Source organism: Monodon monoceros, unplaced genomic scaffold (genome assembly GCF_005190385.1).
Source record: "Monodon monoceros isolate NGI ecotype Baffin Bay Population unplaced genomic scaffold, NGI_Narwhal_1 Super_Scaffold_9, whole genome shotgun sequence".
NCBI classification, from domain to species: Eukaryota; Metazoa; Chordata; class Mammalia; order Artiodactyla; family Monodontidae; genus Monodon; species Monodon monoceros.
The window spans coordinates 7567652-7639740 of record NW_021703786.1 but is presented as its reverse complement, the minus strand read 5'-3'; the positions used below and the strand labels follow the sequence as shown (position 1 = coordinate 7639740).

The window sequence follows — 72089 nt, the reverse complement described above, 5'->3', positions numbered from 1 at the left end:
TTTGACAGTAGCTTTGCCAGAAGGCTGCTGACAGCAGTGCTGGGATCTCAGAGCAGCTGTGTAAGATGATTTTGCCATCGTCAAGAAGTCTTTTTAGTCATTATTTTGCATTGCTTTACTTTCCTCTTCAGTTCCTCTCCTCTTATACTTCCCTAATCCCCTTTCTTGCTGTCTATTTTAAAATATTGAGCTATAAAAAACGTATGTATTAAGTGTTTTTAATTTTTTTAAGTTTTTTTTTTTTGAGATTTGTCATAAGAATTGTTCTCCCTCTAACCCTTAGCTCTTTGGAGGAAATGCACATGTTCTTTCATGGACATTCATTGTAATGATGATATTTATAATATTAAAGAGGGGAATTCCCTGGTGGTCCAGTGACTGGGACTCAGTGCTTTCACTGCCAAGGGCCCAGGCTCAATCCCTGGTCAGGGAACTAAGATCCCAGAAGCCGCACAGTGCGGCCAAAAGAATAAAAATTTAAAAAATAAAAAAGATTAAAGAGAATTGTTGAGTTGGGCAGTTTCTTATATGACCCAGTAATCCCTCTCCCAAATATTTACCCACAAGAAACGAAAACATATCCACCAAACACATACACAGATACACATCACCAAAAACCCTTGTATATAAATTTTTTCAATAACTTTATTTTATTCATAACAGCTCAAACTTGGAAATAACCCAGATGTCCATCAGTAGATGAATGGATAAACAAATTATAGTATATTCATACAATGGAATACAACTCAGCAAAAAAAAAAAAACCAACTACTGATAAACACAAAAACGTGGGTGAATCTCAAAAACATGCTGAGTAAAAAAAATCCAGGCGCAGAAGAGTACATACTCCGTGATTCCATTTATATGAAATTCTAGAATAGGCAAAACTATAGTAACAAAAAGCAGATTAGTGATTGCCTAGGACTGATGTGGGGTGGATGATTCATGGCAAAGGATTAAGACAGAATTTTGTGGGGGTGATTAGAATGTTTGATATCTTGACTGGGTGGTTATATAGGTGTATTTGTCAAAAATAATCAAAGTGTACATTTTAAATAAGTGTATTGTATGTAAATTATACCTCAATAAAGTTGATTTTTAAAGTTAAAAAGAATTGATTACTGTTTAGTCTTTTTGTTCTCATATCCATTCCTTCTCCTACCTTGCTCTCCTCTGTATTGTAGAGATACTGACTCTTTCAAGCTGCATTCACCAGGTTCCTTGACAGCTGACTTCCAGCTGAGATTTGCCCAGTGGGCGACATCGGCAGGAAATTGGAAGGTGGAAGGAAAGGAAAAAAGCCAAGATATTTCTTCCCTGTCCCCTACCTCAGTCCTAATGCTTGCTGCATCTCCTTTATAGCTTTGCTCCCTCTGAACCTGTCCATTGGAATTCCAGCTTTTGTCTGTGACACCAGTCCCTGAGTTCCAGAAACATCATCTTCTTCCATTTGTCCATCAGCCTAGAGATGGTAGCTGGTTTTAGCTTCCTAATCTTGCCTGCTATGGACTGAATATTTGTGTTCTCCAAAAATTCATTTGTTTAAATCCAAACCCCCAAAGTGAAGGTATTAGGAGGTAGGGCCTTTGGGAAGTGATTAGGTTATAAGGGCACAGCCCTCATGAATGGGATTAGTGCCATTAAAGATGAGGTCCAACCACCTAGAGGGGTGGGATAGGGAGGGTGGGAGGGAGGGAGACACAAGAGGGAAGAGATATGGGGATATATGCGTATGTATAGCTGATTCACTTTGTTGTAAAGCAAAAACTAACACACCATTGTAAAGCAATTATACTCCAATAAAGATGTTAAAAAAAAAAAAAATGAGGTCCAAGAGAGACCCCTCTCCTTTCTAAATGTGAGAACACAGTAAAAAGACTGCTGTCTGTGCCAGACACTGAATCTGCCAGAACACTGTTCATGGAACTCCTAGCCTCCAGAACTGTGAGAAATAAATTCCTGTTGCTTATAAGCCACCATATTTATGGTTTTTTTGTTTTAGCAGCCCAACCAGACTAAGACACTGCCTCACCTTCTTTTGGCTTTTTAGCTCTTCTATCACTTGTGTAACCAATTTCCTGTATTCTATTCCCTCTGTTTTCTTAACTGGATCTCAATTGATACAATAACAAATAATACTTTAAAGAATGATAAAATATGTATATAAAAGAACTATAAATGGACCAAGCTGACATTAAAGCAAGTTTAGGTCTTCAAAGGTACTACCCGAACACTGAGTTTACTTGAAGTCAGCAGTAAATGATTTCCTGGAATTAAAAATTATGAATAGGCTGCTAGTGGTTCAAGGGTAAGGAGGGAAGGATGAATAGGTAGAACATGGGATTTTTAGGGAAGCAAAGACTATTCTGTATGATACTACAATGGTGGATACAAATCATTAGACATTTGTCAAAAGCCATAGAACATACAACACAGAGTGATTCCTAGTGTAAACTATGTACTTTGGTTAATAATAATGTATCAATATTGGCTCATCAGTTGTAACAAATGTACCTCACTAGTGTAAGATGTTAATAATTGGGGAAACTGTGAGAGGGACTTACATATATCTCCGGTCTAGTGCCTAGGCAAATGTTTAAGGCTAGGCCTAATGACGAATGTTATATTGCAAATATAAAACTGTGTAATTTCTCATTCATATTTTTTCAATTGATGGAACGATAACTAATATATAAATACTTTTTAAGATATACATATTTATTTATTTATTTATTTTTAGCTTTTTTGGGTCTTTGTTGCTGTGCGGGCTTTCTCTAGTTGCGGTGAGCGGGGGCTACCCTTCGTTGCGGTGCGCAGGCTTCTTATTGTCGTGGCTTCTCTTGTTGTGGAGCACAGGCTCTAGGCACGCAGGCTTCAGTAGCTGTGGCACGTGGGCTCAGTAGTTGTGGCCTGCGGGCTCTAGAGCTCAGGCTCAGTAATTGTGGCGCACGGGATTAGTTGCTCCGCAGCATGTGGGATCTTCCCGGGCTAGAGCCCGAACCCGTGTCCCTTGCATCGGCAGGCAGATTCTTAACCACTGCACCACCAGGGAAGCCCACTTTTAAAGATATTAATTCGATTGTGTTGTCAAACTGACTTGTAGGGAGCAAGAGAATACCTGTCAACTGAAAAAACTGAGCACATAAATGTTTTCAAATAAGAACATTTTCCTCCTTTCTTCTCAATATACCCTACCTACATCCTCTACATCCTAGATTAATATTATAACTTTGAAATCATATCCATTTGCTGCCAAAAATATTACTGCTATATTACTGTTTATTCCTCTTCTCTTGATGGCTAATATGTTCATACTGCAGCAAGAGTCCACAGGTGTCAAAATTAAAAATCACATCAGGTAATAACAGGTCCACATGCACTATTTTCATCAGTTTTAAAAAGCAAAGAAGTCCCCAAAACAGGTTCTAACTTTTTTTCTTAATGTTTTAACCATTAATGATAACAATCTTTTTTTAATCTTGCTTAGTTCTTTGAGGAATAAAAAAAAATTAACTTATTATGACATGCTTATGAAATAGGAAGAGGGCAGGTGTTGATGGTAATTTCTGATGAGGATACTATAAATGGCAAAGATGTAATATATTCCTTCTATAATAAATGGTTCTTCTAAAATGAATTGACTCCAGGGACTTCCCTGGTAGTTCAGTGGCTAAGACTCCATGCTCCCAATGCAGGTGGCCTGGGTTCGATCCCTGGTCAGGGAACTAGATCCCACATGTCGCAACTAAGAGATTGCATGCCAGAACTAAAGATCCTGCATGCCGCAACTAAAAGATCCCACATGCCACAACTAAAGATCCCACATGCCACAACGAAGATCCCGCATGCCACAACTAAGACCCAGCACAGACAAATAAATAAATACATTTTTAAAAATTAAAAAAATGAATTGACTCAAAAAAAATCCACTTCAACATTTTGCTACTAGTTTTCACTTTACAAAAACCAAAAAGCACTTTATGGTGGTTAAAAAAACCCATATTATCTAATTTTTTAAAATTTTATTTATTTAATTTATTTATTTTCGTCTGCCTTGGGTCTTGCTGTGCGTGGGCTTTCTCTAGTTGCGGAGAGTAGGGGCTACTCTTCATTGCGGTGCACGGGCTTCTCATTGCGGTGGCTTCTCTTGTTGCGGAGCATTGGCTTTAGGCGGGCAGGCTTCAGTAGTTATAGCACGTGGGCTCAGTAGTTATAGCACGCAGGCTCAGTAGTTGTGCTTCACGGGCTCTAGAGCACAGGCTCAGTAGTCGTGGCACACGGGCTTAGCTGCTCCACAGCATGTGGGATCTTCCAGGACCAGGGCTCGAACCCGTGTCCCCTGCATTGGCAGGTGGATTCTTAACCACTGCGCCACAAGGGAAGCCCTAATCCCCTTTATATATTTACTTAGAATAAATACATGCAAGAATTGAGTGATATTGATCATGTTCTCTTTTAGTCAGCAGATGCCCATTACCCACTCTGGAGCATTCATCAAAAAGTCCAACTGCTTTTTCATTTTATTTTATTTTATTTTGCCAACTGCTTTTTTAAATGAAAAGGAAGCAGACAACTAAATATGAAAACTCCACACAAAGGTGTCTCCTATGCTCAGATAATACCAGACACTTTATTCTTCATTGAGTGTGGAGCTGATGGAATTGAGCCACAGTGACATTTGTGACTAGAGGGGAAGACGGAAACGATTCCATTAACCTAGAGAGCTGTAACATATGGTAATCATAAGTGGTAGAATAGCTGGGTTGGACAAGGGTAAAGTAAGCCATGTGGCACAGACATTACCAATTACCACACGCGGTAACCATGCTGATACAATGTAGCTTCTCCAGAAAGGAAATGATTTGGGCATATGAATTGGTTTTCTGGCTTATGAAAGAGTGATCTATAAATGACATATCTGGCACCAATATAGCACATGTGGTTTCCAGTAATTTTGCAAGTTGGGGGCTATTAAGATTTGAAGAACCTCCATATACCTAAATGCATGCAGTTATTTGCACAATGCATTGCAGTTATTTGCACAAAGGCAGCAAATCAATATTTATGCAAAATAAACTTGGGTCATTCATATATAAAATTATTTTTCAAGTATATTTTTTAAGTGTCACATAAAATCCTGGAATTTTGTATCTCTGAAAAAATAATCTTATGACTGTTTAAGGTATAAAGCTTATGGTCATGGCAAAAGTTCAAGATTAGATCTAAACTGTACTGGGAGATGGAATTACATTTGTTCCAAATATTGGCAAAAATATTGATTTTTGAAAGAAACATGATGAAAACTGTGTTTTAAGAAAATTAATATACAAATATTCTTTCAGAAGAAACACTGAAGGCTGAAAGATCAGTTGGGCAATGGAATAATGAGAGTACAGAAGAGAATGGTGTCAGTGGGAATGAAGATGAACACAAGAAACTAAAAGACACTCTACAGGAAGATCTGAAATTCTAAGAAGACACCTGAAGATGCAACTTAGGAAGAGCCAGGAACCCACCCAGAGAGGCTCTCAAGTGGCTATTCTGGCTATCTATTGCTGCAAAACAAACTACTGCAAAACTTAGTGGCTAAAACAAAAACGACCTAATAAGGACCTACTGTATAGCACAGGGAACGCTACTCAATACTCTATAATGGTGTGTATGGGAAAACAATCTAAAAAAGAGTGGATATATGTATATGTATAACTGATTCACTTTGCTGTACACCTGAAACTAACACAACATTGTAAATCAACTATATTCCAATAAAACTTAAAAAAAAAAAGAACAGCACTACCTGTAACTGGGAGACAAATTTGAAAACGATTAGGACAATTAAAATAGAACATTATAGGTTGAGTGTACAGCACAATAAATAAATAAGTAAATAAAACAAAAAGCACTTTACTGTATTTCACAGCTCTGTAGGTTGACTGGGCTCAACTAGGTGGTTCTCACTTGCAGGTCTCGTGAGGTTGCAGTCTGATAGCAGTTGGTTAGGGATAAAATCATGGCTAGATGTCCAAGAGACTCACTCACATTCTACTTTTTTCCATTTATATTGAAAAAAATTAAGCAATAAAATGACTAATATGTAAATTATTTTCAGGATATTAATTTGATTGTGTTGCCAAACTGGCAGTTGAGGCTGGCTGTTAACTGGGAGCTCAGCTGGGACCCATCAAATGTAATGCCCACACTTAACGTCTCCAATGGCCTTAGGGCAATCAGGGGTCTTACATGGTAGCTTAGAGTTCCAAGATTGAGTGTTTCAGTGAATAAGACAGAAGGTGTGACCTGTTGTCATAAATCAATAGCATTACTTCCGTGGTACTCTATTGGTCAAATCAGTAATAGGCACATGTGGATACAAGAGAAGGGGACATAATATACCCCAACCTCCTGATGGGAGGAGTGTCAAAGAATTCATCTTGAAACTACCATAGTGACATTTACCTGCATGAATTTATGACAAAGTTTAGCAACTTAAACTTGGAAGCTCAGAAATTTGAGTGTTCCACAACCTAAGTGTCCATCAATGGATTATTGGATAAAGAAATTGTGGAATACATATATATATGCATATATACATATACATACATACATACAATGGAAGATTATTCAGCCACAAAAAAAATGAGGAAATCCTGGGAACTTCCCTGGAGGTCCAGTGGTTAGGACTCCACACTTCCACTGCAGGGGGCACAGGTTCGATCCCTGGTCAGGGAACTAAGATCCCACATGCTGCGTGGTGTGGCCAAAAAAAATAAAATGAGGAGATCCTGCCATTTGCAACAGCATGGATGGGCATTGAGGGCATTATGCTAAGTGAAGTAAGTCGCACAGAGAAAGACAAACACTGTATGAGCTCACATATTTATAGAATCGAAAACAAAAAAACTCATAGAAAATGAGATCAGATCTGAGGTTACCAGAGGCAGAGTGTTGGGGAAGGGGGAATTGGAGAAAGGTGGTCAAAAAGTACAAACTTCCAGTTACAAGATGAATAAGTATCAGGGATACATGCACGATGATTATAGTTAACACTGCTATATGATATACATGGAAGTCAAGAGAGTAAATCCTAACAGTTCTCATCCCAAGGAAAAAAGTTTTTTTCTTTTTGCTTTCTATTTTAATTGTATCTATATGAGGTGATGGATGCTAACCAAACTTATTGCAGTAATCATTTTACAATATATGTAAGTCAAACCATTATGTACACCTTGAATTATGTCTCAATAAAACTGGGGGAAAAAAAGAAATTTGAGTTTTCCAAACTTAATTACACAGAAGTATCTTAACTGACACTAACAAATCTCATAAGAAACTGATGTATAAAAATCACAATGACAACATATGAATTTACAATGAGAACTACTACTTCCATTGAGACCAGACCATTGTATCAATCTGGCTGTAACCAAAGTACCTGGGAAATGAAACTATCAACAAATTGATAACTGACGTGCATGGGATCAGACAAGAGTTCATTTCGTATTTAAAGCATCAAACCGAGATAGCCTCATGCAACCATTTCCACAATCAGGATCAGCTATCAGGACCAATCTAAGAAGGACCCTCATTCCCTTGAGCAGGGCTTGAGTGGTTAAACCAAAGTTAGCTCCATTTTGATCCTTTTTCTACCATACTCTATTGCTTGCCAACACTTCTGATTGACACATTTAAGGAATATTGCCCTATGCCATATTTTCCCAGGTTAGAGTCTCTAACCTAAACGTAATTGATATTTTGGGCCCAGTAATTCTTTGTTATGGGGGGCTGTAACGTACATTTTAGGATGTTTAGCAGCATACCTGATCTTTATCCACTAGATGCCAGTGGCACCTGTCCCTAGCTATTGTGATGAGCAACATATCTCCACAATGCTAAATGTCCCCTGGGAGGCAAAATCACCCCAAGCTGAGAACCACTTCATTAATATAAGAGCGTGGACTCTGCAGTTAGACTTATTTTGGCTTTCGGATAGGCTGTTTCCTAGTAGTATGACTTAGAGCAAGTCATAAATTACAATGTACATTCCTTGTTTTTGGTTGCCCAGCAGCTATACCCCTTTGCTAGCAGCATCTCAATCTCTTTGAGGGAATTGCCTCTCCTACACTGTATGCAGTTTTGGTAGGCCTCCTCTTGCAGAAGCCAAAGATAACTGTACTGACGTTTTCTCCCAGATGCTACCACATTCCGGGGTCAGACACTGACCTAAGTTAGGTCAGTAGAATATTCTCTCCCCTGACTTTGAATCCTGACCAAGTAATAAGGATAGAGAAGGGTGATAGTTCATTCGCCTCAGTGGGCTCCTACCATGAGACCATTCCTATGGTCCCTGCTGTCTGGGGCTCTGGAACTAATTAACTAGGTTATGCATTTCCAAGCTGGCTTTTTCTGCCTTCCTATTATTTCTGTAACATACAGTAAATGTTAGCTACTATTAGTAAGGGGTCTCGAAGATTCCATAGTTTAATTCTGAGAGCAAACTTATTTCTCTAGGGTCTTCCCTGGCGGTGCAGTGGTTAAGAATCCGCCTGCCAAAGCAGGGGACACAGGTTCGATCTCTGGTCTGGGAAGAGCCCACATGGCACAGAGCAACTAAGCCCGTATGCCACAACTACTGAGCCTGTGTGCCACAACTACTGAAGCCCGCATGCCTAGAGCCCATGCTCTGCAACAAGAGAAGCCCCTGCAATGAGAAGCCCACGCATCACAATGAACAGTAGCCCCCGCTCGCTGCAACTAGAGAAAGCCCACGTGCAGCAATGAAGACCCAACACAGCCAAAAAACAAAAACTTATTTCTGTAATTTCCAAGTTCTTAGAGTACAACTTGCTGACACTTGAGCGTACCTGTTATAGAATTAATAATTTGGCAACTGACTAGATATGTAGTTATTATGAGAGTAAGTCTTTGAGAAAGGTTCTGACATTAAGAGAAATGAAGTAGAAAAAGGAAACCAATTTGGGAAAAAATGGGTTTGGTTTTATATATGTCAAATATTTGATAAAACTATGACGTTGTTAATTTAAAACAGATTGCAGTGGATTTGGAGCATGGGTGATAGAGCTTAATATGTTGATTTGGGACACAAAAGAGGATTAACATGACGACTGAAATAAGGACTAGAATAATTCTTTTGAGGTTAAGAGAGAAAAGTGCACATTCAACCGGATTCTGTCACTACAAACAGAATCCAATTCTGGCTGATTAAAAAAAAAATTTAATATTTATTAAATAAATGAATGAAGAAACCCCAAAATTCATGAAGAAAAATGCATTAGCTATAATACTACCATATTTCACTAATTGTCCTACATAGAACTTGCCTTTAGAGTTTGGCTGATATAAGATAGAATACATTGGCATTTTTCATCTAACTGCCTTCTGAGACACCTCTTACTCAGGGGCCCTTTGTCAAATTCAAAACTCAAGGCCATGGTTAACATACAAATAAATTCCAGACGGAGAGATTTAAACATAAAATTACATTTGTTTACAGTTCTCTAAGAAAAAATGGGATTATTTAATAATCATAGAATGGGAAGGTCTAAATAGGGCACACAACTCAAACAAAAGTGAAAAACTGACTACATAAACATCTAATTTCTGTGAAGCAAAAAAATAAGAAAAACTGGGGAAAATATCTCCCATATCACAAAGGCCTAATACCTTCCTTAATATGTAAAGAACTCTCACAGATTAAAAAGACCAACCACCCTATAAAAAAATGGACAAAAAATAAGAACAGTCAGTTCATAGAAAAGGAAATAGAGTAACTTGTAAGCAAATCAAAAAACATTCAAACTCACTTATAAAAAGAGAAAAGAACAAGAAAATGTTAATATCACACTATGAGATGTCATTTTAATAAACTTATCAAATTGCAAAAAAGATAAAATATGATATTAAGGGCATAAACAGCCTCTCTCAAAGAACATTGGTGGAAGTATACATTGGTAGTATCTCTGGAGGATATGTGGGCAACATCGATCAAAATTCTAAATGCACATACACTCTGACCAATTCCTCATATCCTCACGAAAAATTTGATTAATCTAAATATCCATCAATTTAAGAATGATTAAATAAAACGATATTTGTACAATGGAATATCACACAGTAATTTTTTAACTGAGAAAATTCTATATGTACCAATACAAAAATAAGGTGCAGTTTGGGTTAAGATTTAGGTGTTGAAGAAAAATTATATTTATGTTTTAGATACATGGAATAGCTCTAGAAGATCACACAAGAAACTGGTAATGATGATTGCCCCCTAAAAATGAACTGAGTGACTAAGGTACAGAGGAGGAAAGAAGACTTACTTTTCACTGAATTTCAAATCTTGTGCAAATATTGCTTAGTAAAAAAAAATAATTAAAAAATAAAATAAAAAACAAAGACCAGAAAAACATTTTTCTCTTGAAGAACTAATGATAGCAATTATGTTTCCCATTATTAGACCAAGAGTTATATAATCAATTATGTTTTCCTCTTTGCCTTGGTTTATATAACTTAATATAAATTCTCTTTACTTTGCTACTTCACTTTTTCTTATCTGTGTTAATTTTTAAATTTTGAAAATAGGTAGAACATAATTTCCATAACTTCTCAAGCTCTTCTGAGTGAACCCAACTTTTACATTCTCATAAAATAAGCTATATGTAAAATCACTATCTGAGTATCGATGTATTTAAAAACTCACATCTTACTATACATAATGAGAGTCAAATGGATAGCTGAAGCACAAAAAGGCCTAAGTCAGTGGTGAACTAAAACTGAAAACAGGCAAAGGAATATATTGTGGTCGAAAACACATGAAATCTTGTCAACATGTTTTATGCCAAAATCAGTTCTAAGGGAGCAAAATGTTCTGTAAATTCTAACAGTAACAGTAAATTTAGGCACTGACGTTAAGCCAGCCTCTCTCCTGCAACTCAGTGGGTTTTTCTAAAACGTAATAAAACATTTCAACATCATGTCTCAAAATTGAAATGCAATATATTGGAATGGAAACCCTAGAATTATTGATTTTTAAAATTAAAAATGTGTAAATGTCACTCTTCCATATTTCCAGTATTGTTCATTTAAAGTGAATATTTAATAAACGCCTCTGCAAAAACAGAAACCACAAAATTTTGACCAATGAATTTAGCAATCATTTAGTCCTATCTTTTTTTTTTAAACATCTTTATTGGAGTATAATTGCTTTACAATGGTGTGTTAGTTTCTGCTTTATAACAAAGTAAATCAGTTATACATATACATGTGTTCCCATATCTCTTCCCTCTTGTGTCTCCCTCCCTCCCATCCTCCCTATCCCACTCCTCTAGGTGGTTACAAAGCACCGAGCTGATCTCCCTGTGCCATGCAGCTGCTTCCCACTAGCTATCTATTTTACGTTTGGTAGTGTATATATGTCCATGCCACTCTCTCACTTTGTCACAGCTTACCCTTCCCCCTCCTCATATCCTCAAGTCCATTCTCTAGTAGATCTGTGTCTTTATTCCCGTCTTGCCCCTAGGTTCTCCATGACTATTTTTGTTTTCTTAGATTCCATATATATGTGTTAGCATATGGTATTTGTTTTTCTCTTTCTGACTTATTTCACTCTCAATGACAGACTCTAGGTCCATCCACCTCACTACAAATAATTCAATTTCATTTCCTTTTATGGCTGAGTAATATTCCATTGTATATATGTGCCACATCTTCTTTATCCATTCATCTGTTGATGGACACTTAGGTTGCTTCCATGTCCTGGCTATTGTAAATAGAGCTGCAATGAACATTTTGGTACATGACTCTTTTTGAATTATGGTTTTCTCAGGGTATTTGCCCAGTAGTGGGATTACTGGGTCGTATGGTAGTTCTATTTTTAGTTTTTTAAGGCACCTCCATACTGTTCTCCATGGTGGTGCTGAATTCTCTTAGCTTTTGCTGTAAAGCTTTTAATTTCTCTGTCAAATCTGAATGAGATCCTTGCTGGGTAGAGTAATCTTGGTTGTAGGTTTTTCTCCTTCATCACTTTAAATATGTCCTGTCACTCCCTTCTGGCTTGCTGAGTTTCTGCTGAAAGATCAGCTGTTAACCTTATGGGCATTCCCTTGTGTGTTATTTGTCGTTTTTCCCTTGCTGCTTTTAATATTTGTATTTAATTTTTGATAGTTTGATTAATATGTGTCTTGGCATGTTTCTCCTTGGATTTTTCCTGTATGGGACTCTCTTTGCTTCCTGGACTTGATTAACTATTTCCTTTCCCATATTAGGGAAGTTTTCAACTATAATCTCTTCAAATATTTTCTCAGTCCCTTTCTTTTTCTTTTCTTCTTCTGGCACCCCTATAATTCGAATGTTGGTGTGTTTAATGTTGTCCCAGAGGTCTCTGAGACTGTCCTCAATTCTTTTCATTCTTTTTTCTTTATTCTGCTCTGCAGTAGTTATTTCCACTATTTTATCTTCCAGGTCACTTATCCGTTCTGCTGCCTCAGTTATTCTGCTATTGATCCCTTCTAGAGCATTTTTAATTTCACTTATTGTGTTCTTCATCACTGTTTGTTTGCGCTTTAGTTCTTCTAGGCCCTTGTTAAACGTTTCTTGCATTTTCTCTATTCTATTTCCAAGATTTTGGATCATCTTTACTATCATTATTCTGAATTCTTTTTCAGGTAGACTGCCTATTTCCTCTTCCTTTGTTAGGTCTGGTGGGTTTTTGCCTTGCTCCTTCATCTGCTGTGTGTTTTTCTGTCTTCTTATTTTGCTTAACTTACTGTGTTTGGGGTCTCCTTTTCGTACGCTGTTCCTGTCTTGCTAGCTGTTTGGCATAGGGCGTCCAGCACTGCAGCTTGCTGGTCATTGAGTGAAGTTGGGTCTTGGCGTTGAGATGGAGATCTCTGGGAGATTTTCGCCGTTTGATATTACGTGGAGCTGGGAGGTCTCTTGTGGACCACTGTCTGAACTTGGCTCTCCCACCTCAGAATCACAGCCCTGACGCCTGACTAGAGCACCAAGAGCCTGTAATCCACATGGCTCAGAATAAAAGGGAGAAAAAAATAGAAGGAAAGAAAGAAAGAAAATAAAGTAAAATAAAATAATTAAAATAAAAAATTATTAAGAAAAAAATTTTAAGAAGTAAAAAAAGCCAAACCAAAACAAAAAAACATACAGGCAGAACCTTAGGACAAATGGTAAAAGCAAAGCTATACAGTCAAAATCACACAGAGAAGCATACACATACACACTCACAAAAAGAGAAAAAGTGAAAAAAAATATATATATATCCTTGCTCCCAAAGTCCACCTCCTCAATTTGGGATGATTCGTTGTCTATTCAGGTATTCCACAGATGCAGGGTACATCAAGTTGATTGTCGAGATTTAATCCGCTGCTCCTGAGGCTGCTGGGAGAAATTTCCCTTTCTCTTCTTTGTTCGCACAGCTCCTGGGGCTCAGCTTTGGATTTGGCCCCGCCTCTGCGTGTAGGTCGCCTGAGGGCATCTGTTCTTCGCTCAGACAGGACGGGGTTAAAGCAGCAGCTGATTCGGGGGCTCTGGCTCACTCAGGCCAGGGGGACGGAGGGGTACAGAGTGCGGGGCAAGCCTAGGCGGCAGAGGCCAGCATGACATTGCACCAGCCTAAGGCGCCGTGCGTTCTCCCTGGGAAGTTGTCCCTGGATCACGGGACCCTGGCAGTGGCGGGGCTGCACAGGCTCCCGGGAGGGGCGGTGTGGATAGTGACCTGTGCTTGCACATAGGCTTCTTGGTGGCGGCAGCAGCAGCCTTAGCGTCCCACGCCCGTCTCTGGGGTCCACGCTGATAGCCGCAGCTCGCGCCCATCTCGCAGCTCCTTTCAAGTGGCGTTCTTAATCCCCTCTCCTCGTGCACCAGGAAACAAAGAGGCAAGAAAAAGTCTCTTGCCTCTTCGGCAGTTCCAGACTTTTCCTGGACTCCCTCCCGGCTGGCTGTGGCGCACTAGCCCCCTTCAGGCTGTGTTCACGCAGCCAACCCCACTCCTCTCTCTGGGGTCCGACCTCCGAAGCCCGAGCCTCAGCACCCAACCCACGCCCTCCCCGGCGGGTGAGCAGACAAGCCTCTCGGGCTGGTGAGTGCTGGTTGGCACTGATCCTCTGTGCGGGAATCTCTCCACTTTGCCCTCCGCACCCCTGTTGCTGCGCTCTCCTCCGTGGCTCCAAAGCTTCCCCCCTCCGCCACCCGCAGTCTCCGCCCGCGAAGGGGCTTCCTAGTGTGTGGAAACCTTTCCTCCTTCACAGCTCCCTCCCACTGGTGCAGGTCCCGTCCCTATTCTTTTGTCTGTTTTTTCTTTTTTCTTTTGCCCTACCCAGGTACCTGGGGAGTTTCTTGCCTTTTGGGGGGTCTGAGGTCTTCTGCCAGCATTCAGTAAGTGTTCTGTAGGAGCTGTTCCACATGTAGATGTATTTCTGATGTATTTGTGGAGAGGAAGGTGATCTCTGCGTCTTACTCTTTCGCCATCTTGAAGCTCCTCTTAGTCCTATCTTATTTTATAAATTTTATAAGAGAAGGGCATGAGAAAATAAAGGTGTTTAAATTGACATGGCTTATTAATGTCTCGGCTGGAATTAGGATCCGGGTCTTCTGACTCTAGTCCTATCTTCTCTCTACCACATTTTATTTTAATTTTATCACTGGTAACTAGTTGTAAACATTTTAGTAAGAACATTATTAACAAGAAAAACAAAATACAGTAATTAGAGAGAAAATTAAAATACCTGATCTGGGAAATGAAAATAAGTCTATTAGGGTTAAAATTTAAGTTACTAGGAATAGCTTGAAAATATTCCAAAGGCAAATCAACTGTCCCAAACTTGATAAATAAAAATCAATAAAAGTTTAAAGAAACAAAAAGTTTACTCATATACATTTATATTAAAACAGTATTAGAAACAACCCAAATGTCTATCAACAGATGAATGGATAAGCAAAATGTGGTATATACACACAATGGAATATTACATAGGCATAAAAAGGACTGAAGTTCTTCTACATGCTACAACATGGATGAACCTTGAAAACATTATGCTAAGCGAAATAAGCCAGACACAAAAGGAAAAATATTGTATGAGTCTTATCACTTATATGAAATATATATGATAAGCAAATTCATAGAAATAGAAAGTAGAGTAGAGATTACCAGGAGCTGGTGGAGGAAATAACGAAGAGTTATTGCTTAATGGGTACAGAGTCTCTGTTTGGGGTGATGAAAAGTTTTTAAAATACTGGAGGGACTTCCCTGGTGGCACAGTGGTAAAGAATCCGCCTGCCAATGCAGGGGACACGGGTTCAATCTCTGGTCAGGAAGATCCCACATGCTGCGGAGCAACTAAGCCCATGTGCCACAACTACTGAGCCTGTGCTCTAGAGCCCACGAGCCACAACTACTGAGTCCATGCACCACAACTACTGAAGCCTGCGCGCCTAGAGCCCACGAGCCACAACAAGAGAAACCACTGCAATGAAAAGCCTGCGCATCGCAACGAAGAGTAGCCCCTGCTGGCCGCAACTAGAAAAAGCCCACGTGCAGCATCGAAGACCCAACGCACCCCCCAAAAAAATAAATAAAATAGTGGAGATGGTCCTACAACAATTAAAAATGTCACTGAATTATACACTTAAAAATGGTTAAAATGGCAAATTTTAAGTACTATTTTATCCCAATCTTTAAAAAAAAAATTTAAAAGACCACTATTAAATTACCTATATTTATTTTATAATAAAAAATGTTCAGAAACACCATCCTATGCATGACCAAAGGTTCTAAATCTTATTTGAAATATTTATTCATACAAGCTGTTGTTAAATGTATACGTGTTACGCAGTAGATGGATGGATGGATTGATGGACGGATGGAGGGATGGATAGATGAAAAGAATGAAAGCATACAGGCCAGCCTATCACACCTACCTGAGAGAGTTGCTAGAAAGATCAAATTAAATGATGTAAAAGCGTTTCAAAATCATAAGGCACTATATATTTTGTGTTACATATCCCCAAAATTGAAGCTAAAAGTGATAATACTTTGGGAAAAAATACAGTTTCAATAAAGAATAAATGTTTGTAAAACCAAGGAAGAATTACTTTTAAAAAGTGTTTGCATGTTTTAAAAATTACAGGCATATCTCATTTTATTTTGCTTCACAGATATTATTTTTTACAAACTGAAGGTTTGTGACAACCCTTTACTGAGCAAGTTTATTGCGCCATTTTCCCAACAGTATTTGCTCATTTCGTGTCACTGTGTCGCATTTTTAGTAATTCTTGCAATATTTCAAACTTCATTATTGTTATATTTGTTATGTTGATCTGTGATCAACGATCTTTGTTGTTACTCTTGCAAGAAGATTATGACTCGTTGAAAGCTTGCAGCTTTTAGGGACTTCCCTGGTGGTCCAGTGGTTAAGAATCCATCTTCCAATGCAGGAGACGCAGGTTTGATCCCTGGTCAGGGAACTAAGATCCCACGTACCACAGGGCAACTAAGCCCGCGTGCTGCAACTACAGAGCCCACGCGCTCTGGAGCCTGTGCGCCGCAACTAAGACTCAACGCAGCCAAAAATAAATAAATTAAAATATATATATATATAAAAAGAGTGCTACATTTTAAAAAAAGAAAGCTTGCAGTTCTTAGCAATAAAGTATTTTTTTGGCAATAAAGTATTTTTAATTAAGGAATGTACTTTTTTTTAGACATAATGCTACTACTGCACACTTAATAAACTACAGTATGGTGTAAACAAAACTTTTATATGTACTGGGAAACCAAAAAAGTTTGTGTGACTTGCTTTAATATTTGCTTTATTGCAGTGGCCTGGTACCAAACCACACTATTTCTGAGGTATGCCTGTACTACATATTTTATAATTAAGAAAAAATATACTCCTTAAAAAAATAAAGCTTTCAAAAAGCTAAGGAACTATCCTCTTTTTTCTGTTTCGTAAATGGGAATAACCATCTATGGAAAGTTGAAAAATGGTAAAATATCTGTCCCAGTGCTTTTCAAACTTTAATGTGCATATGAATTACATATGAATTACCCAAAGATCATTATTTCTTGAATCATGTTGCCACATGATTTGAGGGGCTGAATAGTGGCTTCCCAAAAACGTTTCCATCCTAATCCTCGAAATTTGTGAATCCTAATTTACATGCGAAAGGGACTTTGCAGATATGATTAAATTAAGACCTCAAGATGGGGATATTATCCTGGATTATCTGACTGGGCCCTAAATGTAATCACTAGTGTCCTTTTAAGGGGGAGGCAGGAGGAGAGTGAGAAAAAGGTGATGGAAACATAGAAAGAGAGAGACTGGAAGATGCTACGCTGCAGTCTTTGAAGATGGGCTATGAACCAAGGAATGCAGGCAGTTTCTAGAAGCTAGAAAAAGCAACGAAACAGATTTTCCCAAAGACCCTCCAGGAGGATGCAGGCCTGCTGACACCTTGATTTTAGCCCTTTGAAACTGATTTCAGACTTGCGTTCTTGTTTTATTTTTGGCTGCACCACATCACATGGCTTCTGGGATCTTAGTTCCCCAACCAGGGATCAAACCCGGGCCCTCTGCAGTAAGAGTTCAAAGTCCTAACCACTGGCCTGCCAGGGAACTCCCCAGACTTGTGCTCTTTTAAGCCACTAACCTATAGTAATTTATTACAAGCAGCAAGAGGAAATTAATACAAATCATACATTATGATACAAATCATAATTTCGATTTCTTTAAAAAGGAACTTACATGCTTATTAGAAGTGTTGTTTATAACACTAAAAATACAGTAATAACTAAAACTCCAAAAAGAAGTTTTAAAAGTATGCACAACCATTAAAAACTATCATAGAGGGACTTCCCTGGTGGCGCAGTGGTTAAGAATCCACCTGCCAATGCAGGGGACATGGGTTCGAGCTTTGGTCCAGGAAGATCCCACATGCTGCGGAGCAACTAAGCCCGTGCACCACAACTACTGAGCCTGTGCTCTAGAGCCCATGAGCCACAACTACTGAGCCCGTACACCACAACTACTGAAGCCCGTGCGCCTACAGCCCATGCTCCACGAGAAGCCACCGCAACGAGAAGCCCGCACACCGCAACGAAGAGTAGCCCCCGCTCTCTGCAACTAGAGGAAGCCCGCGCGGAGCAACAAAAACCCAATGCAGCCATAAATAAATAAGTAAATTTATTTATTTTAAAAAAGTCAAAGAAAAATTTAGTTATGTGGAATACATGAGGATATATTAAGGATTTTAAAAAGCAGGTTACAATACTATATAATTTTTTTCAAAATTATACTTATGTGTATTTTGTTTCCTATAGTGTTACAGACTGAATTGTCTCCCCAAAGTTCTTATGTTATTCTTATTCTCTAACCTCCAATGTGATTATACTTGGTGACAGGGTTTTTAGGAGGTAATTAAGGTTAAATGAGGTCAGAAGAGCAGGGTCCTCATGATAGAATTAGCACCCTTATAAGAACAGACACCTGAAAGCTTGCTCACTCATGCTCTCAATCTCTAAACCATCATGTGAGAACATAGTGAGAAGAGGCCATGGAAGAGATCTCCTATTATACCAGAAACAACCTGCTAGCACCATGATCTTGGACTTCTAGCCTCTAGAACTGTGAGAAAATAAACTTCTTTTAAGCCACCCAATCTATGGGATTTTGCCATGGCAGCACAAGCTATTACTACAGATTTTAGTATTGAGAAGCGGGGTGTTGCTTTAAAGAATACCTAAAAATGTGGAAGAAACTTTGGAACAGTAATGGGTGGAGGCTGGAAGAATTTGGAGGTGGCATGCTAGAAATATGGGTATTAAAGGTGATTCTGGTGAGATCTGAAATGGAAATGAGGAACATGTTATTGGAAACTGGAGAAAAGGTGACCCTTGTTATAAAGTGGCAAAGAACTGGCTGAACTTAGTGTTCCATGGAAGATAGAACTTCCAAGTAATGAAACTGTCTATTTAGCTGAGGTTTCTAAGTGAAGTACTGAAGGAGTGGCTTGGCTCCTCCTGTTTATAGTAAAATGCAAAATGAGATATATGAAGAAATTGTTAAGCAAAAAGGAACCGGAACCTAAAAATTTGGAAAATTCTCAGCCTATCTATATTGCAAATTAGACAGCATGTTCTGAAGAGGACATCAAGGGTGTGGCTGGATCATCACTCCATAAAAAGCTTATGGTATTATAAGAGCCAAAACAATACCAGTTTGAACTGAAGGGGATAGAGACAGGACAAAGTGAAGGAAGGCTGACCGACTTCTTGGATTTGAAAGGACTGGAGAGCTATTTTGCTGCAAACATCAGCTATTCTTCAAGAAGAGGAAAAAATGACCCTGAAGGCCATTCAGAGGTCATCAGGGCTACTACCTCATTTTCAACAGGCCAGATGGCCTCTGCCAGAGGTCAGGGGCAGAACCTCCACCTAGAGTTGTTGGGTGATGATGCCATGCCAGTGGGCCTGGAAGGCAGAGTATCAAACCAAAAAAGATTCATGTCAAGCCTTAAGATCTAATGGAATTTGCCTGGCTAGGTTTTGGACTTCCTGGGGACCCATCACTCCATTTTTCCTTCTGATTTCTTCCTTTAGAATGAGAATGTCTATCCTACCATTGCATTTCGGAAAGACTTGTCAGGTTTCACAGGTTCACAGCTGGAGAAGAATTCTGCCTCAGAAAGAACTGTACCTGAGGACTTCCCCACTCCCAACGCAGGCGGCCCGGGTTCGATCCCTAGTCAGGGAACTAGATCCCACACGTATGCCGCAACTAAGAGTTCACATGCCACAACTAAGACCCGGCACAACCAAAAAAAAATAAATATTAAAAAAAAAAAAAGAACTGTACCTGGAATCTCACTGGTATCTGATTTAGAGGTTATTTTAATGAGACTTTGTACTTTAGAGTTGATGCTGGAATGAGTTAAGACTTTGGGGGCTGTTGGGATAGAATGTATTTTGCATGTGAGAAGGACATGAATTTGCGGGGACCAGCGGCAGAATGCTATGGACTGAAATGTGTCCTCTCAAAATTCATATGTTGAAGCCCTACCTCCAACGTGACTATTTGGAGATAGGGCTTTTAGGAGGTAATTAATGTTAAATGAAGTTATAAGGGTGGATTTCTCACAGGATTGGTGGCCTTATAAGACAGGAAGAGAGAACGGTCTCTATCTATGCGCATTCACCTAGGAAAGTCCTTGTGAGCAAACAGTGAGAAGGCAGCTGTCTGCAAGCAAGGAAGACAGCCCTTACCAGAACCAGACCATACTGGGACACTGAGAAAATACCATGAGAAAATTCTGTTGTGTAAGTCTATGGTATTTTGTTTCTGCAGCCCAAGCGGACTAAGTGTATATTATAACTAGAAAAATATCTTTTCAGCAGCACAACTTTGAAAGGCTGTATGAAAATTTTATTTTAAAAGAGTTGCAAACAAAAAGAAATACACTTGGCTTTGTCAATATTCAGGGTCTCATTTTTTTTTTTAACATCTTTAGTAGAATATAATTGCCTTACAATGGTTTCTGCTTTATAACAAAGTGAATCAATTATACATACACATATGTTCCCATATCTCTTCCCTCGTGTCTCCCTCCCTCCCACCCCTCTAGGTGGTCACAAAGCACCGAGCTGATCTCTCTGTGCTGTGCGGCTGCTTCCCACTAGCTAGCTATTTTACGTTTGGTAGTGTATATATGTCCATGCCACTCTCTCACTTTGTCACAGCTTACCCCTCCCCCTCCCCATATGCTCAAGTCCATTCTCTAGTAGGTCTGTGTCTTTATTCACGCCTTGCCCCTCGGTTCTCCGTGACCACTTTTTCCCCTTAGATTCCATATATATGTGTTAGCATACGGTATTTCTGACTTACTTCACTCTGTATGAGACTCTAGGTCCATCCACCTCACTACAAATAACTCAGTTTTGCTTCCTTTTATGGCTAAGTAATATTCCATTGTATATATGTGCCACATCTTCTTTAACCATTCATCTGTTGATGGACACTTAGGTTGCTTCCATGTCCTGGCTATTGTAAATAGAGCTGCAATGAACATTTTGGTACATGACTCTTTTTGAATTATGGTTTTCTCAGGGTATATGCCCAGTAGTGGGATTGCTGGGTCGTATGGTAGTTCTATTTTTAGTTTTTTAAGGAATCTCCATACTGTTCTCCATAGTGGCTGTATCAATTTACATTCCCACCAACAGTGCAAGAGGGGTCCCTTTTCTCCACACCCTCTCCAGCATTGTTTGTAGATTTTTTGATGATGGCCATTCTGACTGGTGTGAGATGATATCTCATTGTAGTTTTGATTTGCATTTCTCTAATGATTAATGATGTTGAGCATTCTTTCATGTGTTTGTTGGCAATCTGTATATCTTCTTTGGAGAAATGTCTATTTAGGTCTTCTGCCCATTTTTGGATTGGGTTGTTTTTTTTGATACTGAGCTGCATAAGCTGCTTGTAAATTTTGGAGATTAATCCTTTGTCAGTTGCTTCATTTGCAAATATTTTCTCCCATTCTGAGGGTTGTCTTTTGGTCTTGTTTATGGTTTCCTTTGCTGTGCAAAAGCTTTGAAGTTTCATTAGGTCCCATTTGTTTATTTTTGTTTTTATTTCCATTTCTCTAGGAGGTGGGTCAGAAAGGATCTTGCTGTGATGTATGTCATAGAGTGTTCTGCCTATGTTTCCCTCTAAGAGTTTGATAGTGTCTGGCCTTACATTTAGGTCTTTAATCCATTTTGGGGTCTCATAGTTCTTTTAAAGTACAGTGTTATAATGCTTTATAAAATGACCTCTTAACAGTATCTGATGCCTGGTAACACTGATATTTATCACTTAACAACCCCCTTACTCTCTTGACGTTATGATTTGAGTAGACAGAATATTAAAATGACAGGTAATTTTTTATAATGACTGCATTAATTATAATAAAAACAAATGGGGCTTCCCTGGTGGCGCAGTGGTTGACAGTCCGCCTGCCGATGCAAGGGACGTGGGTTTGTGCCCTGGTCCGGGAAGATCCCACATGCCGCGGAGCGGCTGGGCCCGTGAGCCATGGCCGCTGAGCCTGCATGTCTGGAGCCTGTGCTCTGCAACGGGAAAGGCCACAACAGTGAGATGCCCGCGTACCGCAAAAAAAAAAAAATATATATATATATGCCTTAAAGCACTCAAAAATAAGATAGTTACAATTAGCTATCCCATACTAAAGTAGTCATTTGAAATTAGTCTTACATAATTAGGATGACCATAAGCCTGATTTGCCTGGGACAGTCCTGATTTATGTCCTGGTATAACTGTTAGCAGTGCCTATTTTCATTCTTTAAAAAGTCCTTGCCAACTATGGTTAGTCTATGTATAATCAATTACAGAATAATTACATTTTTTAAATTTTATGAATTTAGTGTTCAGTCTGGGACAGGAAATACCAACTGTCACTGAAGTCTGGAAAATATGGTTGTCACGGTATATAATATTCAATTACTTAAATAATTTTCTTCCACTGGGAGTCAAAGTAAATTCTGTAAATGAATTAAGAAGCACTAAGAACCAGGTACCAAAACATTTTAAAATTTTGAAACCACTCAAGAATCCAAATTTTTAATTTATTCAAGCAGTATTAAGATTATTCAAAGGAAAATGTCAATACACCTAGAACTGGATCACACCATGTTTCAAAAATATAGAAATAAATGACTGTGAGCTTATCAACTTGACAACATAGATATATGTTCCAGTCAATGTTCTAGATAGGATAACAACTCTAAAGTCCTTCCTTTAATGTTACAAAATAACATTAAAAAATGAACAAATGACTTAGATTTTAGGATTGGGGTCACTAAAATCAGACTGATCATCCAAAATGTGTATCCTACTCATAAACTGAATGTAATGATATGCTGACTCATGGTGCTGGCTTTTCTTCATAATAGAAACATGTCATTTTTAAGAATTATCAAAGCTACATTTAAAGAGGAGAGCACAATAGGAATGTGAAAAAAACCTTTTCTTCCTAGAAATGTCTAGGCAATTGGCAAAGAAAGGAGGAGAAAACAGTCTGAATATTAAATTCAGATTGGTCACAAGCGATCAGCTTTCCACATTTGCAAAATACAATAACTGTATCATCTCTACTGAATGTTACTGAAAATGAAAACAGGGTTAAATACAACTGTAGAACACTGCTTAGTTTAGAAAAACTCTTTCAGAGAATCCTATTTGTTAAGTATTTTCACTTAATATAGACCTGATCCATTCATTCACCATTCACTTAATATAGACTGGATTCATTCACGCCATAGTGTTTATATTCTAAACTAACGAGTCTACTACTTGTAAGCACTGCATCTCTCACAGCATCAATACATATGTATACTCTGAGACTAGTCTTTGGATTCCTTTTCTTCCTCTGAGTCCCGTGACCGCTTCCGGATATTCAATGAACCTTCTGTTTGCAATGAACATGCAGTAGCAACAACAGCATCTCTAAATCCCTGAGGCTGCAAAATGAAAAAATATACAAGTATGCTGTAAGAACATCTAAAATAACAACTGGTCTTCCAAATATTTTAAAGTAATTGATAAAAGAGCTACTTTATTCTTGGGATAGAAGTTATCAACCACTGTGAATGAAGAGGATAAACCTCAAAGATAGCCAGGGCTATAATAGGGTAATTTTTATCTAGAGTATGTGTATGTTTTTACTTATACATACACATACACAGAAATATAGTACATTATAAAAATATCCTCTAAAAGTCAATCCTAACAAACTTTACAGTGGCTCTATTAGAAGAGGTGAAAGGAATTAACATGCACTAATTACTTAGGTACTTTAGAAATATTTTCACAATTAAATACTCTAATGAATTGGGAGATTGGGATTGACATATATACACTAATACGTATAAAACAGATAACTAATGAGAACCTGCTGTATAGCACAGGGAACTCCACTTCGCTGTACAATAGAAACTAACACAACATTGTAAAACAACTATACCCCAATAAAAATACATACTCTAAAATAAAATGTCTCGATTAGATACTTTAAATGCACCTGGGCAGTGCAAAGACTAAGTAGATAATTCAGTTTCAGAATCTCCTTCTATTTCTGTTTTTGTCCTTAAAAAATGAGACACTAAGAATATATCTGATTCAACACTATTGATAAATATGCATTATTTTTAGCCAAAAATTTATTTTCTATGATGTAAAATTACTGGAAAATTAACACTTTAAAGTGGGATATATTTCACTTATATGTGGAATCTAAAAAAATAACAAGAAACTAGTGAATACAACAAAAAAGAAGCAGACTTAGATACAGAGAACAAACTAGTGGTCACCAGTGGGAAGAGGAAAGTGGGGAGGGGCAATAATGAGGTAGGGGATTGAGATATACAAACTACAACACTATGCATAAAATAAACTACAAGGATATTATTGTACAACATGGGGAATATAGCCAGTATTTTACAATAACTATAAATGGAGTATAACCTTTAAAAACTGTGAATCACTATAATGTACACGTGTAACTTACATAATATTACATATCAACTATACTTCAATAAAAAAAGAAAAAAGTGGGATATATTTGATGACTATGATAGATCAAAATGAGTAATGCTGGTATTTTTTTCTTTTCTGAAAATCTTTAACGACCTTCACTTTAAAAATCTAATATCCTGACATTACACATGGCATGGAACACACTCCCCTATAAATAAGTATTTCCTCTGTTCTTAAGAATAAATCTCAGTTTAATTGTGACTAGAGAATTCTTTACATATACTACTATTTTGGGGATAATGTTCTAAGCATCAAAAGCTGTCCTCAAATATGCTTGCTGCCTACAGAAGTTAACAGAAGCAATTTGTAAATGCTCTCTTGAGATAATTACTGCCCACTAACACCAAAATCCCACTCTAATCAAATAATACTGACTGTGATTTGAAATGGTACTGTAGCATCCTTCTGGCTTGGTGATTTGTACAATGTTGCCAACCTGCTTAGAGAAAAAGAATAAATATACACAAACACGTGATCTTAATTAATTAGTTCAGAAGACTGATTTCATAATTTAAATTCATAGCTTTTAATTATAATTTTATTATTTTGTTCTCTAAGAACACAGAAAGCAAAGAAATATCAAAAATACTCCCTTAAAACAAGAGCTATATGTATACATGTTATAATTATTACATATAATAACAATAGGGGCATCCCCAGTGGCACAGTGGTTAAGGATCCGCCTGCCAATGCAGGGGACACGGGTTCGAGCCTTGGTCTGGGAAGATCCCACATGCTGCGGAGCAAATAAGCCCATGCGCCACAACTACTGAGCCTGTGCTCTACAGCCGCGAGCCACAACTACAGAGCCCATGTGCCACAACTACTGAAGCCCATGCGCCTAGAGCCCGGGCTCCACAACAAGAGAAGCCACCGCAGTGAGAAGCCCGCGCACTGCAACGAAGAATAGCCCCCGCTCGCCGCAACTAGGGAAAGCCCGCGTGCAGCAACAAAGACCCAACATAGCCAAAAATAAAATAAAAATAAAAATAAATTAAAAAAAAAAAAACCCACAATAGATTTGTTTACATAAGTGAAATTTTAAAACAACCAAAAAGGCCAATGACTGATTCAAATAAATTATTTTATACATGACAAGATACTATTTACACTTAAGAAAATAAAGTGGAAGAAAATATTTAATGAGATTGGAAAATATTAATAATATATGAAGTATAAGTTATACTGTATGAGCCCACATTTATGAATAAGTTTGTACATATACATTATATAGAAAAATTACTAAAAGACTACAATCAAAGGGACTTCCCTGGTGGTCCAGTGGGTAAGACTCCGTGCTCCCAATGCAGGGGGTCTGGGTTCGATCCCTGGTCGGGGAACTAGATCCCGCATGCATGTTGCAACTAAGATCTGGCGCAGCCAAAATAAATAAAGAAATATAAAACTACAATCAAAAAGTTAAGTTGTTGTTACAAGGTAAAAGTTGTTTTTTTGTTTGGTTATCTACATCTTTCAAACTTTCTACAGTACTTGTGTATTTTTTTACGTGTTATAATGGAAGTATTAAGACAATTTCTTGGTATTTAAATGAGGAACACATACTCATATTATACTAATACAAATAATCTAGGAAAACACATTCTTTCAAAATGCTTATGTTCAGAAAAATCGCTGTCAAAACAGGACAAGGTCTGTTTAGGTATGATTTTATTGTGTACTCTACAAAGTAAATAAGATAAAACTGAAAGCTGAAAGTAGTTGAGAAATAAAATTCTAAACTCTTATTAACTATGCTCAAATACCGTAACAGCAACAAATACAGTTGACCCTTGAACAATGCAGGGGTTAGGGGCACCAACCCCGTGCAGTCCAAAATCCAAATACTCTGCTTCAAAAACAAAGGAATTGATAAATGAGTCACCCAAAGGCAGGAAGCTGAAACAGTTTAGATAGAATCAGGACTCAAACCCTAGCTCTTTTAACTCCACATACTCTGATCTCTAATTGAACACAAAAAAACTCTTCCCCACACTTAAAGATCTGTAAAATGAAAATACAGATACTACATTTATTGAAAAAAATCTGCCTATAAGTAGACCCATGCAATTCAAACCCTTGTTGTTCACTGGTCAACTGTATAAGAAAAAAAAATTTTTTTTTTTTTTTGGCCGCACCATGTGGCATGTGGGATCTTAGTTCCCTGACCAGGGATCAAACCCGCACCCCCTGCAGTGGAAGCATGGGGTCTTAATCACTGGACCGCCAGGGAAGTCCCTAAGCAAAAACTTTTAAAGTGTCTTTTAAAAATTACTTTAAAACTGATATAATTTATTCACAATAGCTAAAAGGTAGAAGCAACCCAAGTGTCTGACAGATGAATGGATAAACAAAAGGTGGTATATACATACCATGGAATATTGCTCAGTCTTAAAAAGGAAAGGAATTCTGACATATGCTACAATGAACCTTGAAGACTTTACGCTAAGTCAAATAAAGCCAGTCACAAAGGACCAATATTGTATGCTTCTGCTTATACGAGGTGCCTAGAGCAGTCAAATTCATAGAGACAGAAGGTAGAATGGTGGTTCCCAGGGGCTGGTAGGAGGGGAGGATGGGGAATTAGTATTTAATAAGCATGGAGTTTCAGTTTGGGAAGATGAAAAAGGTCTGGAGATGGATGGTGGTGATGACTGTAAAATAATATGAATGTACTTCGTGCCACAGAATCGTACACTTAAATGGTTAAAATGGTAAATTTTATGTTACGTATACTTTACCACAATTTTTTTTTTGGCCGCAGCACGCAGAATGCAGGATCTTAGTTCCCTGACCAGGGATCGAACCTGTGCCCCCCTACAGTGGAAGTGCAGAGTCCTAACCACTGGACGCCAGGGAATTCCCTACTTTACCACAATTTTAAACAACTGATATAACTGTACAAAATAAGGATTCTAACTTAGAGAAAAATCATAGCCTCTCAGAGTTAAACAGATCATTTCTTTAAATGTCATATAATGTTGATTTGTTTTCAAAAATAATTCAAAAAGACATCTTGGTTTATGATGGTACTCTCTTAATTTTGAAATTGGCCCCTACTCAGGCATAATTCAAAAGAGAAGCAATCAGAGACCATCATCCATTAGCTTTTAGGTTTGTTCTTTCAGGATGAGAATAGAAGAATCCAAAATGTCATATCTTTGTAATAGCAACTGTCTGCATAAATAAAATAACTGTTAAGTAATATGTAATATAAGAATAATTGTGTTAGGGAGTGAAATCATCAACTTTTACAATGCTTTAGGGCTGATGGTCTATCTTTAACGCAAAATAAAACAGAAAAAATAGAGGCATGGAGTATTTAAATCTATCTTATTAAAAAAATCACACTTTTGTTTTTGTTTGTTTGTTTTGTGGTACGCGGGCCTCTCACTGTTGTGGCCTCTCCCGTTGCGGAGCACAGGCTCCGGACGCGCAGGCTCAGCGGCCATGGCTCACGGGCCCAGCCGCTCCGCGGCATGTGGGATCTTCCCGGACCGGGGCACGAACCCGTGTCCCCTGCATTGGCAGGCGGACTCTCAACCACTGCGCCACCAGGGAAGCCCCAAAAAAAATCACACTTTTTGATTCAATGAAACAAAAATTAGCTAACCTTCTGAAAAAGTAGTATCTAAATCACCTCATATCACCATATGTCCAAAAAGGTACCCAGTACATCCAACTTTTCTGAGAAAATTATTAAAAAGCAAATAAGATTTTAAGAAGCATTTATATGTTTATTAATAATCCTAACATCAAATGGGCATTAAGTATTAAGGTTGAAAATCTTCCTCAAATTTCTAGGTAAAAATAAAATTTATATTTCACGTCTGCATCTCAAGAGATTTTTTCTTTTTTGTGGTACGCGGGCCTCTCACTGCTGTGGCCTCTCCCGTTGCAGAGCACAGGCTCCGGATGTGCAGGCTCAGCGGCCATGGCCCACAGGCCCAGCCACTCCACGGCATATGGGATCTTCCTGGACCAGGGCACGAACCCGTGTCCCCTGCATCGGCAGGCGGACTCTCAACCACTGCGTCACCAGGGAAGCCCTCAAGAGATCTTTTTAAACAACAAACTAAACCAAAGAATCACTTGGCTCATGGCCCCAGCTGAGATGAAGCTTAACATATGGCTGAACTACATAGTTTAGGTCAGGAAGAAACAAGACAGAAGCACCATTTGTGCTTTAAAACTGAGACACATATGAAACACTGTGCGGGGGTGTTGATGTATTACTCCACTCTACCACCAGATCTCCTTGGCAAACAGTGGTATAATTCTGAACAATCTTGGCCTCATCTTATCATGAATATGCAAACTGGAGGAAAACCCACACAACATACCGGACAGAGACAAAAGTATTTCTCTTAATAACTATTGGAATGTTATTCCATTATTAATCAAAGGGTAAAAATCAGGCGTTTCTAGTGAAGATGGGGACTGGGGCATGAGGCGGAACACTTAAATTCAATTCTCAATATAAATGTGGCTAGTCAAGGTCTTTAGTTTTCTGCTCAAACTATAAGTGTTCATTTTTATAACTATTTTCCCCCAGCATGAGTTTCTATTTCCATCCTTTCAAGGTAAACTAAATTTTAAAACACATACAAGATTTCATATAACTTTAATAACTTAAAGATATCAGATTTCAAACAATGAAGAACAAAACTATGTTGATTTTATTAAATGAGGTCAACTTATTCTGATTCTATAAAGTATGTACACTACTTATCATATATCTACAGCCTAGGAAAAAAAGCAGTTTGGAGAAAAAGGTTTTTACCTAAAAAGGAGGATAAGAGCTATACCTTCAGATTCGCTGGCAATCAATGCAATAATACAATTACATTATAGAAACAGCAATTATAGGAGAAAAGGAATGGACTCTATTATAAAGTCAGCTAAAATATGTGGATACTACTACCTATTTCATAGTTATTTGGAAAATAAAATGAAATTATATATATACATACACAGAGCACTTAGCATAATAAAGAACAGTTAATAAATATTCAAAAAATGGTAGCTATTATTTACTACTTTTTAATCTTTCTGTGCCTTGATCTTCTCACTGCTAGTGATAATCGGTACAGCGTTTTCTAAGTTATTGAAGGACTCACAGATATAGAGAATAAATTAGTGGTTACCAGTGGGGAGAAGGAGGGGGCAATACAGGAGTAGGGGATTAAGAGGTACAAACTACTATGTATAAAATAAGCTACAAGGATACACTGTACAACACAGCATATATAGCCAATATTTTATAATAACTATAAATGGAGCATAACCTTTAAAAATTGTGAATCACTATACTGTATACCTGTAACTTCCATAATAGTGTATATCAACTATATTTAATTTTTTTAAATAGTTATTGAAGGGATTATATGAAATGTTGTATACAAGGTGCCCAGTTAAATACCTAGCACAAGCAAGCACTTATTAAAATGATAGTATGGGATACAGGTAAAAAGTCACAGAACAGCACATTTCCCCTAAATCTATCTCTTCAATGTCAGTGTTCTACGCCACTCTCTAATTTCTTGGGAAAGATTAGTAAGAAGCTGAAGTCATAAAATGGTTAACTCTTAAGAAAGTAAGCATGGTTTTCTGATCTCATGGGTGCCTAACCAATGCTAACTTCTAGAATTTGACAAAGGCAGCAAACTTCTCCTTCTGACGAATGCATAAAAAGATGAAAGAAACATCTTTCTCTGCTCCTATCATTTTTCTCACTTCTTAGATGTATTCTATTAGTGAGTATGTAATACTAGAATAATAGTGGAAGACTACTACTGTATACTAGCTCAAGGGGAACTTCTAATAACATTTAAATAGTGGGATGTGCTTTCCAGAAACCTAAATCTGGGAAAATATAAGCGATATGTTCAAAAGACTCTCATCTGGAGAACTGCTGCCAAATCTTTACAATAGGGTTTTTTTGCTGAGAAAAGAATTGCTTTTGTGAATCCAGTACACAATGACTTATTTACAGAATTGGAGGGACGGGAGTTGAATGTAAAGCACTATGTATCATGGAGAAAAAAAGTTACCTGAGGTCTTTGGAAATGCCAGCTTTAAAAGAGACACAAACTGCATGAACTAGTTATAAAAGATGTATACAAATATAATAGGGTCAGCTATGAGCTCAGGGTCAGTAAAACCTAACTTGGTCAGGCTTGATTTTTTTCACTTTGTACAAGAATGAAGAAATGCAGAAAAAGAAATAGATAGTATCTCTGACCAGACTCAATATGTCTTTAAGCAATCCTTTTTTCCATTTTTGCCCACATGCTGTCTCAATTTCCCTATTTTATTGGAGTATTTCCAAACCAAGTTCTCTAGGTTATACCAATTAACTTCAAAGCAGAGATGTTGGCATAAATCTAACATTTCTAGAAGTATAGAATAAAAGACTCCACGGCTTTCAATTGCCTATTTAAAAAAAATGAAAGGTGGTTTGTTCACTTGCTCAGCAGCTTTAAAAACAAAGGTTTCATGCTGCCACAGTTTTATTTTAAAGAACAATACTTGTGAAAGGCAAGTAAGTAACTGGATAATAAATGTAGGACAGGAAAATATAAAAGAAAACAAAAACAGACACAATTTCACACAGGAAATACATTAACAAACTAAGAAAAACCATCCTATTTTCCACATAACCTAAAGCTAACCTCAAAAGTTTTCCTTTTGTCCTGATTTTACTCTTCTTTCAATCCCTTCCAGGAACACAGAGTACCTACCTCCCTCTGCGTGGTTAATAAATGGTACTTGATTTCAAAGAGCTTTAGAAGGTAGCATTCTTTGGCCACCTACTCATTTCAGGAGCACCCCATCATTTCAATATTCCGAAGAATTTCCTAGGTCGTTAAATGTGCAGTATAACAACGTTTCTATGTTTGCTCTAGGTAATGAAGGCAACAAAAGCTTTAGTTCATGGGGCACTGTAGATCTCATCCACTGGACTAGCTCTAAGAAACTGATAAGTGTTCAGTGTAACGAACCCAATACTCAGAATTTTTAACTTATTTCTATACTGACCTTCGCTTCTGGTCCCAATGAAAGATTAGTCGTATTGTAGCAGCATGCCCCCAACTTTCCCCTGAGGGAAAAAGAACATGGTAACTGACTGAGTTATAAGTCTCTCAGAATGCCTCTGACCAAATACAGTTTTACTTTGCTTAATTTAACATAACAAAAGTATATCTGGTTTCAAAAAACCTGGTACATGGGTAACATCCTGAGATTAATAGATTTTCACCTATCTGTGGCAATACTGCAGATCATTATCACTATCCTCTATTTTCTTTTAGAAAACTTTATAGTTCGAGTCAACATATTTGTCAATCTTCCTTATCATCAGGCTTACTAACGTATTTCAGACCACCAGAAGAAAAGCAAAAGCTCTGACAGAATATTCTTAAAGATTTTAGTACAAATAAACCTTGAAGCACTGTGTTCTAACAAAGCCACGAGTAAGGTTAGAGTCATAAGCCTATTCATTACAGTTTGATTTGTATTTAAATGGATTCACCACTCCTCCTAAGACTGCGCTTTCTGAGGGAGTCATCTTATGAATATTTATATGCTAAGTACCTGACACAAGAGTTGCCAGAGAGTAGATGCTCAATAAATGTTAAACAACTGAAAGGATGAGTCAGTATCTAAAGGCACTGTGCTCCACACTAAGATTTATCAGTGAATAAGACAGTCTTCTCTACTTTCATGGAGCTTACAGTACTCAACAAGTATCAAATGAAAGAGGTAGAAAAAAATGTATTTAACTAAAAATGTTTATTTGATTAATTGCCTACCCAGTGCAGGAACCAGCAAGGCCTGATTTTTATCAATCTTTGTTGTCATCTGATTGGTTAAAATTACCTACAAAAACAAAACGTGAGAAAATTAGGTGAGTCTCCTCCCAAATTTAGCAAGTAAATAGTCACGTGATTTTAGTATTCTGAATATAATCTAATTTAAAGGAAGATATATGTAGGTAATGAAAACTTTTCTCATATATTTTTTAGATATTACCCATAAAAATGAGTAAAATTATCTGAATACATGATTCTACTGAATATAAAACATTTTTTAACAGACTAGAACAAAGAAGTTCTTATTGTGATAATGGAAGAAAAAAAATATAGTAGATAATACATAAAGGTCTAAAGAGACCATGTGTAAAAACTTCATAACTAGGAGCACAGGAAACATGGGAGTCTGTGTTCTTTACCACTGTTGCCTCTCTAGAATATATTTACTCAAAGGAATATAAAATCCTTAATAAATAACTCAATGTTTATACTTTTAGGGGAGAGACAGTATTACCATTTATGATTTTACAGAAAAAAACTGAGGCAAAGAATTATGAGAAGAGATCTAAAATCATAAAGAGAGCACAGTATAAGTAGAAGAACTGGGAAAAGATAAAACCCAGTAACAGATCAACTGACCCAAAAATTATGACTATGCTAGTCTGCTGGTAATAGAGATATAGTTGTTGCCTTACTCACAGATGCCCTCCAGGCTAAAAATATTGCTAATTCTTTTGGATTAAATAGTGGTCTATAGAAAAGATTCCATGTTTAGAAAGATAGTAATTTTATTTTATATACTTATTCTTTGGCTGCACCGCATGGCATGAGGGATCTTAGTTCCTCAACCAGGGATCGAATCCGTGCCCCCTGCAGTGGAAGCACGGAGTCTTAACCACTGGACCTCCAGGGAAGTACCGAAAGATAGTAATTTTAGAGTAGAGATAAAGAAAGTGTTTAAGGCTACCTTAATATAGTAAAAGTCAGATTATCTGGCACCTTCTCATCTAAAATTCTCCAGAAATGGTTATTTTAAACATTGTTCCAATACAGATCTTCCCTCCAGAAATAAGACAGATACTACTTCAAGCTGAAACTGATAAAGAACTTCTAAGAAAAGCAATAAAAGATACCTACTCTAAAAAAGTCATCTAAAAAAAAAAAAAAAGTCATCTATTTCTTAAGAAAACTGAAAAGAAAAGGCTGTTTGGCTGTACCCACCACAGTGGTCAACACCCTAAAGTTTCTGTTTATCTACGAAGGAGAAATCTGTGATCCATCTAGATCTCAGTCAAGCACAAACTGGATGACAGCACTTCCTCTTAGTTCCTCTCCCCTTAAGTGCCATAGTGGTTTTCCCATGTGTTACCTTATTCCAGGTATCTCAGAACAAGCTAAGCAGTAATTTAAATTGGTAATTCACTGAAATATATGTCTTACTGGCATCCACAACATGTTGAACAATACTCTTTACACACTATCAAGTGTTTAATCTTTAGCAACTGGGATATTTACTCACACCAACACTTTTTGGTTAAAGGTGCACTATTCAATTCTGCAGCCATGGGCCACATACAGCTTTTTAAAACTAAATTAATTAAAACTAGAAATTCACTTCCTCTGCAGCATTAGCCACATTTCAAGTGCTCAACACCCATGGAACTACTATATCAGACTGAGCATTTTCATCTTTTTTTCTTTTTTTGGCTGCATTGGGTCTTTGTTGCCGTGCTCAGGCTTTCTCTAGTTGCAGCGAGTGGGGGCTACTCCTCATTGCGGTAGGTGGGCTTCTCACTGCGGTGGTTTCTCCTGTTGCAGAGCACAGGCTCTAGACGCGCAGGCTTCAGTAGTTGCGGCACGTGGGCTCAGTAGTTGTGGCTTGTGGGCTCTAGAGCACAGGCTCAGTAGTTGTGGCGCACAGGCTTAGTTGCTCCATGACATGTGGGATCTTCTCAGGCCAGGGATCAAACCCGTGTACCCTGCATTGGCAGATGGATTCTAAACTACTGTGTCACCAAGGAAGTCCTGAGCATTTTCTTCTCTGTAGAAAGCTCTACCAGACAGCATTGGCTTAGAGAATATTACACATCTTACACATTATCCATTACACATCTTGAGGAAATTGTAAATAGACATACTGGCTTACCAGTTGTTCAACATCCCAAAATAAGAATTTGCATTGTTAGCATATACTTATAATTAACAGTATTTCTGCAAAAATGTTGGGTTTACCATGACATAAATGAAAATTACTGTGTGATTACTCCAAGCTCCTAAAGAATGAGTCTTGGGAGTTCCCTAGTGGACTAGTGGATAGGATTATGGGCTTTCACTGCCATGGCCTGGGGTTCAATCCCTGGTCAGGGAATTGAGATCCTGCAAGCTGCGCAGCACGGCCAAAAAAATTAAAAAAGAATGGGTCTTAAAATAGTGAAGTGGGGACTTCCCTGGTGGCGCAGTGGTTAAGAATCTGCATGCCAATGCAGGGAACAAGGGTTCGAGCCCTGGTCTGGGAGATGCCACATACCACGGAGCAACTAGCCCCGAGCGCCACAACTACTGAGCCTGCACGCCTAGAGCTGGTGCTCCACAACGGGAGAAGCCACCGCAATGAGAAGTCCACGCACAGCAACGCAACTAGAGAAAGTCCGCGCGCAGCAAGGAAGACCCAACGCAGCCAAAAATAAATTAATTAATTAATTTAAAAAAAATAGTGCAGTAATAATCACTTTAAAATTATAAACTTCACTGCTTTAAAAATACTTCTGTGGGCTTCCCTGGTGGCGCAGTGGTTGAGAGTCTGCCTGCCGATGCAGGGGACACGGGTTCATGCCCCGGTCCGGGAAGATCCCACATGCCACGGAGCAGCTGGGCCCACGGGCCATGGCCACTGAGCCTGCGCGTCTGGAGCCTGTGCTCTGCAACGAGAGAGACCACGACAGTGAGAGGCCCTCATACAGCAAAAAAAAAAAAAAAAAAAAAAAGAAGCCAGACATAAAAGACCACATATTGTATGATTCTATTTATATAAAATATCCAAAAAGACAAATCCATAGAGACAGAAAGCAGACTAGTGGTTGTTAGTGGCTGAAGGGAGGGTGCAATGGGGAATGATGGTTAATGGGTAAGGGAGTTCTTTTTGGGGGTGACGGAAATGTTCTAAAATTAGATAGCTGTGATGGTTGCACAACTCTGCAAATATACTAAAAAGCACTGAACTATGATTTAAAAGGGTTAATTTTATGCTATGTTAATTATATCTAATAGAGCTGTTAAATTTTTTTCTGATAATAATCAAATAAATGCACCTCTAGAAGGACTCTCTCCGTATCAGTCTGCAAAGACTTAAAAGACTCAAAGTTGGTAAAGAAGTGGGAAAACAAGAATTCTCATGCATGTTATTAACATAATATTGTAAATCAAAATATCTCAAAAAAAAAGTCTACCTTCTATTTTAGAAAAAAAGTTTAATTGGAATCTAATCAAGAGGAAACATCACAGAAACCCAAAATTGTAACTTTTTTTTTTTTGCCAAGCCATGTGGCATGTGGGATCTTAGTTCCCCAACCAGGGATTGAACCCGTGCCCCTGCATTGGGAGCACGGAGTCTTAACCACTGGACGGCCAGGGAAGTCCCCACAGAAACCCAAAATTAAGAGATAATCTCTAAAATCACTGGCTTCTATTCTTCAATACAGCAATGTCACAAAAACAAAGAAAGGCAACTAAAGAGATACAACATCTAAAGGCAATATGCGATTCCAGTTGGCAAAAAGAATGGGAAAAATTTGCTGTAAAGGACATCATTGGGATAATTGACAGAACAGGAATATGGATTATATACTAAAGTGCTGTATCAATATTAAATTTCCTACATTTGATAACTATACTGTGGACACATATGAGAATATTTCTTGTTCTTAGGAAATACACACTGAATATTATCAGATAAAAGGATATGATATATGCAACTCTTTTCAAAGTGTTCAGAAAAATATATACATAAACTCTGTGTGTGTGTTTGTGTATGTATAGAAAGAGAGTGGGGAGAGAGAAAAAGAATGAAAAAGCAAACCTTGGGAAAGGTTATATGGGAGTTCTTTATATTATTCAAATAAACAAAATAAATAAAATTCTATCTTTTCCCCACTGAACTGAAAAAAAAAAAGAAAAAGAAAGGATTCCCATTCATTGTTGTAGAGCATATACTTTGGGATATGCTTTCTGAGGGCAATTTGATAATATATTACAAAAGGTTTAAAAATAGGGATATCTCACTGGCTTAATACTTTCAGAAATGACTGGACACACGGACAAAGAAGCATATATAAAGTTGTTGACTCCAGTGTTTTACATGGTGTTTTACATGGTGAAACACTGGAGCCAACTTTAAAGACGATCAATAGAGAGAGAGGTGGTTAAAAAACTATGCCACAACCATACAGTAGAATACTATATAGATGTTAAGGTAAGATACATTTATAAAGTAGTATGTATGGGAAGAGGTTCATAGTATATTAAGTAAAAAACAACTGTTTGCTTGATTGATTTTAATATGATTTCACTTAAAAATATGTATATGTTTACACAGAATAAGTTTGGAAAAATATATACAACAAACTCAACAATAATCATCTCTGGGTAATAGATAATATAATTGCTTACTTTCTACACTTTCGATTGCTTAAAACTTTTTTTACAGCAAGCAAATATAACTTAAAATTGTAAAATGTACTTATTAGCAAAGGTCATACATGCTTCTATAGATGCTAACTGGGAAATTAAAAATCAAACAAAGAAGAATTTATAAACTAAGACGAGAAAGTATACACTCAACCCACAAAGTCCTACCTCTAGAAGTAGCTACTGTAAATGTTTTGGTCCTTTCAGATCTTTTTCTTCATATGTATAAATATAAATGCACATATATAACTTCTGTTTTCTTCAAAAATTGGGATCACAGGGCTTCCCTGGTGGCGCAGTGGTTGAGAGTCTGCCTGCCGATGCAGGGGACACGGGTTTGTGCCCCGGTCCGGGAAGATCCCACATGCCGTGGAGCGGCTAGGCCCGTGAGCCCCGGCCGCTGAGCCTGCACGTCAGGAGCCTGTGCTCCACAACGGGAGAGGCCACAACAGTGAGAGGCCCGCCTACCGCAAAAAAAAAAAAAAAAATTGGGATCACACTAAATATATTATTATGTAAGTTGAATTTTTTCACTTACTCATATATCTGGATATATTTTCTTCCATGTTAGTGCATGTATATTTACATTACTCTTCTTAAACACTGCATAGTATTCCATGTTGTTATTTAGATTACTTTTTTTTTTTTTTTGGCTGAGCCGTGCAGCACAGCTTGCAGGATATCAGTTCCCCAATCAGGGATTGAACCCAGGCCATGGCAGTGAAAGCCTGGAATCCTAACCACTAGACCACCAGGGAACTCCCTAGATTACTTTTTTAATCAGAAAAGATGAAGCTATTTCTGTTAAAAAACAAAAACCTAAGGAACTATGCAACCCATTAGCTTTGAGTGCCCCCTACTGGGGACTCTTCACTGATATTAATAGAATGCTAAATTACAAATTAATGCCAAGAAATAATTCAAAGACAGGACACTATGTTTTCAGCATATGGCAAAAAAAATCTAAAAACTCAAAAGAAAAAATGTATGTTTTGAAATTATTTTATTGAGGAGTTATTTACATATGATGTATTACAGCCTTGTGCAAAGGACTCTAATTGGTGGTGAAGACAAGAAAATCAAGGTAAGCAGTTTGATCTTCTCCCATCTCCCTCCCAGACAAGTGTGTATATTTGTGTCAGTGGTAGGATGAGGTTGCAAAGAGAGAAGTGAAAACAGGCAATAAAAAAAAGTTTTTACCTCACTCCTTTTTTTTGTTTGTTTTTGTTTTGGGTTTTTTTTGGCCACAAACACACAGCACGCAGGATCTCAGTTCCCCGACCAGGGATCGAATTCGCACCCACTGCAGTGGAAGTGCAGAGTCCTAACCACTGGACCACCAGGGAATCCCCTACCTCACTCCTTTTATCTCTTTACTTCTGAACTTATCCTTATGTCTCTCCTCACACTACAAATCTAGAAGTGTTAGCTCCACCTCTAAACATCTAGGTTGTTTACACTATGTAATTTTTCTATCCGAGTCTGTGATTATACACTATGTAATAATCAAAGACTCAAGAGTAAAAGAAAAATAGGGATGTTGGAAGAGCTTACCTGAAAAACGTCAAGTATGTTACAAAGAAAACAATGCAATTATCAAAGATGGCATTTCTTTATCAAAGTCCATTTTTATAATATGGCATCTTGATTATGCTTTTTATTTGCCAGGAAAACTGATATACAACACTTATGACTGGATTTAATATTTTTTATAGAAACCAAACCAAAACAAAACTACATTCAGAACTGTATATCTATATTATTTGCTTTTAGTCAAGCAAATTCTATTTTTGCTATTTCTAGACTGTAACATTTTATTTTTTTACTTTTATTTATTTATTTATGTTTGGTCATGCTGTGTGGCATGCGGGATCTTAGTTCCCTGACCAGGGGACCACTGTGCCCCCTACAGTGGAAGCATGAAATCCTAACCACTAGACTGCCAGGGAATTCCCTAGACTTTAACATTTTATATAATCTTGACTTTATAATAAAACTCCCTTTAGTAGTAATACTTACAGCTAATCTGTGGTTATTTGCAAGGCTGATCATTTGCTGCGCTAGGCCATTTAGTAACCGAGTACGAAGGGATAGGTCATCTAGGTCATGACGAAAAGGAAAAGCAATACCATCCACTATCACTAATCGAACCTAAATAAAGAAGAGATAATGATATTAGGTTTGGTATTTAAAATAAAATAATAAATGGCAACCAAAAAGCAGAGTCCATCACAGGAAGACAAAAAACAAAAAACCTTAAAATCCAGCGTTCTATTTCCAACTCTCTCCAAAGGCTTCATTTTGGTCAGGTATAAATCTGTTCAATGCTTTCTGCACTAGTCACCAAAAGTTAAAATGTACTCTGGTTTGATAATTTATCATCTTAAAAAAGTAATTCAACAAAAGAAAAAGGGGCAATTACAATTTTCTTGCAATTTGCCACTACACCCAGTCTTTACAGAGGTGTACTGATGAAAAGCACTTGAAATCTTAGCAAAACCAATTTCTCAACTAAATGTCAATTTTACCTTCAGGGTTCTTTTTATGTTGAAAAAAAAAAAACCAAACGCTCAAATATTAAATTATAAACCCTTTTTCAAAAGCTTAATTTTTTTTTTTTTTTTTTTGCAGTACACGGGCCTCTCACCGTTCTGGCCTCTCCCGTTGCGGAGCAACAGGCTCCGGACGCGCAGGCTCAGCAGCCATGGCTCACGGGCGCAGCCGCTCCGCGGCATGTGGGATCTTCCCGGACCAGGGCACTAACCCGTGTCCCCTGCATCGGCAGGCGGACTCTCAACCACTGCGCCACCAGGGAAGCCCGATAGCAGTATTTACTACATGGAAATCAGCAAGCAAATCAGTTACAGATCAGGACTTGATTTGTTTTGCTGGTTGTCTAGACTTTTAATAAAGCGATGGGAAAAAAATGTCATAATCAGATTGACCTTAAAAATGTGTTGTGTCTGTAAGAACAGACTTGTGGTTGCCAAGGGGGAGGGGGGTGAAGGAGGGAAGCATCACTTTGCTGTACCGCAGAAATTAACAAGACACTATAAATCACCAATACTTCAATAAATTTTTTTTAAGTGTTCTGTCTGTATCCACTGCATTGTGAACTACACAAAAAAATGAGGAAATATGCTTCTACTTTTGGAAAATGAATCCAATAACTAGGAATGATCATTAACTCAAATCAAAAGAAGAAAAATACTCCACGGGAAAACACTATATAATTGCAAGTTTTGGTCCTAGGGTATTTGCAACGAGTCCCAAATACCTAGGGCATCCAAGGACCTCTCTGCTCAAACCAGAGGAGCTATACAGCCTAACCTATAATGCAAGAATAGAAATAGGCTGTTTTCCTCTCTACAGTACAGATTTTACTGAAAGTGGCTGAAATACAAAGATCTGGACTTCTGTTAAGTGGTAACTGTCACACTCATGGCTTTTCTCCAAGCTTAGGGAGCAAGCTCCTGAATATGCTCTGGTGAGTTTCCTTGGTCTCTCAAAAGGCAGATTATACCGAATAACAGAAAGTCGATGAAGTACAGAGTTTGAGTGGGTAGAATAAAACAAGCATTGTCAAACAAACAAAAACCAAAAATCAAGCACTGTCATTCAACTCATAAAAGCTGAAATTAAAAAGTCACCAACATGGGACTTCCCTTGCAGTCCAGTAGTTAAGACTTCACCTTTCAATGCAGGGGGTGCAGGTTTGATCCCTGGTCGGGAAGCTAAGATCCCACATGCCTCGCGGCCAAAAAACCAAAATATAAAACAGAAGCAATGCTGAAACAAATTCAATAAAGACTTTAAAAGTGGTACATATCAGGGACTTCCCTGGTGGTGCAGTGGTTAAAAATCCGCCTGCCAATGCAGGGGACACGGGTTCGAGCCCTTGTCCGGGAATATCCCACATGCCGCAGAGCAACTAAGCCCGTGTGCCACAACTACTGAGTCTGTGCTCTAGAGACCCAGAGCCACAACTACTGAGCCCACCTGCCACAACTACTGAAGCCTGCACATCTACAGCCTGTGCTGTAGAAGCCACCGCAACAAGAAGCCCACACACCGCAACGAACAGTAGCCCCCACTCACTGCAACGAGAGAAAGCCCGCATGCAGCAATGAAGACTCAACGCAGCCATAAATAATAAAAATCTTTTAAAAAATGAGAAAAGAACCATTTAAATAAATAAATAAAATAAAATAAAATAAAAATGGTCCACATCAAGAAAAAAAATCTTAAAGAAAAAAAGTTACCAGCGTGAATTTTTATTTTGGTCGTGCCCTGTGGCTTGTAGGAAACTTAGCTCCCCTCGACCAGGGATCAAACTCATGCCCACTGCAGTGGAAGTGCAGAGTCCTAACCACTGGAAGGGAATTCCCTCCAAAGTGAATTTTTTAAAATAAAAATTAGGAATCCAAGAGAGTTTTAAACTCTTCATGTTTCAAAATCATTTTGTGTAGTGTAATTCCCTTCTGCCAGCAGTTCTTTCCTTTGTGCAACTAACAAAGAAGAAATTTTGGGTAAATGGACCATGGGATGACTCCATTTGATATTCCTTCTTTTCTTACTATTCACTGACACTGAGTGGTTTATTAGAGATATGAGGTCTTTCCCATATCACAGACAAATTGTTCAGTGTAGAAAAATGAAAAAACTGAGGATGTATCAAAATTCTGTAATGTCAGCAAAATAACCATATTTTCCATTTTCACAAAATAAGGCTCAATAAAGACCCCATAGGGCTTCCCTGGTGGCGCAGTGGTTGAAGGTCCGTCTGCTGATGCAGGGGACATGGGTTCGTGCCCCGGTCCGGGAGGATCCCACATGCCGCGGAGCGGCTGGGCCCGTGAGCCATGGCCGCTGAGCCTGCGCGTCCGGAGCCTGTGCTCCGCAACGGGAGAGGCCACAGCAGTGAGAGGCCCACGTACCACAAAAAAAAAAAAAAAAAAAAAAAAAGACCCCATAAAGAAAGAATATAAGAACATAAAAATTGTGAGAAGCACTTAAGAACGTACTTCCTGTCACAACCAGTCGTCTAGATTTCTGGTCTTTTTACCTCTTAGGGAAAAATCCTCAGTAAGTGGTGCTGGGAAAACTGGACAGCTAAATGAAAAAGAATGAACACCATACACAAAAATAAACTCAAAATGGATTAAAGACCTAAATGTAACGCCAGACACTATCAAACTCTTAGAGGAAAACATAGGCAGAACACTCTATGACATAAATCACAGCAAGGTCTTTTTTGATCCACTTCCTAGAGTAACGAAAATAAAAACAAAAATAAACAAATGGGACCTAATGAAACTTGAAAGCTTTTGCACAGCAAAGTAAACCATAAACAAGACAAAAAGACAACCCTCAGTATGGGAGAAAATATTTGCAAATGAAGCAACAGACAAGAGATTAATCTCCACAATTTACAAGCAGCTCAGTATCAAAAAAACAAACAACCCAATCAAAAAATGGGCAGAAGACCTAAACAGACATTTCTCCAAAGAAGACATACAGATGGCCAACAAACACATGAAAAGATGCTCAACATAGCTAATTATTGGAAAAATGCAAATCAAAACTACAGTGAGGTATCACCTCACACCAGTCAGAATGGCCATCATGAAAAAATCTACAAACAATAAATGCTGGAGAGGGTGTGGAGAAAAGGGAACGCTCCTACACTGTTGGTGGGAATGTAAATTGTTACAGGCACTATGGAGAACAATATGGAGGTTCCTCAAAAAACTAAAAATAGAGCTACCATATGATCCAGCAATTGCACTCCTGGGCATAAATCTGGAGAAAACCAAAATTTGAAAAGATATTTACATGCACCAAATGTTCATTGGAGCAGTATTTACAATAACCAAGACATGGAAGCGACCTAAATATCCATCAACAGATGAATGGATAAAGAAGATGTGGTACATATATACAATGGAATATTACTCAGCCATAAAAAAGAATCAAATAATGCCATTTGCAGCAACATGAATAGACCTAAAGATTACCATACTAAGTAAGCCAGACAGACAAATATCATATGGTATCACTTATATGTGAAATCTAAAAAATGATACAAACGTATTTACAAAACAGAAACCGACTCACAGACTTAGAAAACAAACTTATGGCTACCAAAGGGGAAAGGTGGGAGGAGAGAGATAAATTAGGAGGCTGGGGAAGAAAAAAAGGAAAAACAGAAATGGTAAAAATTCATCAAATTCCTCAACAACAGTAACACAGGAAGCTAATCAATTCAGCAAAAAAATACACCTCTGTTGTTTCACTTTCATCATGCTTGTTAATGTAAGCAAAAATATCAACCAGCGTTTATGTTAAAACAGTACCTGTTCCTCAGTGAGGGGAGCAACTTCTTTGCTGAATTGGACAGCCATCAAGTGCTTATTGGTAGCTTAATTTTGCCAAATAATGGCATAGGTCAGATATGGATAAATAAGTTTAGCAAAGTTCAAATCGATGAAAACCTCTTAGGGAAAAATCCTGATGTAAACAAAATGCAAGAAAATTCTGTAATAGTCAACCTTATGACCCATATTTTGAGGAAAATACAGAAATTTATTTATTTATTTATAGCCACACCACATGGCTTGTGGGGTTTTAGTTCCCTGACCAGGGATCAAACTCAGGCCCTTGGCAGTGAGAGCACAGAGCCCTAACTACTGGACCACCAGGGAATTCCCCAGAAAATAATTTATAACCAGAAATAAATGGTAACTAGGGCTCATCAATGAATTTGGTAAAGTTGCAGGATACAAAATTAATAAACAGAAATCTGTTGCATTTCTATACACTAACAACAAAAGATCAGAAAGAGAAATTAAGGAAACAATCCCATTTACCACTGCATTGGTGGTGGGAATGTAAAATGGTTCAGCAACTGTGAAAAACAGTTTTGCAAGGCCTCAAAAAGTTAAACATAGAATTACCATATGATCCAGCAATTTTGCAATAACTAAAAAATATATAGTAAAAGAAACAAGGGAATCAAAATTGTATACTAGAAAATAACTGTCTAATAAAAAAAAGAAGGCAGTAATGGAGAAATTGAGAAATAAGGTATAAGACATATAGAAAAAAAAAAACAGCAGAATGGCAGAAGTACCTCCCTATGAGCAAGCATGTTAAACGTAAATGAATTAAACTCTCCAATTAAAAGGCAGAGATTGGCAGAATGGATTTAAAAAATAACCCAACTGTGGGCTTTCTACAAGAAACTCACTTTAAGTCCAAAGATACATATAAGTTAGGTGTGAAAGGATGGAAAAAGATATTCCCTGCAAACAGTAACCAAAGAGAGCTGGAGTGGCCAGACAAAAGAGACTTTAAGACAAATACTGTTACAAGAGACAAAGAAGGACACTGTATAATAACAAAAGGGTCAGTCCATTAAGAAGATGTAACAATTATAGGGAATTCCCTGGCGGTGCGGTGGTTAGGACTTGGTGTTTTCACTGCCATGGCCTGGGTTCAATTCCTGGTCAGGGAACTAAGATCCCGAAAGCCAAACAAAACAAGATATAACAATTATAAATATATAGAGACCTAACAACAAAGCCCTAAAATATATAAAGCAAAAACTGATAAAATTAAAGAAAGAGGACTTCCCTGGTGGCATAGTGGTTAAGAATCCACCTGCCAATGCTGGGGACATGGGTTCGAGCTCTGGTCAGGGAAGATCCCACATGCCTTGGAGCAACTAAGCCTGTGCATCACATCTACTGAGCCTGAGCTCTAGAGCCCGCGAGCAAAAACTACTGAAGCCCGCGTGCCTAGAGCCTGTACTCCTCAACAAGAGAAGCCACCGCAATAAGAAGCCCACGCACCTCAATGAAGAGTAGCCCCCACTTGCTGCAACTAGAGAAGGCCCGCGTGCAGCAAAGGAGACCCAATGCAGCCAAAAATTAATTAATTAATAATTTTTAAAAATAAATTTTTTTTTAAATCAAAGAAAGAAACAAGACAGTTCTACAGTAATAACTGGCAATTTCAAACAGCTCATATTCAATGATGGATATAACTGGACAAAAGATAAACAAGGAAAGAAAAGACTTAACAACACTATAAATCAACTAGAATTAGCAGATCTATACATACAACACTCCACTCAACAGCAGACTACACATTCTTCTCAAGTGCACATGGAACGTCCTCCTGCATAGACCAGATGTTAGGTCACAAAATAAGTCTCAAATTTATAAAGATGGAATCATTGTTATCTTCTCTGACCAGAATGGAATAAAATTAGAAACCAACAAAAGGACATTTGAAAAATTCACAAGTATGTGGAAATCAAACAACACACTCTTTTTTTTTTTTTTTTTGCGGTACGCGGGCCTCTTACTGTTGTGGCCTCTCCTGTTGCGGAGCACAGGCTCTGGACGCGCAGGCTCAGAAGCCATGGCTCATGGGCCCAGCTGCTCCGCGGCATGTGGGATCTTCCCGGACCGGGGCACGAACCCGTGTCCCCTGCATCGGCAGGCGGACTCTCAACAACTGCGCCATCAGGGAAGCCCAACACACTCTTAAATAAACAAAGAGTCAAAGAACTCAAAATGGAAATTAGAATGTACTTAAAGATAAATGAATATTAAAAAATAATATACCAAAATTTATGGGATACAGTAAAAGCAGTGCTCAGAGGAAAATGTACAGCTCTAAACAACTATATTTTAAAAAAAAGGGAATTTCCTGGCAGTCCAGCAGTTAGGACTGCACACTCTCATTGCCAAGGGCCTGGATTCAATCCCTGGTTGGGGAACTAAGATTCCATAAGCCACATGGTGCAGCAAATAAATAAATAAATGTTTTTTTAAAAAGAAATAAAGATCTCAAACCAATATCCTAAAATTCTACTTAAAAGAACCAGAAAAAGAAGAGCAAACTAATCCCAAATAAAGTAGAAGAAAGTAATGAAAATTAAAGTGGAAATAATCAAAATAGACAAGAGACAAACAATTGGAAAAATCACTGAAATCAAAAGTTGATTCTTTGAGGGACTTCCCTGGTGGTGCAGTGGTTAAGAATCTGACTGCCAGTTCAGGGGACACAGGTTCAAGCCCTAGTCTGGGAAGATCCCACATGCCGTGGAGCAACTAAGCCTGTGCGCCACAACTACTGAGCTTGCATGCCACAACTACTGAAGCCCACGTGCCCAGAGCCCGTGCTCTGCAGCAAGAGGAGCCAGCGCAATGAGAAGCCCATGCACTGCAACGAAGAGTAGCCCCTGCTCGCCACAACTAGAGAAAGCCCGCGCGTGGCTATGAGGGACCCAACGCAGCCAAAAATAAAATGAATTAATTAATTAGTTTTTTAAAAAAGAGAGAGATTTTTAAAAAAAAGAAAAAGAAAAAAAGTTGATTCTTTGAAAAGATCAACAAAATTGACAAGCCTTTAACTAAAGTGACTAAGAAAAAGAGAGAAGGTGCAAATCACTCCAGTCAGGAATGAAAGTAAGGACATTACTACTAATTTTATAGAAATAAAAAACAAAGAGAATATAATGAACATTTGTATGCCAAAAAATCAGATAACCTAGATGAAATGGACCAACTCATTGAAAGACACAAACTACCAAAACTGACTGAAGACACAGAAAATCTGAATAGATTTATAACAAGAGATTGGATCAGTAATCAAAAGCCTTTCAACAAAGAAAAAATCAGGACCAGATGGCTTCACCAGTGAATTCTATAAAATGTTTAAAGAATTTACACCAATTCTTCTCAAAGTATTCTGAAAAGTAGAGAAGGGAACTTCCTAACTCATTTTATGAAGCCAATATTACACTGGTACCAAAGCCAGACAAAGACATCACCAGCAAAGAAAACCACAGACCAATTACAGATGCAAAAATCCTCAATAAAATACTAGGAAACGGAATCTTGCAGTATATTAAAAGGATTATATATCATGATCAAGCGGGATTTATCCTAGGAATGCAAAGGTGGTTTAATATGAAAATCAATCAATGAAACACACCAGATTAATAGAATGATGGGTGAAAAAAGCCACATAATCGTCTCAGTTGATTCCGAAAAAGCATGTGACAAAACCCAACACCTTTCATGATAAAAACAATCAACTAATTAGGAATAAAAGAGAGCCTCCTCAACCTGATAAACATTGAGCCATACCTTTGAGTGTTCTGAAAGGAAGTCTGGAAGCAGATAAACTTGTGCCAGTAGCTCTGTGTAGTCACGACAACGAAAATAATAAATATGGGAAAGAATATTTTCAAGAGTGAAATCCTGCAAAGCTTTTGGGTGCTCTGAAATAAACAACAAAACAATTTTAAAATAGTTTTACCTGTCATTTCACAAACTATCATTTCATAATTCCTGACCTCTTATTTTCACCTTTTCCACTGTTTCCTTACATACTAGACTAGAAATTTAGACACATACACAACTAGAGTTTTAATGTCTATCTTTTCATATTTCTAGTTATTGGTTTCCATTGAATAGAAGTAACACAATGGAACTTCTTTCTTGTTTTTTTCATAAGACTCCAAATTAAAAGTTAAAAGGAAAAATGTTGAAAAGCAGCATATTCTTCCCTTAAATGCCACAGTATAATTTGGTATTTAAGTAGAAACAATGATATAAAATAAAATTCTCTCCTTAGATTTGTTTTTTTAAAAATAACCAGATTGGTTCTGGACATATTTCAGAGAGAAACAAGTTAAAAATCATTGCATTTAAAAATGTACTTAAGTTTTAATGCTGAAAGAAAAGCCAAGAAATTAAATTTCAGAAAATATTTCCTATTACAAATATACATTTAACCAGTTCATTTTTAACCAAAACAAAACAGCTTAATCACACACCACTCATTAAAAACTATATTTCAGTGCTACATCCACAATATTTACAAGATCTTAAGACACTATTACAAATTACACCTGTGACATGGATAGCTTACAAGACTTTCAATAGATATACTGGTCATTGGTTAAAAAGGACACCTAGTACTACAATGAAAATAAAAATATTCAGCTGATTATATTCATTTAAAGGGAATACAAACATCTTAGGAAAAGCATTATGTTTTTTAACATTTCTAGAAAAAATGCACATCCAAAAAATAAAATACAATAAAGCAAAAGAAAAGCAAAAGAAAACAGTCAAACCAGAAACCATTTAATTTTATGAGTAACTGAAGGACAAGAACTAGAAAACAAATTACCTTAAAAAAAACTTTTTTAATCTAACACTTTATTTCCACATAATAAGTGCAGAAAAACTTCCCAACACTTTTAACAATACAATTAACATAGTTGTGAAGTCAATTACATACTACTCAGAGCCACATAAGGTCAATCAGCCTAATTTTCCAACCATTTCCAGACATGATTTTTCAAGGCCACCCTTGGTTTTTGGAAAAACCAGTATGAAAGTCAATATACACTGAATGCATTGACACAACATTTAATACTTACAGTAAGGTGTCCAGTAACATTAGCTAACACCTGGCAGGCCAGAGCATGATGATTTGAAGTCATACATTGAAATACAGGTTTGTCCCAGAGCTCCTGCAGTAAAAAGTGAGGGCCATCAAAGGGGACAAAAAGGCCAGCCCAGGTGTGGCATTTCTCAATTTGTAAGAGAAGTATGAGAGTTTAATACTAGTACACGGTCATTAAGCTTCACGTTCCAAATGGTCTCTTGCTTGAGATGGATACAAATGAAAATTACTTTTATTATACAGAAAAAAGAGCACTTGCCAACTTACCTTCTCCCATATGTGTTCCTGCTATAAGCTGCAGGTGCTGAATGCAGGCATTAGCAAGGTCTACCACTCTATCAACCATAAAACTCCCCTCTGTATCAATAAAAACTGCTTCACCTTCTACTCCTCCAAAACATTCTGGTATCTGCACATCTACTGCCAACTGCATACTGTCAAGAGAAAGAACTGAAATGACCAAATCATTATCATGATCACCTAAGGCAGTGTTTTTCAAACTCCAAATCACAACCCATTAGATACCACTAAATATTTTATAGGTATAAATATACTCTGCAAAGTAACAGAGATGGTTGACTCTCCACGGCTCCAAACATATGTGAATCAATTGATGAATGGATTAGGGGGAGGGTGTGCCTATAAAACCACAATTAAGGACTCTTTAGTGGCTTTTAGGCTTCTGGGAATGGAACCCTTTATTATACAAAAATCTACTTTCAAACATTTGGCTTTCAAATATATTCTCAGGAATTAATTCTATAATAAAGTAGAAGACTGCTTATTGACCCCACTGACCACACTATACTGTTGCAAAAGAAACACTTTTGAGTATCAAAATAATTGTATCAATTTATCAAGATGGGGTGCTGAAGTAAGGCAAATGTTGATTTGTTTGATGCACACATACAGACACACAAAATTAAGAGCACATACATGCTTTTTTTGGTCTCATAACTGTATGCCCACAACACAATACTCTGTTACTTACATAAATGTAAGAGGAGAAAATTTTATTTTACCATAATTGTGTTTTTCCAACACCTGGTGCACCACAAATTTCTGTTGTTTTGGTTAAGGGTACGCCACCCCCAAGAATATTATCTAGTGCTGAACAGAAGGTAATTATGAAACTCTGGGTATGCTCCTGCTCAAGAAGTTCCAGCGCTGTGCACTTCTTGCCTGACTCAGCTGTACCAGAATAACTTGTTTTATTTGTGAGACATTCTCTTCTTATAATTTGCAGCGTTTCTAAGGCTTCCTCTTTAGATATCCCAACTTCTGAAAGTAAGAAACAGAAACAAAAACATCTGATTTTAGAAATTTAAAAGTCATATGTTATTGAGTTGTCTTAATTAATTTTAATTTTTAAATAACAAGAATGATGCCAAGAGTACAGAAACATAAAAATGTAACATTCGATTAACTATTTAATTTTTCAAGTTAATAAAGGCATTTATCTATATTTTCTTAGTCTTCACATACTTAAAAGATTTATCTATTACCTCAGAAACAGAATTGAGAAACCTAAGCCTCTAAAGCATTTCTGAGTATCTACAAGAGTATCTATCTCAGAAGGTAGAAATGAAAATGTCCTTTTTTTTTTCCTTTTGGTCCTTTTACTATCTCTTTGGTCTTTTACTATCTCTTTTGGTCTTATGAAGCCATAATAAACTTGCTCTCCTAAGGTATACAAATTATTTTTTAGGAAAGAATGAAAAATGGCCTTTTTAACTGCCTAAAACAAGATGCAGATTTAAGAAGTGCATGTGCATGTATTATTCATGAAAACATTGGAATGAAAAGTTCATGGATCACTGCAAACTATTTAATAAGAAAAATTATTTGATGCACCAATAGCTTAAACAATACACTTATGCTTCCTCAACTATACAATTTCATTCCTGACAACATGGCCTAAGAAGTAAAATGGAAATTACAAAACAAGCTGCTTATGGAAGAAATAATGGAAAGGATATCACTTATGAGTTTGATATATCAGTGCTTGATTGGGTAAGGATATGAACTATAAATTTGGTGCTAACAAAAGACATTAATGGTGCTAAGGAAATGAAAATTCCATCCAATTTAAGAGCCTTAACTCGTCTGATTACTTAGGTTTCTCATTCCTGACCGCACCACTTACTATGTAGTTACTATGCATGGGCAAGTTACTTCTTTATGCCTCAGACTTTTCTTCTACAAAATGGGAATGAAACAACACACATAAAAACCTTGGTAGAACACTAAGCCCATCCAAAATGCTTAATAATTGTTAGCTACTATTATCATTCAGATTCTCTCATTTCTTTTTTGTAAAACCAACCTGTTGAAAGAAAATGAGCCCATCAAACTTTGGGGGATACAGTCTTTGGCATAAGACTTAAGACAAATAGTTAACATTGGCTTTACAACATTTGTTCTTGAGTGGAGAGTTGAAACCTTATTTTCAATCGTTAAGGGAAATGACTTAAAATTCTGTTCTATCTTAATAACACAGTTCTGGGCATACTGTAGTGTAATGTGCACAGTGAGAGTGACTGCAGAGAGCTTCATTTTTGTGGACCTCAGAAGGAAGTGGCTCCCACCAACATATAATCTACAGTGTTCTGGAATGTGAGTTTTGGGTTTTTTTTCAGTGAATTACATTAAGAGAAGCGATGTCTTCTTTCTACTGCTTTCTCCAGGTTCTGGGGATTCTACTACCTTTGTCACTCTTAATTTACCTCATCCTATCACGAACAGTGCATTTCTTAAATTTAATCCCTGCCCCTTGGATTTTGTAACAGCGAAAATTAGCCTGTCTGGATTTCAATTCTGCCTCCACAACTTCCTAGCCCACTCATAATGAAAAGTTACTTAGCCTCCCAAGCATCAGTTCCTTCATCTATATACTGAACATAATAGTCCACGTTAAAAGGGTTCTTTTGAGTATAAATGAGATAATCCTCAGAGGCTTCAGCAGCCACTGGCAGAGAAAGCAACTGGTGAATGTTTCCAAGACCACAGTTCTAACCATTCAAACCACACTTAAGTGGAGTCAAGGAGCTATTTCACGGTGTAAACGCGGCGGTGGGCGGCGGCAGAATCTGGCCGAGAACGGGGATGGAGGCGGCTCCGACAGCGGCCAGAGTGCCTCAGCTTGTAATGGGAGTCCGTTACCTTTGCTGAGCTCGGAGGGTTTCACCTCTAGTAGTTCCTCAGCAGTCTGGAAACCTGCAGACACCAGCTTCACCCTCACCGCTGGGGATAGGGGCAAACTCACTAAATCCCGCTGCATTTCAAAGCCGAACACCTACGCTCGCAGTTGCGCAGACGCAGAAGCGGCCAAGCCCGCGCACGCGCACCCGCCACGCCACGTGACGTCAGACGTAAGGCGGAAGGGTGGGGTCCGCGGCGTGGCTGCACGCGGCCTTGGGCTTTGGGGCTCTGCGGCTTTGCGGCTGTGCGGAAGTCTGGTCACTCTTACATACGTTAACCTGTTTCCATCGTGAATTTTCCAAATCCCATTTACAGTTTGCATATCAAACGTACATTCTGACAATAAAAAGATGGATGGAGACCGCAGGATGCAAAGTCAGGCCCAGTGGGTCTTACCACATTTCCTCACCTCCACCCTGACCTGTTGGGTGGAGGCCTCAGGGTTGTTAGTAGGAATGATCTCCCAGAATGGGAGCTAAGATACGCACAGACACTGGCATGTTACCGGTTTGGGGTACGGAACAGTCGTATAAAGAATACTCTCCATCCTCGTAATAGGGTTCCAGGGTCTTGGGTCTTCTTGCCGGATGTCCCCCTTGCTAGGCCCCCTCACCTTTCCCGCCCTCGCTCTCGCGAGGAATTGTGGGACAGCCCCCCAGAGCCGCTGGGCGCGGTCGGCGCTGAATTTCCGCAGCCGACCACGTCTTGCCGCGTGCGAGTCGAGTCTGGAGCGTGGTGGTTTGAGACCGTTAGTTCTTCACGGCCTGCCTAGAAGTAGCTGGATAAGTAAGCAAGTATAGTCCCCATAGTGGGCTGGGCGTGGGCTCCTCCGGTCCTTGAGCGGGAGGAGTTGGGCTACGCCAGAGCTCCTATTCTGGTACTGAGTTGGCAAGGAACCACTTCTAAAATAGAGAATTTGGGGGGGAATTGAGAGGCGGTTTGGAAAGTGGCTTGCGAAGTCTTTTCTTGCCCAGGAGAGAATAATTTAAGGAAAAAACTCATTCCGTTCCTTTAGGCGACGATTCTTAGCCTTGACCTTTCTTCCTAGCTTAAAGGAACTCCCTAAATATTGCAAATGAGGGCCCTTTAAGTACATAAGCTCTAAGGAAGGAAATGTGCTGACCGCTTTAGCAAATCCTACACATTTACAATGCTCACAGCCATGCCGCAAGGAGCATAAGGACATGGAATCTCAGAGCAGTTTTTTTGAAACCAAAGTTAAAACCTAGTACACTTTTTTCTTCCCTGAGCTACCTCCAAATTGTGAGGTAGCTCTTGGAGTGGGGGTGGGGGGAAAATTCTAGAAGTATGTGTCCCCCATTTGATAGGGCAGGAAAAGTCTGGTAGGACTAGTCAAAATGTGGTTTATTTGCCACTCTGTACGTTGCTTATCTTCTAGTGTGTTACACATCTGGACATACAGGGAACATTACATAAATGTTTTCCACTGGGAGAATTCATGCTTATACTTATTAAGTAACCAGTGTCCTGGGTGAAGAAGAGATGGTGTTAACATACTCAGGGATAGCTCTTCAGGTCGTTCAGTGAAACGCAGTGGAATCCTTCGTGTTAGAATTTTGTTTCATTAGCAGTGGGGAGTTAAACTAGTCGACTCTATCTGTAGTTATACTGTTACGCATCATTAATATCCTGACCCTTGAGTTGCTATAATAATTATTGTTTTCATCATCATTCTTAAGATATCTTTAATGCAGTTTGCTCTATAGTCAGGCTTTCAAACTGGGATCCAGTTTTATGAGGTCAGGCGCCAGGAAATAATGCTGTGGGACTTTTACGGAAGGTGCACCTTCCTATACTGTCAGGTTTTCTCAAATATTTCTTTAGAGAGGGAAGAATTGAATGAGTTAAGTGGTGAGCCATTTTAAACATTTTCTATTAAACAAGCATTAATATATTGTAGAGTAAAATGCAAGTATAAATTTTAAGATAAACATAACAGTTTGAAGAAAGATCCAGTTTAAACTGGATATTTCAGTAGTCTCCCAGATTTTCCTGCGAGTATGTTATTATTTTCCTTTGCAATTTAGGGTTACTTGATTTTGAGAAGTACTGTTATGGGGAAACAAGCATGAGCTTTGGAGTCATACAAATTTGGGTTTGTATCACATCTTGGGAAATAACCAACTGTGAAACTTTCAGCAAGTTACTCAGTTTCCTCGCCTGCAAATGGAAGATAATAATATTTCTTCCATTAGGGGTTGTAAGAAAGATTAAATGAACAAATATGAAGTGTTTAGCACAGAAAAGGTACATAATAAATCTTAAGTTTTTTCTCCACTTAAAAATATTATAATATGTATATTCAGTCGAATAAAGCCTTATTGAACACCTAGCTCAGAGTGCCAATGCTATGAGCCTTTAAAAGAAAAACAATGCCTACAGTTGTAAAGTGCCAAAGAAAAGTGCTTTTACGTATTTTATTTTATTTGACTTGATCCTTATAGTAATCCTGTGAACAGTTTACCCAGGTCCCAATTTAAAACTAGCACATTGAAGATTGGATCACTTAAGCAACATTAAATATTTAACCACTAGTTTTGTGCAGGGTGACAGGACTAACAAAAGAATCTATGCCCTCATGGAGCCTTAATCAATCAGGATTATTATTGAGGTGTGTTGCCTTGCTGACTTGTGTTGTAATCTAGATACAATACTAAGGGTAGGCGTGAGTTACCGATAATAGCTATAATTAAGTATTCAAATAAGGACACATTTTCATGCTGAGTGGGCTATTTTCTAGAGCTGTGGGAGAGGAATAATGTGAATATTTCTGTTATAGCTGAGAAGTTTATTTTCTTTTAGCATAAGAACATAGAACTTTTAAAACTGGTGACCTTGCGTGTTCAAGTGAATTTGAGAATGGGAAAGATAAATGAGTGCTGTTTGGACTAAGAAAAAAACTCTGAATCAAGGTTTAGCTTTAGAGATGGTTGTGATAAAGCTTAAGGCCTCAAACATGTATATTTGGAATAGCAATATCAATTTCACAAGGCCTTGTACATAATGGGAGCTCAAAATATTTGTTGTCCCCAAACTCTTAGACATTGTTCTCACTTGACTTCTGTGATGCCACATCTCTGATTTCATTCCTAGGCATCTGGCTTTTCTGACTCCCTTACAATTTTATCCTCCATAACCAGGGCATGAAATGTTACTGTAAGGCCCCATAGCTGACCTTTCACTGACTATCCAGTTCTGTTGTCTCCTCTCCTTTCTAGTTCTTTCATTCTCTCTCTGCCTCTCTTATTCACATTCACAGTTCAGTGACTATACGCCAATAATTTGTAAATTTATTTTTCTAGCTCTAACCTGTTCTCTGACCTCCAGATGCAAATATCTAATTGCATACAGCACAGTGCTAAATCTCCAACTTAGCCTATCTTAAACCTAACTCATTATCTTCAGCCCATCCCAAAATCTTTTTGTCCTCCTCCTGCATTCCCTGCCTCCGTGAACTGAATATCCATCCTTCCATCTGCACAAACCAGAAACCTAGGAATCTTCCACACCTCCTTCCCTTTAAGTCTCCATGTTCAGTATAACCGCAAACCTTATCAATTTTCTCTCTAAAATATCTCAATCATGTCCATGTCTCTTTTTCTAGGCCAAGCTGTCACCATTTCTCTCTTTTCTGTTTTGTGAAGATTTTTTTTATGTGGACCATTTTCAAATTCTTTATTGAATTTGTTACAGTACGGCTTCTGTTTTATGTTTTGGTTTTTTGGCTGCGAGGCATGTGGGATCTTAGTTCCCCGACCAGGGGTCAGGGATCAAACCCACCCCCCCTGCATTAGAAGGTGAAGTCTAACCACTAGACCTCCAGGGAAGTCCCCACCATTTCTCTTATAGGTACTGCAAGAGCCTTTTAGCAGGTCTCTCTGCATCTTGTCTTCCCCTTCCCTCTAGTCTGTTCTCCCATGCTGCAGACAGGGTCCTTTCTAGAGTATATTTCATTTCCTGTAACTCCCTATTTTGCTCTTGGGATAAAGACCAAATTTCTTAGTAAGACTTACAAAAAGTCTTGCATGTTCTGGCTCCTGTTTACCTCTTTAGTTGCATCCTTTCCCTCTCTCCCCTTTACTCTTTTTTTTTTATCTATCTATCTATTTATTTATTTATTTACTTATTTATTTATTTTGGCTGCCCCGGGTCTTAGTTGCAGCATGCAGTCTTCTTAGTTGCGGCATGCATGCAGGATCTAGTTCCCCGACCAGGAATCGAACCTGGGCCCCCTGCATTGGGAGCGTGGAATCTCACCCACTGGACCACCAGGGAAGTCCTGTCTAACCTTTACTCTTTACACTCCAGCCACTCTGGTCTTAATTCCATGTGTGTGCCACAACATGCCTCTCTGCTTCACCCAATTAACTACTATTTATTTATCCTTCAAATCTCAGCATTCATTGACCTCTTCTCTGACTCTGAACCTCTACCTCCAACAAGCCCCCTTGAAACTAGGTCAGATCTTCCCTTTAAGGCTCTCATAACACCAGATGTCTTTGTGTGATCAGTTAGTTAGCATATATCTACCCAACTAGAATGAAAGATTCAGTAGAACAGGGACCATGTGGATTTTACTCGTTTTCCTAGAGCCCCTAGCCCAGTGTATGGCTTATAGGAGGTGCTCAGTATATATTTTTTAAAAGAATGGATGATTAGGTGATTGACCTCTCTCATTTTTTTTTGTTTTGTACTCTTAAATAGGTGGGAAATATATACGTGTAGGAAGTAGAAAACAAATAAAATACCAAAAATATAAAGAATATAAAACTGATTTATAGACTTTTTAATTTTATTTTGTTATTTAAAATTTTTTTAATTGAAGTATAATTGATTTACAGTGTTTTAGGTATAGAGCAAAGTGATTCAGTTATACATATATATATTTTTTTCAGATTCTTTTCATTATACACTATTACAAGATATTGAATATACTTCCCTGTGCTCTACAATAGGTCCTTGTTGTTTATTTTATTTATAGTAGTGTTTATCTGTTAATCCCAAATTCCTAATTTAACCCCCTGCCCTTTTCCCTTTGGTAACCATAAATTTGTTTTCTATGTCTGTGAGTCTGTTTCTGTTTTGTAAATAAGTTCATTTGTATCATATTTTTTAGATTCCACATATAAGTGATGTCATATGATATTTGTCTTTATCTGACTTACTTCACTCAGTATGATAATCCCTAGGTCCATCCATGGAAATGGCATTATTTCATTCTTTTTTATGGCTGAATAATATGTCATTGTGTATATGTGTGTGTGTGTGTGTGTGTGTGTGTGTGTGTGTGTATAGATATATACCAGATCTTCTTTATCCATTCATCTGTCAATGGACATTTAGGGTGCTTCCATGTTCATAGATCTTTTCTTCAGTTCATGTTACTGAACCAAACTTGGGTCGACTCACCATGCACAGTAAAGCCAATCTACTGGCACTGGGTTGTGGTGAAGGAAAGTACAGCATTTATTGTAAAGCCAAGCAAGGACTATGGGCAGCTAATGATCAAAAGACCCAACCTCCCCAATGGCTTAAAGACAGGATGAGAGAGACGGTTGTGGGGTGCTTGATCAGCTCATGGACATTCTTCTGATTGGTTGGTGCTGAGGTCATTGGGAGTCAACATCATCAGCATTCTGGTTCCAGCCTGTCTGGGGTCAATGTACTTGTGGTCAGCATGCAGTTAACTTCTTTCACCTGGTGGGGGTTTCTGTATCTGCAAAACAGCCCAAGAATGTGGCTCAGAATATTATCTATAGCCCTTAAGGAGGAGCTAAACTTCCTCGACTTTGTTTAATGGCTATTAACTATTATTATTTTGTTTTGCTTGATTGTTTTCTTTTGTTTCTGCATTTTCTCACTTCTCTGATTAAATTCACTCTTTGGAACTCTTGGACGGCCTAGGAGGCTAAAGTTTTTCTACAAACAAAAGGCAGGCAGAGGACATGGGGACAGGGGTTCTGTCCTGGGAAGGCCTCATAGGGTCCTGCTCAGTTACAATCTCCCCCTTTTCTTTGCTACCCCACAGTCTTGAGGGGAAACAGGTGCAGGACAAGAAAGGGAATAAAGTTCTGAATTGAGAGGTTAATCATAAACTCAGCAGAGGAACTCAGTTTTAAGGGGACTCAGTTTCACTCAGAGATAATAGTGTTAACATTTTGGTTTATTTTAATCTTCTTATAACTTCATATAATGCATTTATTTGAGTTATGATAGTTGTGATCAAATTGTGAAGAAATGTATATATCTTGTTTTTCACTTAATATTTTGTCAAAAACTTTCTCCATATGATTAAAAACTATTTTAAAATTAAGTTTAATGGCTGGATATTATTCAGTCCTAAGGCCCATCTTTCTAATCAGTAGCCTATAAAGACAGTTGAATTATTTCCAGTTTTTTGCTGTGATGAGGTACTGTGTGCTCTGGAGCTCGCTTTTTCGAGGATGCCCACGTGTGCCCTTGTGGTTACTCTCAAGTGCGTGCTCTCTCTCTGTCTCTCTCTCAATACATTTCTGGTAGTAGAATTCCTAGGTCAAAAAGTATGCACATTTTCATTTTGAATCTTTTTTTTTTTTTTTTTTGGCTAGGCTGCATGGCTTGCAGGATCTTGGGTCCCTGACCAGGGATTGAACCCTGGGCCACGGCAGTGAAAGCGTTAAGTCCTAACCACTGGACCGCCAAGGAATTCCCCATTTTGAATCTCATTGCCAAATGTTTGCACGACTTACACTCCTACTAACAGTGTATGAGGGCTGGTTTTCCTGCCTCCACCCTAGCACTGGCCTTTAGCAGTCTTTAAATGGTGATTGTTTTAATTGAGGTATAATTGACTTTAAATGGTTATTATCTTTTATGACTAAGAGAGGTTAAAAATATTTTCATATAATTTATTAGCCAAGTGTATTTTATCATTGTAACTGTCTCATTATATCATTTGCCCACTTTTAATTTTTAATAGTAGCAAGATACACAAAACATAAAATTTACCATCTTTGGGAATTCCCTGGTAATTCAGTGGACCACCAGGGACGTCTCTAACTAGGCTACTTTTAATTAAAATATGTATTTGTAATAGGTCTATGTTTTTATTATTAGAAACAATAACTAATGTTTATTATGAAAGGCCAAGCATTCTGCTCAGTTTTGTCTGATGTTAAAACCCGAAATCCAGGGACTTCTGTGGTGGAGCAGTGGTTAAGAATCTGCCTGTCGAGGCAGGGGACACGGGTTCGAGCCCTGGTCCAGGAAGATCCCACATGCCGCGGAGCAACTAAGCCCTTGCACCACAACTACTGAGCCTGTGCTCTAGAGCCCATGTGCCACAACTACTGAGCCCTTGTGCCACAACTACTGAAGCCTGTACACCTAGAGCCTGCCCTCTGCAACAAGAGAAGCCACCGCAATGAGAAGCCCTCACACCACAATGAAGAGTAGCCCCTGCTCGCCACAACTAGACAAAGCCCATGCACAGCAATGAAGACCTGATGCAGCCAAAAATAAATTTAAAAAAAAACACAAAAGGGCTTCCCTGGCGGTGCAGTGGTTAAGAATCCACCTGCCAAGGCAGGGGACACGGGTTCGAGCCCTGGGCCGGGAAGATCCCACATGCCACAGAGCAACGAAGCCCGTGTGCCACAACTACTGAGCCTGCACTCTAGAGCCCGCGACCCACAACTACTGAGCCCATGCGCCACAACTACTGAAGCCCGCGTGCCTAGAGCCCATGCTCCACAACAAGAGAAGCCACTGCATGATAAGCCCGCGCACCACAACGAAGAGTAGCCCCCACTTGCCGCAACCAGAGGAAAGCCCGCGTGCAGCAACAAAGACCCAACACAGCCAAAAAGAAAAAAACACGAAAAACCAAAATCCATATGCTACCAACTCTCTCTCATATGCATATTGTATCATATAGGCTATTTACCTAATCTGTATACTGCAAATATCTTCCCACTCTGTCATGTGTATTTAAACTTTATGAAGTTTTCTATTTTATTGAGGTTATGTATATGCAAACTTACATTTAATTCTTACTTTGGTAACATGCTTAGAAAGTCTTTCTTTTCTTGGGAATTCCCTGGTGGTCCAGTGGTTAGGACTCTGGGCTCCACTGCAGGGGGTGCAGGGAACTAAGATCCTGCAAGCCGTTAGGCGCAGCCAAAAAAAAAGTCTTTCTTTTCTTCAAAATTATTATAAGCATAATCATCTGTATTTTTTCTACATATGGTTTATGATTTAATTTGAATATTTTAATCTATCTGATTTTTTAAAATGTAAAGTAGGAGGAAGGAAGGAAGCATTTTTTTTTCCTTCTTTCCAGTGGTGAGCCAATTTTCTAAGTATTCTTTATTAGGTAATTGATCTTTTCCCCTACCTATATGAGATGCTACCTTTATCATATACTTTTTTTTTTTTTGGCTGCGCTGCAAAGTATGAGGGATCTGAGTTCCCCGAACCCGAACTGCTGCAGTGGAAGCTCGGATTCTTGACCACTGGACCACCTGGGGAAGTCCCTATCATATACTTTTATGTACGTAGGTCCTATATTCCTGGTATAAAACCTATTTAGTTATTGTGTATGTTCTTTTAATATTCTGTTAGATTCGGGTCATAAAGATTTTATAGGCTTAGTTAAGAGATTTGCATTTTTGTTCATAAGTGAGATTAATCTGTGAGATGATTACATCTATAATACTATTTCTGGCAGCAGAGTTTTGCAACCTTTGTAAAATGAACTAAGAAGCTTCTCTACTTTTTCTATGCTAACTTATGTTAGTATTTAACATAAACTCATGTATTTCCTTATATTTTTCTTATCAAAGAAATGTTGTGGCTCTCCTCAAAGGATGTTAAGCTCTGCAGGGCTTCTGTGAGGATTGTAGCATTAATGTTTTAATGTGCTTGAGCTACAAGAGAATGGACAGTCACCTTTTGCCCTAAGGCAGACTGTCTTGGACAGACATTTTGATAACTAGGTCAGTAACAATGAAGTTCTCAAGAAATATTGAAACTAGCCTTGTGAAGGACTCTGTTATTTGTTTAAGAAAGTGCTGCTAGGGAATTCCCTGGTGGTCCAGTGGTTACTTTCACTGCACCAAGGGCTTGGGTTTGTTCCATGGTCAGGGAAGTAACATCCCACAAGCCGAGCAGCCAAAAAATGAAATGAAATGAAATGAAATGTAAAGTAAAATAAAATAGCACTGCTAGCACTATTACAATAGCAAAGACATGGAAACAACCCAAGTGCCCATCAACAGATGACTGGTTTAAGATGTGGTCAGTGTGTGTATATGTGTGTGTGTGTGTGTGTGTGTGTGTGTGTGTATGTATGTATATATATAACGGAATATTACTCAACCATAAAAAAGAATGAAATTATTGCCTTTTGCAACAACATGGATGGACCTAGAGAATATCATACTATGTGAAGTAAGTCAGACAGAGAAAGACAAATACAATATGATATCACAATACAGAATCTAAAAAATAATACGAATGAATCTATGTAAAAAACAAACAGACTCACAGTCATAGAAAACAAACTTATGGTTACCAAAGGGGAAAGGAGGCAGGGGGAGGGAAAAATAAGTAATATGGGATTAACAGATACAAACTACTATACATAAAATAGATAAGCAATAAAGACTTACTGTATAACACAGGGAACTAAATTCAATATCTTGTAATAACGTATGGTGGAAAAGAATCTAGAATATATATATGTGTGTGTGTGTATATATATATATATATATATATATAAACTGAATCACTTTGTTCTACACCCAAAACTAACACAATATTGTAAATCAACTATACTTTATAAATAAATAAATAAAAAGAAAGCACTGCTACTCACAGATCTTCTGAAAATGGCATTTTGAATTTAAGAGTTGTTTGGTGATAACAGTAGTCTACTTCATAGGTACCACTTTTTTCCTTATGTGTGTGGTTCCCAACCAGAGTTCAAGATGTCTTCTATTTCACAAAACAAAATGCAGATGTTTTGTTTCTAGATTACATATGCATGTATGTTTATGTATGTGTGTATATGAGTATATATGTTACATAATACTTCTTTCTTTGGAGGAGAGTTTATAAAAATCAAACTGGTAGACAGACTTCAGGAATAGCTGCAGTTCACATCATGACCTCCTTCTTCCACCCACCCCAGTATTTTTTTCTCTCTCCATCTCAGATACCTCTGTGTTCTCAATTATTGCTTGCTGGTTTTTAATAAGATAATTTTTACAAATAGTGTTATTTCTTTCTGTTTTAAAGACACAAAACTTAGGAATTCCCTGGTGGTCCAGTGGTTAGGACCCAGTGCTTTCACTGCGGTGGGCCCAGGATCCACCCCTGGTGGAGGAACTAAGATCCTGCAAAAGCTGTGTGGCGCAGGTGGAAAAAAAAAAAAAAGATATAAAACTCTGGTTAATTTATTTTGGTGGAGGAGAGAATACCAGAAGAGTCCTTCTGTAAGATAAAAAGAAGTAGGGTGGTTCTAGTGTGATTTTGGAGAGACAACTGAAGAACAGTTAAACTTGGAAACTCCAATTCTAATATACACTGACGCAGGAAGGAGAGGATTAAGAAGAATGATAATATTGATTATGTGGACATGGAATATGTGATACATTAACCACTACCTGAGACGGGATTTGCTCTTTTTGAAGCGGCTAATATAGTGTAGGAAGGCCCAGGAGTTTCTTTTTTTTTTTAATTTATTTTATTAATTTATTTTTGGCTGCGTTGGGTCTTCGTTGCTGTGTGTGGGCTTTCTCTAGTTGCGGCGAGCAGGAGCTACTCTTCATTGCGGTGCACGTGCTTCTCACTGTGGTGGCTTCTCTTGTTGCGGAGCACGGGCTCTAGGTGTGCGGGCTTCAGTAGTTGTGGCTGCAGGCTCAGCAGTTGTGGCACGTGGGCTCAGTAGTTGTGGCTCAGGGGCTCTAGAGCACAGGCTCAGTAGTTGTGCACGGGCTTAGTTGCTTCGCAGCATGTGGGATCTTCCTGGACCAGGTATCAAACCCTTGTCCCCTGCATTGGCGGGCGGGTTCCCAACCACTGTGCAACCAGGGAAGTCCCCAGAGTTTCTTGTAGGATAGATTGATTCTTCAGTAGTCTTGTTTTGGATTTCAGACACCCATGAAAAAGCAAACGAATGACCCTGTGCTTGTAATGTTGGGCACAACAGGGTTTAAGGATAAATCGAAACACAACTTAGTCTTGCTTAGGAGAGGAGACACTCTTGATCACAAAAGTGATTTCCAACGGTGAGGGTCATCACACTCCAGCTGAACAGACCCCCTACGGCTTATCCAAATACCTGCTGTAGGAGGGAGCGTTTTGTGAGTTTTCCACTTACTTGGTTTAGAATTAGTGTTTGTGTAACTGCTCTTGCAAGTGAGGGTGATCATATGCGGCATATTTGAAAGAGCATATTTTGTACTTTTGCTTGAAGCTTTGAACTGACAGCCTATTTTTAGCACTTCCTGGACTGAATTTTTTAATGTACTTTTGCCAAATTTCATCTTTTCAGACTTGCTCTTTCTGTTACGTGAATATCGGCTTGCTGAACTGCGCCAGAATCACAGCGACGTCATTAGCTCCAAGCCCTTGAAGGAAGGAACGAATTTGTTACCTTTATATCCGTAGAGCGTCTTTGCCTTTTTCATTCCACTAACTATACCAGGAAAAGGACACTGTGAATGAGATCAGCAAAAGGGGTGTGGAACATGTAGATCAGCAAAAGGGGTGTGGAACATGTAGATAAGAGCAGTGACTGCCGGTAATTCTTACACTAGGCATTGTATTTCCTAAGATTTGGCAATATCTAGATATATAAAATATTGCTGCATGGTAATTAAGGTTTGGAAACTGTATTCCAGCAGTGGGGGTTGGGTTGTAAAATGCATGAGAAAAGTGACCCTATCTTTAGAGTGATTTGAATCTGAGGGTGAGGTACCAGCGAATACTAGCAACTCATACTTACCTGGCAGGGGAGACACCATGATCACGAAGGTGGTTTTCCCAGGGCGAGGCTTATCCATTGCACTCCGGATGTGCTGACCCCTGCGATTTCCCCAAATGTGGGAAACTCGACTGCATAATTTGTGGTAGTGGGGGACTGCGTTCGCGCTCTCCCCTGGTCCTTTTGTTTGTTAAAGGAAGTTTCATATCGTAGGTTCCTTTTCTGTTTGTTGGGGAGTTTCTGGCACGTTAGGGGTAGTGTTCTGAGGGAAAGTTTGTATGAGTTTTTCCGTTTCTGATTGGTTTAGTTTCAGTTTGAAAACTAGGTTCTTGAGAGTGTTGAAATAACCAGGATGTTTTTCTCTTAAGTAGCTATTTTTCTTTGCAGTACCTGAATTTGGGACTTTTGAACCGTTTTAGTAGGTTCGTCTCTCATTTATTATATACTGAATGCTTCATCTGGATTGGATGTGGGTATTTTTAAAGGCCCCCTACTAGTGTCTTTGAGAATCGATTGCTGTAAACTAGAGTATATTTGCAAACAACTGCTATTCCTGTATGTGCTGCTGATTGCTTGGGTTTCAGTTTCAGGGTATGGTATGTTCTGGTTCTTCCTAGTTTCCAGATCTAGCTATTCTGAGGATGTCTAGTGATCTTCACACTCATGTTCACCTGTCTTGTAAAAGCAGTTCCTGTTGCTTCTCTTTTAGAACAAATCCTTGTCCATCTGTACTTGGCCACTTCCTGACCCTCAGGAATATAAAAATATCCCTCAATTGGCTTCTGAGTTTAAGTACTCACCTGATAAAGATAGTTACCTGAGTGCTGTTCTGGGGCCTTTGTTTAAAACTGAACATGAGAGACACAAAGTACAGATATTTTGCAGCATGTTTTTAAAATTTGTATCCAAATAACACATGTACTTCATTTAGAAAATCAAATAGTCCTTTTACGTTTCTAAACTAAGTTCTTTGCCTACTTCTTCCTGTTCTGCAGGTCCCCTTCAGAGGGAGACACTTTCCACTCTAAAAACAACTAAAATTTGATTCTTCTGAAATTTATGAACCTCTGTGTTTCTAAACCGGAAATATCTAGATATTTAGATAATATCTAATTAGATATTTAAATAATATCTAAAATATTATCCTTTAATGCATCCATTTTTGACATTGCCTATTTTTGATAATGTAAATGAAGATTTAGCTCTCTTGCACCACCATTTCTTCTCTATTTTTCCTAATTTAGTTTAAAAACCATTTGGTTAAATCACTTGGTTAAATCAGTATTCAGTGTTCATATTATTCTTAGGCAAACATTATTCACAGCAGAGCATTGTCATTGAATGTCATTGTTTCCTTTAATTTTATTTTTCCTCTGGTTAGTTTTTTTCCCCTTTTGGTGGTGTTTTTTTTTTTTTTTTTTTGGCCATGCAGTGCAGCATGCGGGATCTTAATTCCCCCACCAGGGATTGAACCTGTGCCCCCTGCAGTGGAAGCATGGAATCCTAACCACTGGACCACCAGGGAATTCTCCCCCTCTGTTTAATTTTACCTTTTTTCATTTGGTTACTTTTCTTTTACCTATTCCTAATTCTTCCCACACTTTCCAGTAGCCTCTGGTTTTTCCATAGGGTAAATCATATCAGTTAGTCTTATTAGTTTAAATGCAGGGTTTTTTTTTTCTTCTGGAGATCTATCTACTTCTATTTTTCTTCTACCTAAACCCGTTGTTCTTTCAGATTGCTGCATAGGTGTAATAGTTTAAGTGGGTATCAGATTCTAGGCTGGAGTTAAATTTTTCTTCTTGATTTCAAAGACATCACTTTTTTGACTTATAGCCTCTAGAAGCTACTGAGAAGACTTTCTAATTCCTTATACTGTTTACATGACATATGTGACTGATCTTTTCATTTTCAGAAAAGTTGAAGAATTATCTCTTTATTTTCATTTTTTGTAATTTCCTAATGATGTGTATCTTATAGCCATTCATTGTATGGGGCACTTGATGAGGACCCTTTCGACCAGGAAGTCTTCCTTGTTGAGAAATTGTCTTGAATTATTTCATTGGTGATTTCCTCCCGTTGGTTTTTATCATAGTTATTTAATTTTATTTATTTATTTATTTATTTATTTTTGGCTGCATTGGGTCTTCATTGCTGTGCACGGGCTTTCTCTAGTTGCGGCAAGTGGGGGGTACTCTTCGTTGCGGTGTGCAGGCTTCTCATTGCAGTGGCTTCTCATTGCGGAGCACAGGCTCTAGGTGCGTGGGCTTCAGTAGTTGTGGCATGCAGGCTCAGTAGTTGTGGCTCGCGGGTTCTAGAGCGCAGCCTCAGTAGTTGTGGCACATGGGCTTAGTTGTTCCACAGCATGTGGGATTTTCCCAGACCAGGGCTCAAACCCAAATCTCCTGCACTGGCAGGCGGATTCGTAACCACTGTGCCACCAGGGAAGTCCCCTCCCCTTTGTTTTTAATTTTTCTAGAACTCTCCATATTTGGTTATTAGAACTCCTACAATGGTCCTCTAATTAGGAAAAAAAAATCTATTTTCCATCTATTCATCTTTTTTGCTGAACCCATGTATTCCGTTTTTTATTTCTACAATCATATCTTTAAGACCTCTTTTTTTGTTGTTCTTAGTTTCTGCTTGTATTCTTCTTGTACTTATTTTTCAGATGCAAAATCTTCTTATATCTCTGAAGATTTTAATGATTGTGTTTTATTTTCTTTTTTAGTTTTCTTCCTTTTGCATCGTCTGTCTCCTCCATATTGTCTTCTTTTGGTTGTTTGGTTGAGCTGCTATTATGATTGTCTCCTCATGTTAACAATTAGGGAGCTGGCCAAGGTGAGGCTGTACAGTCTTTCTGCTTCCCTGCAATGATCTCCCTACACCTTTGTAGAGGAAGCCCATGTCAACATCTTTGGGACTTTGTTCTAGGGTGTTCACATTACTCAGAGGAATCTTTCAGTATCCTGGAAGGTAAAGGCTTGGTTGCCAGTGTTCTGGAAACCAAATGGAGGATGAGAGGGAGGAGGTCTCAGCATTTAGCCTTTGGAATGCATATGTACATCCTCTTTTCAGTAACTGTTTAAACTTTTACCTGAGCTTCAGGTCTTCTCCAGAGGACCTCAGTTGTACCTTCCTGTCTTTCTCACCACTCTAGATAGTGCCAGGGTGGGCCGGTTATCCAGCAGCATGGGGAGAGAGGGGTTTGGGCATCTCTTCTGAGACAGCTTTCCATCAGCCTGGTTTCTTAGTATTCTCTCATTTCACCTGGTTCTAGAGGTTCTGGCACTGTTAAATCTGGAGTTTTTTGAGCACTCTGCAGTGTCAGTTGGGTTAGTTTTCAGCTTTCCCCAGAACTGGCTTAAGATTTGGGGGTCCCTGGTCTAGTTCAGTCATTTCTCATTTATAACTGTCAAAAATATGTTGCTCATGTCCTTTCTGTCCTCTCCATCCTTGAAAGTTGTTGCCTTTTAAAAATTTCTTTTCCGAAGTTTTTGTGGGGTTTTGGAAGGGAGTGAAATTTATAGATGTTCAATGTACCATCTCTATCCAGAGCCCAGAATTATTTACAGTAGTGAAAAATTGAACCAACCTAAATGTCCAGTAATAAGGGGAATGATTATATGAATTACAATCCAGTCATAAGATGGACTGTCATGCAGAAATTTAAAATTATGTTTCCTAGGGCTTCCCTGGTGGTGCAGTGGTTGGGAGTCCGCCTGCCGATGCAGGGGACACGGGTTCGTGCCCTGGTCCGGGAAGATCCCACATGCCGCAGAGCGGCTGGGCCCGTGAGCCATGGCTGCTGAGCCTGTGCTCCGCAATGGTAGAGGCCACAACAGTGAGAGGCCCGCGTACCACAAAAAAAAAAAAAAAAAGACAAATACTCTGTGGTATCATTTACATGTGAAATCTAAAAAATACAACAAACTAGTGAATATAACAAAAAAGAAGCAAACTCACAGATGTAGAGAACAAACTAGTGATTACCAGTGGGAGAGGGAAGGAGGGAGGAGCAAGATAGGGGTAGGGGATTAAGAGATACAAACTACTATGTATAAAATAAATAAGCAACAAGGATAAATTGTATGGCACAGGGGGAATATAGCCACTATTTTTTAATAACCTTAAATGGAGTATAATCTATAAAAATATTGAATCACTGTGCTGTACACCTGAAATTAATGTAATATTGTAAAGCAACTATACTTCAATTTAAAAGTGTAGTCATTTCAGAGGGCAGTGCATGAATTTCAGTCCTACAACCACTGCTCATAGCAAGTTAAGAAAGTTTCTAAAAGTGCCTCCTGAGTTTGATACCCACTTCATTCAACTCAGCCAACATACGTGGGGTACTTACTATGTGCAGAGCTTCATGCCACGTGAGGGGAATGTAGACACTCATGGAACATAGTTCTTGTCACAATTAGGGCACTGTTTGGGGATGGGAGGTGGGGAGAACATTATATGGCACAATAGACTGTAATAGAAAGATGTGGACATCTTCAGTTTTCGTCATCTTTGTCCCTTGAAAGTAGATATCTATCTATCTATCTATCTATCTATCTATCTATCTATCTATCTATCTGTCTAAGTTTATTCTGGGGGAAAACAGCTTTACTGAGGTATAATTCACATACCATACAATTCCATACAGTTCACCCATTTAAAGGGTGGTTTGATTTTTTAGAAAGAGCCAGATTGGGGCTTCCCTGGTGGCCCAGTTGTTAAGAATCTGCCTGCCATTGCAGGGGACACAGGTTTGTGCCCTGGTCCAGGAAGATCCCACGTGCCACAGAGCAACTAAGCCCTTGTGCCACAACTACTGAGACTGTGCTCTAGAGCCCGCGAGCCACAACAACTGAAGCCCACGAGCCACAACTACTGAAGCCCGTGCGCCTAGAGCTCGTGCTCCACAGCAAGAGAAGCCACTGCAGTGAGAAGCCTGCGCACCGCAGCAAAGTGCGCAGCCCCCGCTCACCTCAACTAGAGAAAGCCCGCATGCAGCTGTGAAGACCCAACACAGCCAATAAATAAATTAATTTTTTTAAAAAAAGAAAGAGCCAGATTGCCTGGAGCCCAGTCTTATGAGTTATAAAGCTGAGGTGTTACTATTAAAGGCAAAAAGACTAAATATTCTGAGGCTTCCTATAGAGAAACTCCAAAATTTTGGGAGCAAAAGACAACCTGAAAAGCTGGAAGGGAATAGCACTCACTGGGAAGGTAGATTATGGTATACACATATGAATAGAAACCAGCCTCTCCTCCATATAAACAGTCCTCTATTTTTCCACACATGTAGGTTCCCTGCATGGGCCAGCTCTTTGGGACCTGTGGGCAGTGTCATCATTGGAGTAGTGCAATTTGAGAATAAACGCATCCTACTTTTGTAAGACCTGAAGGCTCTCTCTTATTCCTCAACATGTAGGTTTCTGGAATACAGTCTATGCTATGTTTTATTGAGTTAGATTCCTTTAACTGAAGTGGAGAAAAACCAGTTGGCACTTTGGGGGCAAAGGACCGCTAGAGTGTGAGTAGAAGGGTGAAGACCAGGAGAAGTGAGGGACAGGGAAATGACCCTCCTCTATCAGGTAAATGGTAAGACTCTGCTAGTTCTCATTACTAGATAGTGGTGACCCCTGACTTCTTCAAATGTAGGGAGCAATATGATTTATGTGGCAGGGAACTGCATTCATGCTTTCCCTGATAATTTGCTTTTCCAAAGCTGTATTTATTTTCCATCTTCCTTCAGTGTTTTTTAGTATGTTCACAGAGTTTTGCAGTCATCACCACAATAAATCTTAGAACATTTTCATCACCCTAAAAAGAGCAGTCACCTCCCAAATTCTGCTCCACCATCTTCTCCAACCCACTAATCAGCTTTCTATCTCTATGTATTTGCCTGTTTCATATAAATAGAACCATATAACATGCGGTCTTTTGCAACTACTACTATCTTTTTTTTTTTTTGCGGTACGCGGTCCTCTCACTGTTGTGGCCTCTCCCGTTGCGGAGCACAGGCTCGGGACGCGCAGGCTTAGCGGCCATGGCTCACGGGCCCAGCCGCTCCGCGGCATGTGGGATCTTCCCGGGCCGGGGCACGAACCCGTGTCCCCTGCATCGGCAGGCGAACTCTCAACCACTGCGCCACCAGGGAAGCCCTCTTTTCTTTTCTTTTTTTTTTTTTTTTTTTGCGTTACACGGGCCTCTCACTGTTGTGGCCTCTCCCATTGCGGAGCACAGGCTCCGGACGCGCAGGTTCAGCGGCCATGGCTCACGGGCCCAGTCGCTCCGCGGCATGTGGGATCTTCCCGGACCAGGGCACGAACCCGTGTCTCCTGCATCGGCAGGCGGACTCTCAACCCCTGCGCCACCAGGGAAGCCCTCTTTTCTTTTTTTTTTTTTTTTTTTTTTAATATTTATTTATTTGCCTGCGCCAGGTCTTAGTTGCAGCATGGGGAATCTTTTTTTTTAGTTGCGGCGTGCGAGATCTTTAGTTGTGGCATGCGAACTCTTAGTTTCGGCGTGTGGGATCTAGTTCCCTGACCAGGGATCGAACCTGGGCCCCTTGAATTGGGAGAGTGCAGTCTTAGCCCCTGGACCACCAGGGAAGTCCCTCATTATTTTCTTTAAAGTTAAAAATATGTTTGTGTCTATAGACATTTATGACTATTAATTTTTAAAGCCTTCAAGATTTAACACCACACTGTAAATCAACTATATTTCAATAATTTTTTTTTTTAAAAAAGGGGAAAAAAGGTGATTGGGAGTCCGCCTGCCGATGCAGGGGACGCGGGTTCGTGCCCCGGTTCGGGAAGATCCCACATGCCGCGGAGCGGCTGGGCCCGTGAGCCATGGCCGCTGAGCCTGTGCTCCGCAACGGGAGAGGCCACAACAGTGAGAGGCCCGCGTACCGAAAAAAAAAAAAAAAGGAGGGGGGGTGGAAATGGCAATAAACGAACAAACCACGGTGGGGAGCTGGCGGGTAGACTTAACACCATAAAACGTAGAATTTGCCGTGATTTTTTTCCTTTGTACTCTTCAGTTTTCCCAAAGGCTGAATGGTTACTTTTAAAATCAGAACTTCTTTCCCAAAACATATTTTTTTGTTTGGCTTTTTTGTTTTCCTATCTTTTAAATTTGAGGTTGGGGGGAACTGTGTGTCAGCTGGGAGCTTGTGATGTAATTATGTAAATGAAAGGCTTTGTGAGTTAAAAGCCTTTACTTTTAGGATGACGTCTCTACTTTAAAAATCAAACGTGCTACTATATTAAAGGGGTTGTGCTACTTGGAGGAGAAGTAAATCCAACAACAGGTATTTTGGGAAGTGAGGAGTAAACGGGGATGGAGGGGAAAGTATAGGCAATGTATGGTGATTACTGAGGAGGTTACGTAGTAAAAGCCCAGATCATGCAGCTGTGGCTGTGAAGAGATCACAGAATTGGTTTCCCAGTTTGCAGCTCACCCCCTGACTCTTCCAATTATAGTTTGTGGTAGCAGAGGCTCTCTTTTTGTTGTGGTCTACCGAAAGTCTAGTCCAGAAGATGCTCTGCCATTCCCACTCCCAGCAGTATTTAGTTACCAGTAACTCACATTTGTCTGGAGTCTACTACTGGCTGTTTATATTGGAGAGATGACAGGCCATTCAGTTAATCAGCAGCCCAGGATATGAGTATTATTTATAAATTTCTGCTGGGGTTGAGACATAAAGGTATGAGATGAAGATTTGGAAGCAAGCTATAGAATGGGCCTAGTTGAATAGTTGAATTCACATCATATTTGGCATCAGGAAGGTGGGATCAATTTTTGAGGAAAGAGCATGCAAGCTGAAAAATACAGCAGTCAAGGACTGGGCTTTGCAGAATTGCCTCAATTAGAGAACAAGAGAGGAAAAGGAACCCCCCAAAAAAAGCTGGAGAGAGAGCAGAGGTGAGCACTTTCATAGTCAGTAGTCATTAGTGAGCTTTGAAAACATGCACTCATTTTCTGCTTTTGATGCAGTAGGGGGAAATGGCAAGAAAACAAGTAAAATATGTGTTGGCCACATTAGTAACTTTTAGTGAATGGAGTGGAGAAGACCAAGTTGCTCAGTTTGAAGCTGAAGAAGAAATCAGTCTACAAATTAAACAATCAGTACATCTCGGAAACTCCCCATAGTTCCAGGGCTTGAGAACACCTTCCGTTATTTCTTTGACCACATCACACTGAGAGGGTCCTAATCCTTTGCTCTCTTAGGTTCCCTGATGCCAAAGAGACTTTAATTGTTTCGGAGGATTTTCCAGCTTTGCTCTC

At 38.7% G+C, this 72089-nt stretch overlaps 1 protein-coding gene and 1 non-coding gene across 3 annotated transcripts; one reads left to right on the top strand and one right to left on the bottom strand.

The window, feature by feature from the left end:
• Positions 1-22276: 22276 nt before the first annotated feature.
• RAD51C (RAD51 paralog C) lies at positions 22277-51940 on the bottom strand. 2 transcript variants are annotated; one of them, XM_029212215.1, is made up of 9 exons: positions 51767-51940; positions 49627-49885; positions 48872-49038; positions 47275-47408; positions 39131-39262; positions 32429-32495; positions 31656-31716; positions 24993-25053; positions 22277-23542 (listed from the first exon to the last, which is right to left on the bottom strand). In XM_029212215.1, the coding sequence occupies exons 1-9, from the start codon at positions 51882-51884 to the stop codon at positions 23426-23428; spliced, it is 1116 nt and encodes a 371-aa protein (XP_029068048.1). In that variant the 5' UTR covers positions 51885-51940; the 3' UTR covers positions 22277-23425. The 2 variants fall into 2 exon arrangements, with proteins under 2 accessions (XP_029068048.1, XP_029068049.1); XM_029212216.1 differs by lacking the exon at positions 39131-39262.
• Positions 51941-63807: 11867 nt separating this feature from the next.
• LOC114889835 lies at positions 63808-63971 on the top strand. Its single transcript, XR_003792137.1, has one exon. It is a non-coding gene; the product is annotated as a U1 spliceosomal RNA (small nuclear RNA).
• Positions 63972-72089: the final 8118 nt, after the last annotated feature.

What these genes read in the sequence shown, in the direction of transcription:
- RAD51C (XM_029212215.1), bottom strand. Translation starts at nt 51,884, where the DNA reads ATGCAGCGGGATTTAGTGAGTTTGCCCCTATCCCCAGCGGTGAGGGTG. An exon ending in ACCCTCCGAGCTCAGCAAAG is followed by an intron (nt 49,886 to 51,766) that starts GTAACGGACTCC and finishes TCTTACTTTCAG; the next exon opens with AAGTTGGGATATCTAAAGAG. An exon ending in AGGAACACATATGGGAGAAG is followed by an intron (nt 47,409 to 48,871) that starts GTAAGTTGGCAA and finishes TGTTTATTTCAG; the next exon opens with AGCACCCAAAAGCTTTGCAG.